Source organism: Ruditapes philippinarum, unplaced genomic scaffold (assembly GCF_026571515.1).
Source record: "Ruditapes philippinarum isolate M1 unplaced genomic scaffold, ASM2657151v2 ctg1086_1_1_1_1, whole genome shotgun sequence".
Taxonomy (NCBI): domain Eukaryota; kingdom Metazoa; phylum Mollusca; class Bivalvia; order Venerida; family Veneridae; genus Ruditapes; species Ruditapes philippinarum.
Genome location: NW_026857769.1, coordinates 36,391 through 108,479, shown reverse-complemented (window position 1 = coordinate 108,479; position 72,089 = coordinate 36,391). Strand labels below are relative to the sequence as shown.

The window sequence follows — 72,089 nt, the reverse complement described above, 5'->3', positions numbered from 1 at the left end:
AAAAACGGAACATCTAGTCATCCATCTCGGTCAGACTAAAGTATTATTTTTCCCACATGGAATATATATATACATATTATAAGGTTATGACTAAAATCTCATTTTAAGGTCACCTCAAGCAGTATTAACTATCCAAACACCGTGTGGGCCCCCTGTGATTTTTCCAATAAATCAACCTTAAAATTGAGTAGGTGAGACTGGGGCACTCTGGGACAAAAATCATATTTTTCAATCTCCTACTTAACATATCTTAAGTGTTATGATATTGAGTTATTTTATATTCATATGACCTTTAACCTTAATACTCATTTCTGTAAATTTCCACTGACCACGTTGTGCCTGCAGAATGTTATATCCTGGGAGATTTCCCGCCAATGCATCAGTCCAGATCATAAAACTGACTAGAACACACTTGTGTCTTTTCTCTTATTATATTCACATTTGTGAATCGCATGGACCAACTTTAATAGTATATAAGATATTCAAAGAATATAACATTAAGGATTGATACTCTCTTTCGTGGATGAAAAGGAAAATTAATATGTACTGGATGCAGCAGATAACTAACTGAACCTAAAATAATTAAGTTGACTTGGAGATATACATTAGACTACGGTCATTAAAATGTCCCAGAGTACCCCGCGCTAGGGGCACTCTGGGACACCATATATGGTACAGTGGGACATGCTTGGGTACGTAGGACAACATGTATAATTTAATTGAAACGAAATTTTACTGGAATTGAAAATCTGCGGTTGTTTCAAAAATCTAGATGTTCCAGTGCATGTTAAATGTGGAATTCTGCTTAAGCCGGTTGGGGCGGGGGAGGGGGCGGTTAACTGCACGTTCCATTACTGTTTATGAACAGGCTTGAAATCAAACTGAGCCTGCAACATTTTCAATTTTGCTGTTTTGGGCTTTCTATAGGAATTCTATCGAAATTTCTCTATTTTTTTCTTATTTTTATAGGTGCTTATAGTCACACTTGTTTTGTCCAAGCATGAATCATTGATATATTAATGAATGACAAAGTTAGGAAAATATAATCTAAATTCATTCATTTGACGTTCATTGCGGTTTAAAGGTCAAGAACATATCTAAATTATTCCATATGTTTCTTTGATCACAAGTGTAACGTTTTGTCCACATATGAATCAAATTCTTCCATAATGACAAATTATGACAATAAAAGTTCAATAATTTGGCCATGACGGTCAAGGTCATTCAAAGGTCAAGGTCAGTTCATCCTTTCAAAATATCTTGCCCAAAATTTTGTTTTGCCAAAACATGAAGATAATTCATTTATTAATTACCAAGTTACAATCAATTATGGCAAAAATCAGTGAAAGTGCAATAATTTAACGGTCAAGGTCATAAAAGATCAAAGGTCAATTTGAGTTTGATACACATGAAAGTCTAATCCAAAAGAATGTTGTCCCAGAGTACCCCAACTACCCCGCCATTTTTATGTGACAATAACTTAAAAAGACAACCAAACCAAGATTTATTTCAAATCAGAAAATAAAGGCAATGTTTAGCACATTATCATTTACTAATATGATATAAATAAGTATCCAATATAGAAGAATTTAAATGCTATATAGGACTTTTCTAGAATTTCACTTTGAAAGGTAAAAAGTGCATTGTACTCGCCAGACTGATTTTTACTCAATTTGCTGCTATGAAACTTTTGAAGGGAAAAATCTTGACATGATCAATCATCTGCATAAATCAGGTTTAAATCAAAGAACAAAAGCTATCAAAAAATCCCATTGTCCCGCAGTGCCCCATGTCCCAGAGTAACCCAGTCTCCCCTATTCATGTTAAAGATGTGATTTTACTAGAAGAATGACGTACATGCATGCATGACACATTAAACTGATCTTGTTATATAGGTTTGACAGACCTAATTTTTCGCAAAATGTCCTAGCCTATAGACATTACATTTTCATGATTGCCTGTTTGTTACATCAAAATCAAAACAAGAAACAAGGTCGAACTGTTTATAATTATAAAAAGGCAGATTGGCAAAAACTTAAAGATCTGACAAATGAATTTAAATCGGACTATCTAGCTAAAAATCAGAATAACAGTGTAGACACAAACTGGGTCAACTTTAAAGATACGCTTTTCAGAAACATGGACAAATGTATTCCAACTAAAAAACTGAAAAATAAACAAGATATACCATGGTTGCATAAAGATACAAAACGAATGCTCCGTAAGAAAAAGCGTCTGTACTAACGTGCGAGGAAAACTAAATCGCGTGAAGATTATGAGGAATTTAAACTTTTCCGAGTGAAAGCAAGGAACAAACTGCATAGTGACTATCATAAATATTTGAACAACCTATTAGACCCGGAACAAGACTCAACATCGAAGAAATTATGGAAATATATAAAAGCCCGAAAACAAGATTCAGTCAGTATAGGCACATTGAAATCTCAGGGTGTTATAGCAGATAGTGCGGAATCGAAAGCCAACCTTCTAAACAGTCAATTTAGTTCGGTATTCACAAATGAAAACTTAACAAACATTCCAGATAAGGAACAGTCCCCATACATACCTATGAATGATATTATCATCTGTGAACATGGAGTAAAGAAATGTATTGAACGGCTAAATGAACAAAAAGCTAGTGATCCGGACAAAATTCCCATTATGGTGTTGAAAACATTAGCATTAGAACTGGCACCCATTATGACTAGTATTTTTCAGCAATCATTGTTAACTGGTGAAATTCCTCTGGACTGGAAACAAGCTAATGTAGTTCCTATTTTCAAGAAAGGTGATCGACCAAAACCTGAAAACTACCGTCCAGTTTCTTTGACAGTTGTTGTATCAAAAATTCTTGAACATATAGTAGTGTCACAAATTATGAATCATCTTGATTCTCAAAGTATTCTACATGAAAATCAGCACGGATTTCGCTCGAAAAGATCTTGTGAATCACAACTCTTAATGAGGAACGATAATATCGCAAAAGCACTAAATTCCGGTACACAAGTGGACATGGCAATCTTAGACTTTTCTAAAGCATTTGATAAAGTAGAATTCTCATAGTCGTTTATCACACAAACTAGAGTATTACGGTATTTCCGGCAATACTAGGCGTTGTATTGATTCCTTTTTATCTAATAGAACACAACAAGTAGTAGTGGACAACGCTTCATCAGATATAGCCTCGGTAACATCTGGTGTAAAAAGCAAGAAAAAGCTTACATTAGTTTGGTCAGACCTAAACCAGAATACGCTTCCCCAATATGGAATCCGTTACAAAAGACTCAAGTTAAACAGATAGAACAGATCCAAAGAAACGCAGCGAGATGGGTATTGAATGGACCGTATAACCCACACAATTCTTCTAGTGTAACTGAACTGTTAAATAAATTACAATGGCCCAGTCTTCAACAACGTAGAGTATGGGCAGATATGTGACTCTCATGTACAAAGTAGTTAACTTTTTAATAGCTGTGCCAGTGTCATACATCCCACTATTGCCAACGTTCGTTCAACCCGAAGAAGTCACAGTATGAAATTCATCCCAATTCAATCTAGAATCAACATTTATCAACACTCATTTTTCCAAGAACTGTTAATACCTGGAATATTATACCGGATTCTTGTGTTACTACTGAGAGCCTGGAGGCGTTCAAATCTTCCATCCAGCTCGTTCCAGTCGTACCATTATATGTATAAATGGACACCACCTTGTAAAGTGTAAATACATGTTGGTCACCAGATCTTTTAGGGTGTAGTGTGGAACATCAGTTTGTCATGGGACAGTTGTGATACAATTGTATAATATAGTATTAAAAATTTTATGTCGGAACACGCCACTCTACACCGATGTACAGTCTTCACCTCCTCGACGTCGGTATCTGAAGTTGAAGTTGAAGTTCATCCCTGATATCCTGATTGAATCTTACGGTTTTTGCAGATAATGGCTGGTTATGTTACAGTCCTGACTTCCGGCCTCTAAGAAATTTGGCTACAGGAGCAAACAATCATGTCAAGATCATGGCTCAAAAATGATGTTTTTCTACTTTAGAAAGGGCAAACATGAGTTAGAATTTTTTTAAAAAGTTTAAAGAATATTTTTGATTACAGTATATTAAATTGTTATTACCAAAGTAATATTAGGCTGAATGTGAAATTATGTATCATAGACAATTGAAAATTGAAGGGAAATTTACAACATATATGAATATATACCACCGGCCACGAAGTTGAAGACAAGATATGTATATCATAATCAAATCAAGCGCTATATAATCAGGCCGATATTTAAAAAATATCAGGTCAATTGTGTTCAATTATAGTTGTTCATTCAGTTCAATAGTTGTACAATCAGGTCAACAGTTGTACATTCAGTTCACTTGTTGTAAAATGATGCTATTAGTTGTACATTCAGTTGAATATCAAGTCAATAGTTGTGAACATAGGTCAATTTTGAACAAGCAGGTCAATATTTATAGATTCAGTTCAAAAGTTGTATGCCAGCTCAAAAGTTATACAATTAGCTCAATAGTTGTACAAGAGGTAAATAGTTGTAAAAGCTGGTGAATAATATATATTTAGGTCAACTTTGTATATTCATGTCAATAGTTGAACATACAGCTCAATAAATGCACTTGTAACGTTACAATCACGTCAATAGTTATGAATTTAGATCAATTTTGTACGAAAGGTCAATAGTTACATGTATACATTAAATTCAATAGTTGTCAATTCAACAGTTATACAACCAGCGCAAAAGTTGTAAAATCAACTCAACAGTTGTACAATCAGCTCAATAGTTGTACATACAGTTCAATAGTTGAACAATCAGGCCAAAAGTTGTACATTCAATCAATATCTGTACATTCAGGTCAATAGTTGTAAAATTAGGTCAATAGTGGTACATACAGTCCAATAGTTGTACAGTCAGCTCAATAGTTGTACAATCAGCTCAATAGTTGTACATACAGTTCAACAGTTGAACAATCAGGCCAAAAAAATGTACATTCAGGTCAATATCTGTACATTCAGGTCAATAGGTGTAAAATTAGGGCAATAGAGGTACATTCAGGTCAATAGTTATACCATCAGTTCAAAAGTTATACAATCAGTTCAATAGATGTACGATCAGGCCAAAAGTTGTACATTCAGGTCAATATCTGTACGTTCATGTTAATAGTTGTAAAATCAGGTCAATAGTGGTACATTCAGGTCAATAGTTGTAAAATCAGGTCAATAGTGGTACAATCAGGTCAATAATGGTACATTCAGGTCAATAGTTGTACCATCAGTTCAAAAGTTATACAATCAGTTCAATAGATGTACGATCAGGCCAAAAGTTGTACATTCAGGTCAATATCTGTATGTTCATGTCAATAGTTGTAAAATCAGGTCAATAGTTGTACAAACAGTTCAATAGTTGTACAATCAGCTCAACAGTTGTACATGCAGTTCAATATCTGTGCGTTCAGGTCAATGGTTGTAAAATCAGGTCAATAGTGGTACAATCAGGTCAATAATGGTACATTCAGGTCAATAGTTGTAAAATCAGTTCAATAGTTGTACAATCAGTTCAATAGTTGTACAATCAGGCCAAAAGTTGTACATTCAGGTCAATATATGTACGTTCATCTCAATAGTTGTAAAATCAGGTCAATAGTGGCACAATCAGGTCAAATGTGGTATATTCAGGTCAATAGTTGTAAAATCCGGTCAATAGTTGTACAATCAGGCCAATAAATGTACAGTCAGTTCAATATCTGTACGTTCAGGTCAATAGTTGTAAAACCAGGTCAATAGTGGTACAATCAGGTCAATAGTGGTACATTCAGGTCAATAGTTGTAAAATCAGTTCAATAGTTGTACAATCAGTTCAAAAGTTGTACAATCAGGCCAAAAGTTGTACATTTTGGTCAATATATGTACGTTCATGTCAATAGTTGTAAAATCAGGTCAATAGTGGTACAATCAGGTCAATAGTGGTACATTCAGTTCAATAGTTGTAAAATCAGTTCAATAGTTGTAAAATCAGTTCAATAGTTGTACAATCAGGCCAAAATTTGTACATTCAGGTCAATATCTGTACGTTCATGTCAATTGTTGTAAAATCAGGTCAATAGTGGTACAATCAGGTCAAATGTGGTACATTCAGGTCAACAGTTGTACATGCAGTTCAATATCTGTACGTTCAGGTCAATAGTTGTAAAATCAGGTCAATAGTAGTACAATCAGGTCAATAGTGGTACATTCAGTTCAATAGTTGTAAAATCAGTTCAATAGTTGTAAAATCAGTTCAATAGTTGTACAATCAGGCCAAAAGTTGTACATTCAGGTCAATATCTGTACGTTCATGTCAATTGTTTTAAAATCAGGTCAATAGTGGTACAATCAGGTCAAATGTGATACATTCAGGTCAATAGTTGTAAAATCATTTCAATAGTTGTACAGTCAGTTCAATATCTGTACGTTCAGATCAATAGTTGTATAATCAGGTCAATAGCATACAATCAGGTCAATAGTTGTACAATCAGGCCAATATTTCTAAGGTGAATATTGTACGAACAAGTGAATAATGTACAATCAGGTCTTTATTGGACAACCAGGTCAATATTAATCAATCAGGTCAAAAATGTACAATCAGACCTATAATGTACAATAAGATGAATATTGTACAATCAGGTCAATATTATATACAACCAGGCGAATAATATACAACAGGTCAATATTAAACACTAAGGTCATTAGTTGTAAAATTAGGTTGATAATGTTCAGGTCGTCATTGGACAATCAGGCCAGTATAGTTCTACAATCAGGTCAAAATTATACAATAGGTAAATAGTGTACAGAAATGTCAATATTTGTATAATAAGGTCATTAGCTGAACAATCATTTTAAAAAGTCATAATCAAGTCGCTAATTTTAAAATCAGGTAAGCCAAAAATCTGCTGCTTTAATCAATTTCTGTATTAAAAGCACTCTTGGCTGGAATGCCAAAATTAAACATATTGAAAGCATTTCCCTTTAATTATGCAAGAAAACTTATTATCGAATACCCTTAACTTTAGCACTATTTTGTCTTTATATAAATAGGATAGTTTAAGATCTATTTTTGATAAGAATGTCTGGCTACTAATTCAGATACACACCCCTTCTACCGCTAAAAATTCTAACAGACAAGAAAATGCACCAATAGTATCTTCTCATATCATCCGAAACAAACCGGTCTGCCTTCTGAATGCATATATAGTGAACGTATTTTCGTAAAAGGTACACCATTTTCCGTAAACCTTCGTCACCTACACGTGTGCTTGATTTCAATGCAAATTGGCTGCTGCAATAGCATGAAGCCTCAGTATGCCCGCATAGCATAAGCTTCAGTCCGCCCTCAAAATGCATAATAAAGTCTACGTATTGTCGTCAAAAGACACCATTTACCGCATAAACTAGTCACCTAGCTAACTTATTTGTCGGATATCAATGCAAAATGTTGCAACAGCAATAAGGCTAATGTTTACAGCGATGTGTGACACGAGTGAGAAAATTTGAAAGCAACAACAAAGAGGCAAAACCCTTTTGAAACTTAGATAATTATATATTGTTTAGAAAGATCACGCAATAGATGTCTTACGTATGAAAATAGGGTTTAGTGATCTTTAAAAAAAAAACGCTTCAGCTCGCTCTTACAGAAATTTACGTCATATAATTAAGCAATGGTAAAATGAACGCTACATACTAAAACCCAAAAACATTGACACATTAAATTGTAATAGTTCGCAGGTTCTTCTTCATAGCTATATAAGGCCAAAAGTTCTTACCCAAGCCTTAAAGTCCGGGAGATTTCCGCGTGGCATGGCCGTGTTTGTTCTTTTTGCATAATGAAGTGTATATATTTTCTTATGAAACAGCATTTTCTGGTGTGAACCGTTAAATTCCGATTTGTCTGATTAGTTTGTGGAATCGTATTATTATTAACTGAGAGGGTCTTTCTTCTTTGCGCAATATCCTGGATGTTTGGCTATGGTAGAGGCTCTGGACCTTTTATTGCGCAAAGAACACAATCCAAATTAATACAAAAACGAATCCGCAACGGAATCAGACAATCACGTGTGTGCAATAAAAGGTCAAGAGCCCTCACTTAAACCAAACGTCCGGGAGATTTCCGTGTGGCATGGTCGTTTTTTTGTTGTTGTTGTTTGTCGAGCAATCCGTCAAAAGACCATTTCTCTGATTTCGTTGTGGATTCTTTTTTTGTATTTATATGGAAGGTCTTCTGTGCACAATAAAAGCCCAAGAGCCCTAACCCAAGCAAAACGTCCGGGAGATTTCCACGAGGCATGGTCGTTTGTCAGACCAGCGATTTGTTCTTTCTGCATATAAGGTTAAATATTTTCGTAAAAATACCATTTTCTCGTGGCAACCGTTAAAATATCATAAATATCATTTGTCTGATTCCGATGCGGATACCTTTTGTATTTGTTCGGAGGGTCCTCTTTGTACAATATTTTTTTTTTCTTATGTGATCGGCGATTTGTTCTTTTCTGTATATAAAACGTATAAAGTTTCGTAAAAAGGACCATTAATTTTCTTAAAAAATAAATAAACACTATTGCCTGATTCTGTTGTGGGTTCGATTTTGCATTAGTGTGAAGGGTTTATCTACAGAAATATTATGCCTAACACCCTAGCCCAGCAAAAAAGTTTTCGCCACATTACCGACTGGCATGGTCAGTTTTTGGACTTGCGATTTGTTCTTTCTATATAAAAATGTATAAAGGTTTGTTAAAAGTATGGAGATTCTTCCAGGCTACACCATTATGAGATTAAAAACCCTAACATTTTCGCGTGGCATGATCGTTGTTTGGACCGGCGCTTTTTTCTGTTTATAAAATGTACAAAATTTCGTAAAATACACCGTATTCTAGAGTCAACAGTTAAAACACAATTTGCCTGATTCCGTTGTGGATTTGTTTCACATAAGTTAACGGCAATATAAGGCCCAAAACCCTGAGCTGAGCATAATGCTTGAGACAGGTCCGGCAATTTCCTTTTTCGGATCGGCTTTTTGCTTCTTTCTGTACATTTTTATATCGACTGAGAAATTCCAAACAAAACACATTAGAACTGATATCTATATGATGTTTTACAATGTTATGAAATGGGTGAAAAACAAAACACTCCAGAACACGTTCTTACAATAATTTTTGTCATGTATGCACAGTTAGCCATGATAAAACTGACTCTATGTACTTACAAAAAGGATTGAGTATATGATCAAACTGTATCAAATTAAACTACATTCGTAAATTGCATTAGACGGAAGTTGATTTTCTACAGCAATATAAGCCAAAAGCCCTAACCTAAGCAAACTGTCAAGGAGATTTCCGGGTGGCATGATCGGTTTTTGTACTGGCGATGTATAACATTTCTAAATTTTCGTAAAAACACCATTTTCTCGAGCCAACCGTTTCATACCTCTAGATATCATTGCATCTAGAACAACCTTGGTTAAATATTTCGGTGATGGTTCTTTAAGCAAATGAACACATGGCGTTTTCTGCTAGTGTCAGTGTCAATCCAAATATTGACAAACGATTCATCAGAAACAACCTAAGATATGTGCTTTAGAATACAGGGACTGATACATGTAAGAAAATTTATTCTTCTGATCAAGTTCAAACGATAAACGTACCGCCTCCGTGGTCGAGGGGTTAGAGTCGATGATATCTAATCCAGTTACCTCTCTGGCTTGGGTACGATCCCCGGGAGATGCTTTGGTAGTTTAGCACAGAGGAAGGGAGTCTAGTACTGGTGTAACTCTCCAGGAACGATGGTTAGGAAACTAACTCATAAAAGTTCGTGAAGTAGACATATTTATTGAAACCCCTAACGTTTAACTTAGATAACCGTTACAAGTGTTTGATATATAAAGAACATGATCGAATCATCTTATATTTAAGCTAATATTAAAGCTACTGAAATATACCAAACGTCATCCTTTGATAGTGACTATCTTTATTGACAATATTCGGCGGTATCATAATGATAAAACGGGTTGTTCAAGTTATTACTTTGAATTTTATTGTGATAAAGTAGAATATATTTGGTATAAACACATGAACCCGGGTAATGTAATGCTTAACCAGAGTAGCACGTAATGGTTATACCAGAGTAGCGTAGGTTAAACCCGAGTAGCGTAATGGTTAGAACGTCCAGGATACAAAAATGGTTTATCGAGTTATGAACAGTAACGGTGTGTTACACAAAGACCAACAAGTTGAGAAATTATTTCTCTAAGTACAAAAGCTTTCTTTTTAGTGAAAAAAGTGTGTATGTCATACAGAGTAAAACAAAACATGAAAAATATTGACAGCATTAACTTAATGTCCTTTACTAAGTGCATGGTGATGTGAGCATGGTAGAAGAAATGAATTGAATTATTGGTTAAAATGACGACATAAACTCATAATAGGCATATTTTGCTTGAGACTGTCGTGCAAGTTTGATGCATATTAATTGTCTATATATAGCTAGTTCACAGGTTTAAATCACAATTTCAGTACAAACAGGAGATTAACTATTTAAACAGTAAGCGGAGACAAATGTACAATATACAAATTGATGATGTAACTCTTATAGTATTATGGTGTTCCGTTTGGACACTCGTGACTATTTAGTCTGTACCCGCGATGCACGATGGTACGATGGTGAAAACGCGATGGCAAGATGTTGAAAACACGATGGTACGATGGTGAAAACGCGATGTTACATCGCGTTTTCATTATCGTACCATCGCGTTTTCAACTGTGTACCATCGCACCATCGCGCCATCGTGTTTTTATCATCGCGCCATCGCGTTTTCACCATCGTGCCATCGCGTTTTCACCATCGTATTATCGTGTTTTGGCCATCGTACCATTGCGCTTTCACAATCGTACTATCGCGTTTTCACCATCGTGCCATCGCGTTTTCACCATCGTACTATCGCGTTTTCACCATCGTACCATCGCGCTTTCACAATCGTACCATCGTGCATGGCAGGTAAGGAGGAAATAAAAATCACGAGTGTCCAAACGGAACACCGTATAATATACACTCCTAACATCATAAAGACTGCGCAAATTATAACAATAAATCAATAGACTCTACACCGATGTACAGTCCTCAACCCCTCGACGTCGATGTCTACCTGGTGGATGTTGTCGAGAAACCCCGTTGAAGTTGAAGTAAATCTTTTTAATTTATGTTTGTTTTATTGCTACTTATAATAAGTTATCAGTGATCTTTAAAGTATACTTTAAGATTACTGAAGTATAATAAATATTTACTTTAATTCATTTCATAAATAATAAATAAAGATAGAATGATGAATTAGTAATACAGTCACATATCTGTCACTTTTTTATGGTCAACAACATGTTTCTTACATAAGATCATATTAAACGAGGGGTGATCAATGCCCATGCAATGTTTATGAAATTCCTACAAATATTGGATAAAATATAAGTTCATTTATTTTTCTTAAAAAATTATATACTTCAAATAATAGAAATATCACAGTCACATCACTTAAGTAACAACAAAACTATGTAATATTTGATCAACTTCGTTTTGACGTCAATGTTGATCATTATAATTTAATGGCATCACAGATGAATACTTTAATTTCACTTTGTATAGTATATAGTATAAGTTTTTTTAGTATTAGCAATTTAAAACTGTAATGTTATATTATATTTATTTGGTTTTCTACATGAAAGTATGTGATGTATTGTAAAAAAAATGCTATACAAGTGTTGACTTGTGTCGAGAAATAATGAGAAAAAGAAGAAGAATACTATCACATAGGACTCCAAGGCGATCAGCAGGTCACTTTGTATTCTCTATGTCAGTTCATGATATTAATCAATCTCTTAAGAAGCATTCAAATATATAATATTTCAAAGTATGTCAGTTATCTAAATACTCTAACAACATGGCGGCCATTGCCTGCGGAATGAAAAGAAATTACTTGTGTAAAAATATTTGCAATTACTCTAAAATCATTTATGAAAGAGACACTCGCTTATGTTCATTGATTGAGTACAGTAGTGTGATTTATTATGATTATTATTATTATTATAATTATTTTATCATCATCATCATCATCATCATCATCATCATCATCATCATCATCATCATCATCATCATCATCATCATCATTATTATTATTATTATTATTATTATTATCATCATCATCATTTGACAGTATTTTGAAAATGTATGCAGTATGAAAAGTCTGTCAGTTTCCGGATAACATATCGTATATCTATTTTTGGCCTTTTAAGCTCGACCATAAATAATATGGGTACGTTTGAAATTTTAACGTTTGAAATTTTAAATGAAATGGTCACATTGCTGCAAATCCTATCTTGTGTCTTGAACATATTAAGGAAATATTGTCAGGAAAATATGAAAGAAATAAAAAATAATACATTTTGTATATAAACATAAGAAGTTTGTTGAAAGAGCTTCACACGTTGTTTGGTTTTGTTGTTTGCTTTTAGTTTTTGTTTAACGAAGGTATAACGTGTTCTCCAAACAATTCGTTATTTAACGACAATTTCGTCAGCATTCTTGATAAAACGAACGTTTTAAGTGAGAGGAAAAATAACTAACTACATCTTAACCAAGGCTTAACGATGCACGTAACTCTAACGAGTGTTTCTGGCTACCTACCCAGGTTGTCAAAGATTTAAGCTATTATATAAGAATTATCGACACCCATATATGTCAATATTTTTGTAAACAGAAAATGAAAGGAATAGCGAATTCGAGCTATACCTGTTATGCAAGTATGACAGTTGCAGCTACAAACAGTATAATGGCCGCATGAGCTAAAATAAAGTGGCGTATTTTAAAGAACAGAAATGAAAGAATTCTTATTTCAAAATATTCAGTATTTACCAACATTTGGTAATCAATTTATGACCATGGGTATTTCAATTTATTTCATTTTGATGGGCGCTGAATAGTAACGGAGTGCTACAGAAAGATCAACAAGGTGAGAAAATATTTTCACAGGTACAAATCTTACATTTTTAGTAAAGAAAAATGGATATGTCATATAGAGTAACAGAAACACGTGCACAATTTTAACAGCATTTAGTTAATGTCCTCACTCTGAGCTAGGCAGAAGAAATAAATTAAATAAATGGTAAAAAAAAAATGACGACATAAACTCATAAGTGGGTATATTTTTCATAACACTGTAATGCCAGTTTCATGTTTTATTAATTGTCTGTATATATAGCTAGATCACAGGTTTAAATCATAATTTCAGAATTAAACGGAAGACATAGAGCTGTTCTACAAATACTGTCGTCTATAATACTGCGCAAATTGTCGCAATAAATCTTTTTTTGTTTTTTGTTTTTGTTTTGTTGGGTTTTTTTGGTAAATATATTGCTAACTGTATCACTTCAGTAAACACACTGAAGTATACTCTCGAAGAGTAATAAATCTTTTTCTTAAGTGATAATAAATAAAATTATAATAAGATAAAATAAATAAGAATTAAGGCAATATATTTTTCTCCCTTGTGAACATCTTACATCTATTTATAAATCATATTACCCGAGGGGTGATCAATGCTCATGCGATGTCTATGAAATTCCTACAACGGTAAAATTGATAAAATATAAGTTCGTTTACTTTAATAAATGTATTTATTATATACTTATAAATGAAATATTGAGAAATATTGATGAAATAAAATACGTATTTTGATTTTCCGTATTTTCACTGTAAAATTTTATTTTTCACTGCAGTGAAACATATTTTCCGTATTTTCACTGGTGTCTTGCCGGACTACTTTCTTTTAAATTCTGCCAGTACTTAAAATTTAAGGGAAAGTCTTTCAAATTTTAATGTCCAGAAAGAGAAAAATGTATATAATAAACAGAAAATTCAAGTTTTTTCTATAAATACATGATTTATTTTCATCTTGTGGCATGAAAATTACCATATTTCACTCGTGGCTACCGCCACTCATGAAATATTTATTTTCATACCACTCGATGAAAATAAATCCTGTATTTATAGAAAAAACTTGAATATCCTCTATCTATACTTCAAATAATAAAAATATCGCAGTTACATCACTAAAGTAAAACACAACTATGTCATATCTGGGACGTCAACCTTGATCCAGATAATTTAATGTCATCACAGATGAAAATTATCTTTCTAAAGGACCTGGCAATTGGAATTTTATATCCCACAGAAACATTATGCTTTTGTTTTCAATGTCAAGCTAAATAAGTTATCTGTATCAAAAGAATGACTGTAACAGTGGCGATTAATAATGACAAAGATTTAGGAAAAATATTTCACCACTCTATAAATCTAATATTTAATGATAATTTCCGAAGGATATTGCACTCATAATACGACTTCACTTATTTAAATAAATGACATTAAAAATATGTATTTATCAAAATCATGAAATAAATAAACTAGAAATAAAACTCACCCTCCATCAATTCACGTTTCAAATAATTGACAGATATAAAACATATTGTTCAAGACTCTATGTTGCAATTACGTAGCAAAATTCCGCCTTTCTTACCACAGGGCCATCAATCAGTATAATATTATAATAATAATAATAATAATAATAATCTTTTATTATAGTGACATGTATTGATTAAATTATCGAGATCTATACTATCTTTCTCTTTCCCCTCGGTACGTGTACGTCGTTGAGAAGGCACAGGGCATCGGCAGAAGATTTGAAGACTGGGGACGGCGAAAAAAAGATCGGAACTTGTGCTGCGGACCTGCTGCCGATGTCCTGACTAAAGCCGAGGGGGGTTGCCCTACAAAGTAGGCGCTTGGGTCGACAAGGAGGGTGTGCTAATGTGCGTGAGCCCTTAGCACGGTTAGACGGCTTGAACGGCAGGCCTTTTGCTGGCATCAACAGCCCTTTTCAGGGCTACCCTTTTATATTGTCACAGGTTACTGTACATTTAGGTTCTCATTGACCGCCGTACAGTGACCTATTTTTGGCTCAAAATCCATATCTTTGGCTAATGCTCCGTGGAAATTGCATGGAGGTAAATTATCACCACTTTGTGCTTCAAAATTAACTCTTTAAGGGCATGACCGGTGACATGTCCGGGGTCCGTACTCGACAGCGAATGCTGCATTTTGTGCCCTTACGGGCGTATGGACCCTCATTAAGCTTAGACTACATACATACATACATACATACATACATACATACATACATACATACATAGATCTAAACTGTCATCACAATCATGAGCGTACATCATAATAAATGCCGGAAACTAACAAAAAAACCTCCCGAAAATGAATGAGTCTCGGATCTACTAGTATATTGCCAAACAATATGCGTCACGGGGTATTTGTCCATTCAAGTGACGTTTATCATAAAATTGAAGAAAAAATGACAAAACTTTAAAAGTTATTTTGAAATTAACTTCAACATTCACAATATACTCTTGAATGGTCATGTTGTTAATTTAACCTTGGAGTCGTCAACAATGTAAATATTAGTAACACGGTAGCGGCCTTCTAATCAGTGTTGCCATAATGTCCCAAAGATGGTTTTTGACCACTTGGAAGAGGAAACTATGGCAACACTTTAATGAAGGTGGTTTGGAATTTCAAATCCAAGATAATGTAGTGATACATGTGTATTATAGGAGTGTTGTCATGGTTAATACAACCCATTCCCCTCTAGTTTATCGGCTTATATTTGAAATTGAAATAAAAATAGTCATTTTAGTCTGCGAGTGAACTTTTTGATCACCCCTTTGGCTATGTACCTATAAAATTAGTGTAAGTTTTAACAATAATATAAAGTTAAGTAAGCTGTGCTCGTAAGAAAGTTCGAAAGATTATTGAAACAACAAATGTAAACTTAAATAAACATGTCTTCTTTGAAAGTACTATTATTTGTGCTTTTAATGTCTGTTTTTATAGCAGCCAGCAACAGAAAGATAAAAAATATATTCACTATCCAAGTAGGGGAAACATTCACGGATAAACTACTTAAACACTTAGAAGAGATAAAGTTGTACGTATTGTACAAGGTAAGATGTTTTTCAACATTAAAGCAACGTTTCAAAGGACACTTTAACGCTGGAATATCAAAGTTAATTACAAAAAGCTGCGTGTTTCTTTTTGCAACACGGTATTGGGAAATACAACCCATAGTTTCACGGGCTTTATAGAAATTATAACTAATTAAAGATTTCTTTCTTTCTTAATAAGCACTTTGGTGAAACGTATATAGAGCTTGCATTTGCCATTATGGCGAAATGGGTTATAGATAGATAGTTATATAGATAGATAGTTTATTTCGGCAAAGGAAGCATATACATAGTTGACAATATAACATAGGATAAAATAATGAGCATTATTAAATACTATATCACGTACGATAAAACTATGACATACTCACCAAAACCAAGGATAACACAAAAAAGGGCAACAAAGCTCTTATTTCCATTGTGGTCCTTTTTGTATTGGCTCGGCATGACATAGAGACCTAAATATAATAATGTTTAAAAATACAAAAAATCAAAAAAAATGAAATATCAAATCAAATTTTGAGTTAATGATCTCCTTTTACATGGGGTTTTTTAAACCACATTACTAAAATTGTAAAAAAAGATAATAGCAGAAAATTTTAAATCCTGACCGAATATTAAAAAATAGTAAAAAAAATAAAAAAAAAAAAAATCAAAAATTAAATACGTTCATAAGATGACTTTTATTGGGCAACTTAAAATTTTTGTAACCTGTTGATCCCGTTAATCTACAGGTAAATTTTCCCCTAATTTTAAAATACCAAAAAAAAAGGATTTAGACCCTTTTGACCTTTGACCTTGGGGTAAAAAAATACCCACCCTTTGACAAAGTCTTGTACTACATTAGTAGGGAAAATTTTGCGAAAATAAAATGTTCAGACATTAACCCGGGAAAAGCCCATTTTTATCTTAAAAACATGAAAAATTTATCTTTAACCGGGGGCCCCGGCCAGAAAAGGGATTTAAAGGGTGGGTAAACTCAATCCAATCAAGTACAAATCCATTATTTTTTGGGTATAAGTTTAATTTTATTTTTTTAAGCCCTGTGTCAACTTTAATCCAAACAGAGCATCCGAATCATAGTGACACAAAAATAAGAGACATACCCAGAATTTCTTGGTATGCGAGTAAAAACTTTTTCCTTCTTCTAAAAAATTTTTTAGAATTGGTTTTAAAAAACAGACTGGGGTATGGCGCAAAATGACAGTTTTGGGGTCTATATAATCCCCAAAATATTGATAGATAAAAGTTTTTTCAATGGATGTCCCAAAAACAGGTTTATCAGGTTCTTGTGACCTAAGCTTTCCTGGACCCAAAAAAAAATTGACTCGGTTTTCCGCAACGACATTTTTGGGCCCATTACCATTGACTGACCAATTCCATATATTGTCATGCCTTTTCAAAAACAGATAAACTTTTACCAGTTTTACAGGATACCAGAATCATAAAGCATACTTGTCATGAATTTTTTAAAATTTTTTTGCCCATGGAAAAATTTATTTCCTCTTGAAAATGGAAATTTTTGGTTCAACCCTTTAAAAAACTTTTTTAAAAAACCAAATACAAAATTATTTTAGCAATAAGGGTTTAATTTTGTATTTTTTTTATTTTGACCCTTTTTTTAACCGGTTTGTTGTGCCGCCTTAAAGTGTAAATTCTTTTTTTGTTTTTCCCCAAATCGGAAATAAGGGGGTGTTCAAAGGGGCGACAGAAATTTACTAAAGGTACTAGTTACAAAACAAAATGCAGATAAAATTAAAGTTTTTTTTAGATTTTAGGGTCAGACTTGGGAATAAGTTTTTTGTTCCTTGTTTTTAACTTGAATGACTAGTAAAGGGTAGGAAAAGCTTCATATAATTTGAACTCAATATTAAAAAATGTTTTAAACCAATGATAAAAGACGTAATGTTTAAATTGTTTGGGGGAAGTTTTTAAGAAAGAATGTTATTTCAGGGAAAAAAATGATAAAGCATTTTTCTTGTACAAGGAGACAACAGTAATGCATGATGGGGTTTTAAATTAAAAGAGAATGCTTATCCACGTCCCCTAATTTTAAAAGGGTGTCCCCCTTAAATAATGTGATATTTGAAAATAAAAAAATTATTTAAAATTTAATGTGTAGTAAAATGATAAACTTAAAAATTTGAGAAAACAAACCAAGAGATTATCTTTTGATATAGTGTAAATTTTACTACTTATGCATATTTAAAATTAAAATTCAATTTTTTTGTGTTGATAATTTAATAAGGATTTTTCATTGTAAAAAAAACCCCCTTTTCATATTTTTTTTAAATCCACCCCCCCCCCCCCCCGAGCTGAATACAGTTTCAAAATTTAAGGGAAACCAGCCGTCAGCCATTATCTTCCTTTTATACCTAGACCGAGTCTTTAACCAGACGAAATAAACAGCTGTTGTGACTAACCTTTTTGTCTTTTCAGTTTTTATTGTTCTTTTAAGGCCCATTATACCAAAGACATACTTTTGTTTTCATTTCTCAAAAAGCTTTTTATTTCTGGTATCCTGTTATAGTTTCCAAACAGATACTGACCGATCTAAGCCGACTCCGTTTGGGAATGAGCACTGTTACAGCGATCAAGTATATTGTATGGCAGATAAAATACTTCTTTGTGAAAACGCATTTTCCCTTTTAAAGAAGGAAACTATTTTTCGATACAGAGTCATAATGTGCCTTTAAATTTATATATCATATATTTGTTGCAGATAACGCCATCAGTGTATATTTTTAAGTACCGTGGACAAAAACATGCTCACCGAGTATTGAGTGACGTACAAAATACCTTTTCCCAGCAGGTAAAACAAAGTGTTTATTTTTCCTATATCTTCTTCAAGGAATAATTTTAATTACTTTGATTTAAATTTGACCATAGCTAAGTTTCAAAACAAAAAACAAACGACGAAAACTATACCGGTAATAAACTGAATTCAAATATGTTACAATGTTGGACGGTGCAGTGAAATATGCCGTTTGCTGTTATTACGAAAGTATATGATAACTTGTTGGCAGATTTATTAAAAATATTTGTTTAATGTTTTCTTTCAATTTATTCAGATAAGTTAACTTAATTGCATCCATGACAACAGATATATAATGATGGAAATATGACAGTTGTTAAAAACACCAAAATCAACATTTAAATGCACCATATTAGCGAGCGATGACCATGAAAAAAGAACACAGACCGTTAATACTATTAATCTGTACCCATTTGTCAGGTGTCTAATCACATAAGAAGATTGACCTCATACTATATCTCTTTACTGCATGCATTTCATCTAACTTCAAAATATGCGTTCTCACTGATCAATAGAAACGATAACAAATGTAGTGCTTAAGTACGAAATCATTTGTTCTCTAAAATTGAAGGCTTAACCGGAAAAGAAAGATAAAAAACAACGAGATATTAATCTTCCTGGTTCAATTAAGACCGCAAAACCTGTGTTAAAAACCATTAAATTATATGACACAGTACTTTACAGAACATTTTATGACTCAGCGTATTGTTTACTCTGAAACATAAAATTTTAATGATAAAATTACACAAAATAAACACCTGTCATCCAAATAATGAGAAAACAATTCTACGATTGTTCAATTTGCTTCTATAGAACAATTGCAAGAAAATACATACATGTATTTAATATTTCCTTTTTCAAGGGGGAAATCACGCCGTTCGTCACCCAAACAAACAAGATGGCGGATGCAGCCAAAAAGTAAGTTTTTCCCTTTTTTTTAAAACTGTTTCTATTTAAAAACGCCATACTCTCGCTTCGAACTTCAACCCCCATTTCAATGAAGTAGGGGGACGGAAACATCATGAAAAAAATCCGTGTGGCGGGGAAATTTGTGGAAAGGTGTTTAGTATTTCAATTAGAACACGCCTTTCGAGAAAAAACGGAAAACCCTTCTTTTTGGCTGCATCCGCCATCTTGTTTGTTTGGGTAACGAACGGCGTGATTCTCCCCCGTGTTTTTGTTAAAAATGTAGAGATAACTTTTAATTTTCTATTAACGTATTCAGTTTATACTGCAGCATCTGCCATCCTTATGCCATTTATACTATGCGTCAAGAAGACTCCCTTTATATAAGCCATTTTCTTAAAGATATTCATAAAATTTACTTATATGTACGCAGAAATTAAATTTAGATACAAACAACCATGTACAAAATATAATTAATTTCTTAGTATTCCTTTGGACGTGAATACAAAAAAGCATTAAAGATTGATAGGGTGAGAATAAACATAAAATGTATTTATAAAGACTTTTTATACAAATAACAAAAAGCACTTTTTAAATTTTGAATTTCCTAATGTAATCAAATCCCCAAATTTGTATTTTTTTAAATCAATTGATTTTAGACCCGGGTTTTAGGGGGAAAATAAAAAAACACTTTTTAAAACCCAACAAAAGGGTCATACCAGAAACCACCCCCCGGACACTACACCCGGGTAGGGCACTTTTATTTTTAAATTTTAGAATGTTTAAAACAATTTTATGTACAGTAACTATTTTATATAATAACTTTATTTGGTTTGTACATTTTCATCCTTTATAAACATCTATATTTTTTTTTAAAAAAAGAACTTTGGTAAAAAAAGAAAAACTTTTGTTTGTAATAAAGGGAAAACCGGGTTTTGGTAACCAAACTTTACGGAATGGGCGTGAAAAAAGGGTCTGGGAAAAAAACCAAAAACAGGAAAAAGGAGTTAAAAATTCCATCTTTTGGGTGGCCGGGAAAAAACAGCCCTGAAGGATTTTAAAAGGGAATTTTTTAAGAAAGATTTTTTCTTTTTTAGAAATTTTTTTGAAATTTAAAAAATCCCCTTTGGGGGGATTAAAAAATATGAATTTAAGTCTGTAAAATATATAAATTTTTCAAAGTCACGGGGCCCGGGGTTTTAAGTTTGTTTGGTTTCAGGGTTTTAAAAAAAGTTTTTAATTTTGTTGATTTTTGGGATATTTTTTTTGAAGATAAAGAAATGCTATTTTACATGTTTTTACTCTTAGGTTTTGTTATTTTTTTTTCAGGGCGTTTTGGGCGAGGGGATTGTAAAAACCCTTTTTTCCCAGAACTCAACAATTATTTTCCAGAAAAGCTTTAAAGATTTTTTTAGAAAAACCCCTTCATTTTGCCGAAAAAGTATTTTTTTTTATTATAAGCCCATCTTTTACACTGAAGTGTAAGATTTTTCTTTTGCAAATGATAATTATGTAACAATAATTTTATAAAGAAACAAAACAGATTGAATGAAACTTCTTCGTAGGTATGAGGTATTTTGACTTGTCATATAAAATTTATAAATATGTACTCGTATATCACAGTCATGGTAATAAAGTTGCAAGTATAGTCGCTGCTGAAAAAGGCAACAACATTTGCAGCGCCGGAATTGCATATGATGCTACTATTGTAGGTTAGTTACTTTAGATATATAGAGAATATTGAATGAGTGTAGTTTAATACTTAATTTATTGAACGAGTTGAATAAAATCATATTATGCGAGCCTCTGGCGAGCATAATATTGTTTTATTAAACTCGTTCAATAAATTAAGTATTGAATTTACACGAATATAATATTCTTTTGATCACATATATAAAATAAAAACAGTAAACTGTCAAAATTAGTATTTTTTTCAACGACGCACCTATAGCTAACATAAGCGCGCTTTAAAATGGCGTCACGTCAAAGTGTTATTACACAAGTGTAATATCGTTTTTAGCTCGACTATACGAAGTATATGGAGAGCTGTCCTACTCGCCCCGGCGTCGGCGTCGGCGTCGGCGTCCGCGTCCGCGTCCAGATTTTAGATTAAAGTTTTGGTGCAGTAAAATATTTTTCACTATAACTTTGTCATTTCTTAAGGTATCAACTTCAAACTTCAAATATATGTTCCTTATCATCAGCCACATCTTATGTGACAAGGTTCATAACTCTACCACCAATATTTTCAGATTTATCTCCCTTGAACTTAGAATTTTCCTTTAAAAAAATACTATTTTTACTGATACTTCTTTATTTCTTAAGGATCAACCTCATACTTCAAAATATATGTACATTATCATCATCCCCATCTTATGCACAAGGTTCAATCACTCTAGCACCAATATTTTCAGATTTGATCTCCCCTATAACTTAGAATTTTCCTCAAAAAATACTATTTCTTACTGTTTTCTTCTTATTTTCTTAAGGGATCAACCTCATACTTCAAATATATTTACGTTATCATCATCCCCCATCTTATGTGACAAGGTCCATAACTCTAGCACAATATTTTCAGATTTATCTCCCCTTGAACTTAGAATTTTCCTCAAAAAAATACTATTCTTACTGTTTCTTCTTTTATTTCTTAAGGATCAACCTCATACTTCAAATATATTTACGTTATCATCATCCCCATCTTATGTGACAAGGTTCATAACTCTAGCACCAATATTTTCAGATTATCTCCCCTTGAACTTAGAATTTTCCATAAAAAATATTATTTTTTGACTGTAACTTATTTATTTCTCGAAAGGGATCAACTTCATACTTCAAATGTATTTACGTTATCATAATCCACATCTTATGTGACAAGGTTCATAACTCTAGCACCAATATTGCAAGAATTATCTCCCCATAAACTTAGATTTATTTACTAGAAAAATGTTATTTTTATTTTAACTTTTTATTTTTTTAAGGTATCTACCTCAAACTTCAAATACTTATTCTTATCATCAATTACATTTTATGTGACAATGTTCATAACTCTTGAAGCAATATTTACAGATTTATTCTCTTTGAACTTAGTTTTCTTTAAGAAATATATAATAACTTCTTATTTTTTAAGGTATCTACTTCAAACTTCAAAATATATATTTGCGTATCATTACACAAAATGTTGTTGGTAGGTCCATAACTCTAGCATGACTATTTCTAGAATTATTCCCCTTGATCTTGGATTTATGTTAACAAATGTTATTTTTTTACTATAACTTAATACATAATTATACATAATTGATTTTTCTTTCATAGTTTTGTCCTCCTTACTGCGTCCAGTATTTTATTAGTCGAGCTTCGCTGTCTCCTGTGACAGCTCTTGTTATTAAATGTCTTCATTACACTCCTGCGCCGCGGTTTATGTGATGAAAAGTCATTATACTATATCTTTAAATGTTCTTTTGTGGTTATAATTAAAGTGAAATACAAAATCAAACAGACAAAAAGAATTAAATTCCTACAATATTTAAATTACACTCTCATGCATCAATCTGCACGGAGTTTAACATAACTTTAACGTGACAAAAAAGAAAATTTGCTATTTCCCTAAATTTGAGTAAATTTTTTTTTCCCACTTTTTCCTTTTTCATCTGAACTTTAAAAGTGATGTATTCCCAATCTATTTTTATAAATTTAAATACCATAGAGCAAAGTTTTTGGGTTTGAATATTTTTCGTCAAAATTGTATAATTATTTTTTTTTCCCCCAGTGATTTAAAACTTTTGAGCTTGTACTAAATGGGACGAACCTTAACAAATTTAGAGGGGATCGATTTCAAGTCTTTTTACATAAAGACCAAAAACGACATTTTTTATACATGCCTTTTTTTGACAAACATTTACGAATTGGACATCTCCATAAGAAGCCGCAATTGCTCGAGAGCAACCATTATTATCCATTTTTTCTTGCTTGCTTATTTCATTTTGCTACTTTTTTTATCAGTTATCAAATCAATGTGGAAATTTGTATTAGAAAATATTTTCTTTTTTTTACATTAATTTTTTTGAATTTTTTATAAATAACTTGTCCACTTTTATAGGTAAAGATTTTATGTTTGGCGATTTTGCTCTTATTCATAATTACGCACCATTTATTTTTAAATAAGGTAAAAACGTAATGAAAAATCGCCTTTGAAAATACTTAAGGGAAGTTTGGCTTTTATGGAATATTCACTGTACAGCTTCTAAACTTTATACCCCCTGAAATTAAATATTTAGCTCCTAAAAATGATTATTTGCCCTTTTAAAGGTTCGAAATGAACTTGGTACAATCCATTTGTTCCTGCTGTTCCCTAGTGGTAATGCACTGTCTCATAACAGGAATACAATAACTGTTAACTGTATAGGACAGGGAGGGTCAATACCCTATGATACAATTATAGACACAAGTGTTCTGACATCTGGTTTAAGGGACGGAAACAATATTTCAGCACCATCAATGGTAATGGTATATGCACACTTAGATTTTTTTATCTAATGTTTCTTTATTTCGCTCATTTTAATTTTTATAATTAACACAATATGGAGCTTTCTTTTTTACATTGTAGTAACTATCCGAGAGTCACCGGTCCATTCAAAACCAAGGATCATTTGTCATAATATCATACAAATGCATTTACTTTAATGACATTATTTTGCATGTATTGGTTTAAGGTAACAACATCCCAAGGAAATAAATGCGTTAAGGATTTTAACGGTCTTTCAGCGGCGGTAGCTCAAGTTTCCGGTATAATAGCTTTAGGAATACAGGCAAAGTATGTGGCTAATATAAATCACTATAGATATAACTCGCTTTTTTATCATGGAATGATGTAAGTAATCTTGTATGTAAAATATATGGTTTTTTTTGCAAATCTATGAAAAAAAAATATGTTTAAACTAAAAGGAATCCAAACAAAAGTTACTAAAACAAGAAATATATGAGAGCGATTTAAAATTTATTAGTTGTTACTCAAATACATGTCAAGGTATTATCTGTAATTATTTTGATGCAAATCATTTAAATATCGTTTAATTTTAATTTGTTTCATTTATTTGAATTTGTTCTTAAATTTTAATCTTTTTTTTATAATTTCATGTTCAATAATAAATTCAGCGATAGTAAATTAGAACTTTGTTTTACAGAGTGTGTAAAACATTTGGGTGTGCTTATTTTTTTAGCCCAAACCTTACCTTAAGAGATGTACAACATATATTGGTGAAAGCCTCAGACGTTGAACATTTGGAAAAGAAAATAGTATTCTCGACAAATGGAGCATCCTTAAAATGTAAGAGAGTTTGTATATAACAAATCAGAGGTATTTTAAAAATAATATCAAAATATTTAGAGTACTATCTAAAATTCAAACTAATGCAGTTTTGCTTTTATATCTGAAAATATTGGGTGTTTTAAGCTGTTTTCTGATGCTGATTAGATTTTGTGAATTTAGTATTTATACTGTATCTGAGAATTGTGAAATAATTCAATTTTTGTTCTTCATTTTCTGGCAATTTTATTGTTTTGTTTGGTCATAAATGATGTGAGTTTTTTGTTTTAAGTGTACATAATATGTTGATCAAAGTTTGTTGTATTAATGTATATTTGGATTTGAGATAGAACAAGATAAAAAATGCTTGAAAAATAGTGTTAACTAATCAATTACATGTTAGTTTTCCAACTGAGAATATTTAAATTTTAAGTCAGGCGGTGCTGCCCAGCCTCCATATCTTGGAAATTGGTTCTAGTTTCTTATTACCAAATTTTTCCTTAGATTAAAAAACATTAAGGCAGACATTCTCCTGACACGAGGGTTGTTCAAAAAATAATAGGACTGCAGTTCTACTGTTAATATTTATTTACGTATACAATTTTACAAGAGCCAAATACCGGACCATTTTCACTATATACAGTGAAACAAATCAATATAGTATGATCATAAATGTCAATTCTTCGAACATTCAAAATGATTAGGTGTACGCGGCCCGGCGCACGTTAACAATACAGTTAATAAAAGCTATAGAAAGGAGGTAAGTCTAATACTGAATTTAGTGAACGTGTTGAATAGAATTATAAAGTGCGGGCCTCTGTCGAGCATAACATTATTTTATTCAACTAGTAAATTTAGTAATAAACTTATTCGAATTTAATATTCTATTCATCACATACCCAAAATTAAGTGAAAAAGAACCATTTATTTCATTGAGGCTCCCGAATTGTAACGTTAACATTTAGCGCGTTTTAACGTTACGTTAAATATATGCATGATCTTGCGATACCATTTTAAGGAGTCGCAACAGCGGCACGGGCATGTGATAAATGTCGTTCATGACGTCGCAAAAGAAATACAAAATACAAGCGTCATTCTTTCAGAAAGAAAGTATTCTCCCTAGTGCTCTTTGTGTCTTAATCATGTTCATTTAATCAGGACTCATTTGTGGAAATGAAGAGAGAGAAAGCGATGGTATTTTCAGTCCACTCCCCGAAACAATTGGCTGGTTGTCGGCCCCTCTCTTTTTTTCCTGAATTTTGAGTGATCTTGGAACTAAACAAACATGGACTTGAAAATTGTAATGTTTCTGAAAATATTGTATTTATTTCCACATGTTACGTGCTTAACGATATTATTGTGTAAAGTAAAATAAAAATATTTATGAATTGAAAAATATTCTCTCTGAGCACAGAAATGGGAAAATAATACTAATTATTACCGAGTATCACTATTGTATTAACTTATTGTTAACACGTTAAAAATATTATATAAAACAGTGTTAAACCACGTGGCTAAAATTCTATCATTTGGTCAGAAACGGAAACTAATTAGTAGGCTCGATATAGACATTTAATATGCCAGACAGTTCACGAACCGTCGATCCGTTTATAGCCCTTTTGCAATTGACGTCATTCTAGTCCCGTCCATTTCCTCACCCTTTCATGTTCGTTGTCGGTAAATTGTTTGCTGAAAGCGACCTGTTCTGATGGCAGATAAATTGTCCTGTGTTAATATGAACATGACAATATATTAACAGACAACTAATTATAAATAAAGTAAAAGCAAAACCTCATAACCTTATTTGATGTGCTGCGGAGGGTGCATGTTACCAAGGTTATTCTATATCACAAGGTTCAAGCGTTTAGCACAATAATAAACTTATGCTCAAATTGAAGAACATATGTTACGGTCGCTGTTTATATGAAAATACTCTTAATCAAATGAAAAACGAAGACGCAAAACTCTTCGTAAACAACCCTTGAATTTGTTAAAACATCTATTTTTTTACTATTTGTTTTAAAAACAATAATTTGTATCATAATTAACCAATTAGTATTTATATAATGCATAGCATTTGTTAAAGGACTTATATAGAAGACCTAGTTAGGGGAAAAGTTTAGGAATAACTTTAAAACTTTTTCCTAAAAGTTCATCAGTAAATAAATAATCGTCATGAAGCACTGGATATCATTGTTTACATGTACTGGGTTTCGCCACAAACTCTAAGGTATATTTTACTTTTGTGTATACCAGGCATCATATAGGTCCCTTAAAAAGGTCTGAGTTCGATTTACATTTAAGTACAATGTTCTAAATGTATTACACTATGAACAAAGGCAAATATGAAATTTTTAGTTTACATAAAATCGCAGCAAATTATTAAACATGTAATAGGGTGTCACTGTTAGTTATATTGATAACTGATTAAAGAATTTGACAACCAGTGAAATATCTTTCAATTAAAATATTTAAGAAAATAATGGCGTTTCGTTATTTCTCGTTGACAATAGATCTTAAACATTTAATTGAGTCTTGTGATCATTAGGGTCTAAACGCTGATTTATAAATCATGTTGTCGGTCGATGGCGGAACAAAATTGTAATGACTGTTTTAATTAGATTTCGAAGAAAGACGGTTAAGTGGATTGAGCCTGAGATACGACAAAAACATGTTAAATTAGGCTTTAAAATCAACAAACACAATGGTCTTTAGTTGTTATAATCTTAAAACTTGTGAGTTGGATTACACTAAAATCAAGAATTGTTCGGTCATTTGCTATCGCTCCCTTCCTTGAACGATTCGCAATTGTTTTCCTAATTAACAGTACCTATGATAGTTAGAATTTAAGTATTTTGGTGTTCAAAACTTTTACCATATTATGTCTCATGGAGATATTATTTGTAATGGTATGGAAATATTGGCTAAAAATGAATTGATTATGGAAGACAATGCATTATAAAACTGCTGTTCATTATTGACCGTGAATAATATAATCATTCTTCAAGTTGATTGATTCATGTATATATACGTGGACATGATTTTATTCGTTGACTTTTTGCATTCAGTTCAAATGATTGAAAAAATCAAGTTAAATATGGTAACAACAATTATGACAGAAAGCTATTTTATAATAGTAATTGAAACAAATGTAAAAGACCTTAAAAGTTTTGAAGATTGGTTATCGTGTAACAAATTTATCTTATCGATTTTGTTTTCGCTGTTTATAGATCTTGCAATAACAGTGCTGCACATAATTATTATTGCATTTGCAGTTCATAACATTTTTGGTTTCGGTCTGCTCAATGCTGGTAAATTTGTGGAACTGGCTTTGAATCACAAGACAAGTCCAGCACTTTTATCCCGGAATACGGTTCCGTACAATAGAAGGTAGCACTGGATATAATCATTTTCAGAAAATAGTCAAGAGCATGACAAAGAATCCATTAATGTATTTAGACATTTCATTAGGTAAATTCTAACAGGCTCTCTTTGGCAGTCAATAAACGTACTTTACAGGTTTGCTTTTTCAAGACATTTCTTTATGACAGAAAATCATGTAGGTTCGTCTGCAATATATACATGTACTCGTAGAGTAGCAAACTTGTGTGTCTAAAAAAAATTTTTTTTGGAATCACCCTTCATACGCGCTTTATTTCCCTTTAAAACCCAAAAAACTGGGTTTTATTAAAAATTTAAAAATATATTTTTATTTTCTATTGAGAACTTAGGTGTCTTACACAAATTTCAGGTTTTCTCACCCTGTGATTTTTCTAAGTATAAAAATATCAACTGCGAGATCGCTAAACTTACAACATCAACTGAACATTTCATAGTAAAAATAACTTCGCCCAGCGGCACGCTTTCGGAGATGACAGCAGATGTCGACAAGGTTGTCTAATTCTAATTCACTCATGCTTATGATGTCGCATATTATTGTTTCAAACATACCTAACATAATTTGATAAACACAGTTTTATAGGCATTTATATTTTAAACCTTGCCAAATTTAGTTGTTCAATTCATAAAAACGCCTTGCTCAACTCACTTAATATTCTTCATGTGTAATATGTTTCCGAAGATAAATATTGGTATTGACAAGTTTTCGTGCAAGTCGTGGCATTATTTTTATATTTTTGTCGAAATTTAAAGGGTATCCAATACTATCATTGATTCGAAAAATGTCTTTTGTCCTCTGTTAGCAATCAATAAATATGACTTTGTATCTATTCTGGACTGACCAGAAAAGGGATTTCTTTAAAGAATGCAGTACTTTTTATCCTTCTTTTTTCGTTAATGACAAAAATGAACAATTACCTGCTTTATTATGATGTAAATTTCAGAAGAAAGCCCTTTACAAAGGGGAAATTTTCGTAAGGGTTTCATTTCGGGGGATGAATCCATATGACGTGGGAAATGATTAAACAAATACACAAACAGGGTAAACTTAAAAAACATAAATCTTTTGAAAAACTGTTTTATACGGGGAAATTATTTTTCCACTTTTTAACATTTTTCTTTTCTTTAAATAATTATACAATTTTTAATTGTTTCTTTTAAAAAAAAAAAAATTTTTTTAATTTTATCATCTATACTATAGATAAAGCTTTTTTCTGTCGGGCTTTTTGTGCTTTTTGATAAACGCTTTTTAATGTAATAAAAAGGTAAATGATAAAACGATTTCCCTATTTACTTTAATTTTGGACCATATTATTGTTATTTTATTTTCTGTTTTTATCAGCAAACGTTTAATCCAAATATATACATATCAATATTCAGTTTTATGGTGTTTTCATATTGTTGTGTGAAAATAACTTTTAAAAAAATCTTAAATATCTTTATTAGTTATAATGAATTTGATAAATCGATAAAACAATGCAAAATTCTTATTAATCATTATGAATTTGAATTCTTTTGTAGGTGATACGATTGTTCACAATATATCTATAATGTTGCATGGAACAAGACAATCTAACACGGCCTGTGAAAATAGGGACACTTGTAAAAAGCCAAGAGGTGCTGAATCCAATCATCTTTATTTTCTTTTCTTTCTTGTTCTTCTCCCTTTCACTGTCGCTGTACTTGTGATCTGGATTTTGCGCACAAGAAAACCTAAAGGAAGCCATGAAAGAGTATCTGGTCAAGATCCAGATGTTGAATTGTAAAATGCAACCAAATGTATATTTTTTTTGTTTGTTTATATATAGTGAACACTATTTCAAGATTATTCCCCATGTTCTTATGGAATGTTCTTAACATCATTTACGTCTTTACTGAATTTGATTTTTATCAAACAATCAAGGACCTGAGCAGTTCTGTTCTATTCAAGATCCAATAAGGTTCTTTAAAATAAACGAAATTAATTAGGTATTGTATGTTATATCCAAATGTCAATTGTTAACAAAGCTAGACTTACCAAACTTAGTCATTGATATGTCGGTGAATGACTAAAGGTCGTTTTTCCCTCATGTTTGTTTGCTAGTTTTCTCCTATATTCAATCAGAAAACGGCCTAATTTTTATGAATCATGGCTATTTACTCATACATTTAAGAAGTAATCTTATTATTTTTTTGTTGCATCACAAATAAGATATAGATATTGTCCGGAAGCATCCTGGTGACAATCTTAATGTTCTGTAAGAAAAAAGAACTCCTAATTAAGAATAACAAACCTCTGATTAAAAATTGTTACACCTAAGTAGGAGATTAAAACTTCTAATACAGAGAAATAAATACCAAGTTAGGATTTGAACCTCTATTTAGGAGAGAAAAACACTTAATAAAGATTTATTAACTACTTATTTGGAGAAAAAAACGAACAAGGACTTTGTAACTTCTATTTTAGGCGTTTAAAAACTTGATTGACAGAAGAAATCCTAATTAAGACTTTGTAACATCTAATAATGAGTATAAAGAAGCCTAATTTGGACTTTATGAACTCCCGATTGGGAGAAACAATCTTATTAGGAGAAATAAAATCCTAAGTACTTATTCCTAATTGTCACTCCTTATTTTGAGTTTAAAAAACTTATCAGAATATATAGTTCTCATTAGTTCTTGGTATCAAACGTTATTGGGAATTTAAAGTTCTTATTAGGACATTATTTCTCCTTCCTTATTAGACTTTTCAAACTTCTAATAAGGAGAGATGACTTTATTTCTCCTAAACTTCTACATGTAGTTAGAAATTACCAAGTCCTGATTAGGCTTCAAAAACTGCTTGTTTTGAGTTGTTGTAGAACATTTGGTACGTTCCTGTACTTTTCGGACTGGCTGTCACAATGGTATTAATAGACACGGAACAATATATACTTTATTGATGACACACTGCTTTGGCACTTAACTGGAAATTGTTAACAAATTCAGTCATTCATTTTTTTTGCAAAGCAGGCGGCATTTTATTTTTGATAAGGCTTTAAGTATCTTTTTTATTTTTTAACTTATAACTAGTAAATCTTTATGTTTTTCATTTTTCTTATTTGTATCAGACAACTTGTGAGTATCTTCCTCCCCTAATAGTATTAATATTGTTACATCGAATTAAACAATGTCTTTGATTCTGTTGCAATTTCAACTGACTATGAACAAATGCGTGTATGTATTTGTCCGTTTTAACAGAAATTGATAAATTAAAACAATAGAAACATCTTAAAGCTGCTCATACAAAAGTCATGCTTGCTTCAAATTCTACAAATGTAATATTTTTAGGTAAGCATTATAATGGTTTATTTATTTGAATGAAATTTAATAACGGGTACACATTACGATAATTTTAATGCAGTGATAATTGTATAGAACATTTAGTTTATGGCATTTTTGTAGTTGGGTGGTTCCAATATTCCTACTTGAATAATGTTGAATCACCCTTAGGATATGTTGCCTGATTTTTAAATTTGTCTTTTGACGTCTTATCTGTGATATGCAGGCTTCATAACCTCTGATCCCCTTTCAAAATTCCATTTTAATTTGTTACGCCCATTGTTTTCTCGTTTAGGGCACACGCTTTTTATTACTTGTGGACCATACGCCGCTTTTCATGGAATGGCGCTTCTGTGTCACATTGAAGGTTCCATGAAAACCGCCGTATGAACACATCTGCAGATGTTTCTAAATTCAAAAGTTTACTATATCATGTTTAAATGTTGAATTCTGCTTAAGCCGGTGCTAGGGGGCGTGGACGGTAACTTGCACTTTCCAGTACCGTCCATGAACAGGCTCAATCAAACCGAGCATGCAACATTTTCAATTTTGTCGTGTTGGGCTTTCTTAAGGGATTCTGTATTTATCTATTTTACTGAATGCTGCTAATGTATTTTTTTCAGTCAACTAAAGTATACCTCCATTCTTTGACTGATATGACTTTGTACATACAAAAACCATATATTTATCAATTATTCGGTATCGCTAATTGACTCAATGTATTAGTAAGAAATAAACAGACTCGTTTTATAGCAAAACTACTTATCAGTGGCGTTTAAGTGTTGTAAATCAGTAAAACTCAAAAATAATAATTTGTTTATGATCCATATCAATGAATTTTCAAATACACTTATAACTTAATCATTATTATACTGGTACAAAAGTGAATCATCATTTTGCTATTTCGTTTCGAGTAAAATTTTGGCTGAAGAAAACGATGAAAGAGGTCAAATATATTCTCAACTTCTATAATCTGTACCCTTTAATTTGTCAGTCAAGTGTTAGTATTTGCAGAGTGAATACAAATGTTTATATAAATGAAGCATGTTACATAAATATAATGTCATCCTAGCCTATCTTTATTTATAAATCATGCCTATACACTTGTCAATACGCTAAATGAGATAAATGTAGACATCAACATATCTGCATATGATATTTGTTCCATCTGAATAGATTGTGCAACGAATGTAATTTGTTTTGCAATTATGTTGTGTTATACATATCTCATGCTCTTTGAAAGGTCAGTGTTGTATATTTGTTAGGTTTTTAAATATTCAAGAAATAAAAATTATGTGAAGTATCTATAATCCATTTAAATCTTATCATAATTTAGATCTTACAAAACCATTTGTAAGGAACCAAACATTTTAGTTGAGATAGAATTTGATAAAATGCTGCCTTTTGGACAGCAAATATACTTTAAGTTTATAAACAATTTATGTGTATTTAAGTTCTGTTTGTTTGTTTTTCTGTTGTTTTTTTTTTTTGTTGTTTTTTTTCTGTCATTTTTTTCTTAATTGGCAGTATGTTGCAAGACAATATTTTAATGAACCCCACTACTGTGTTACTGCAAATTCCAGGGCAGATTACTGAAAAAAAATCACTTAAAATGTGTTTGTGTTATATTCTAAATATTCTAATATCATGCAAAGTTTAATGCTTTCTTTTTTTAAGTTTCATTGATTCTATTTGACTGCATGACATCTGTTGCAATATTAACTGTAAATAAGAAAACTGAAGTTTTAACTGTTTGTGTTAAAACGGCCATCAACTTTAAATTTTTAAAGGTTAAATATGTATTGTTAGATAAATCGTTTCATATCATTGTCAAATACAAAGAATTAAGGTGGAAAATAAAATTTGCTAGGGATAAAATACATAAACTATAACGAAACATCTCGATACCTTGATTCTCCCGGTCTGCTCTCTATATTCAAATTTAATTATTAAAGCGGACGATACGTCTCCCGATCTGTCTAAGAAGGCTTAGCAGTGATATGTTGCACTTATTAGCCAGTGGCTAGTGGATGATAAGTTACCACTACATTTATCTTATTTGCGTCTAAACATGGACTTGGGTCAAATTCATCCCTTGATATTACATGTAATGACACAGTTATTAAACCAACTTCGCCGGTGAAATATTTCGGAGCAACCATTGATCAATTATTATTTTTTGATACAATGGTTAGGTCAGTGTTGCAGAGGGCTAATGCACGTAAATATATCGCGAAAAGGATTACCTTACTCAACATACTATGAAACTCCAAGTTATGTCCGTAATTAAATGTCACTTTGATTACTGCTGTTCAATATGGTTTCCCAGTTTAAAAATAAACTTCAAGTGACTCGGAATAAGATGATTAGGTTTGTACTTGATCTTGATGCCAGGTCAGATATTGGTTCCAATCACTTTCGCTCACTTATCTGTTTACCAGTCAATAAACGTGTAGATCGGATCATCCTTTGTACGGAAACGTTCTGGTGCCAATTTAACATGTTTTATAAAAAGGAGAACTCCTACGTAGGAGATAAAAATGAAACCTAATAAAGAGTTTATAACTTCTTCGTAGGACTTTATAATTTCTACCTAGGACTTAATTACTCGTACGTATGAGATAAATAAAGAGCTTAATTAGGAGTTTGTAAGTCCAACGTAGGAGTTAATATGTCCTACATAGGACTTTATAACTATTACGTAAGACTTTAAAACTCCTACGTAGGACTTTATAACTCCTACGTAGGAGATAAAAAAAGCCTAATTGGAGTTATCAAGTCCTACGTAGGACTTATAGGACATATAAAGTCCTAGGTAGGAGATACAAACTCCTAATTAGGTTTATTATCTCCTACGTAGGAGTTATTAAGTCCTACGTAGAACTTATAAAGTTCAACGTAGGGATTATATACTTCTAATCAGGTTTTTTTATCTCCTACATAGTAGTTGTTTAGTCCTACGTAGGAGTTTAAAGGAGGCTTCTGTACCTTTTTCAGGTTTTTATCTTGCTACAGATTACATGGAAGAGTATTTCATCCCACAGGACACTTCATTCTTACATGATCAGGTTAAGTAGCATGGGTGCATTTGCAATCCCTAAGGTCAAAGGTTTTGGATCCAAGTCCTTCTGCTTTATGGGTTGTTCGTTGTGGAACAGTTTGCCAGATGAAATATCTAGCATTGACAGAATACTTTCTTTTAAAGTATCTTTTAAGAAGTACCTGATTGACAGTGTAATTGTTCAATACTTTTTATATGCGTTTGATTATTTACATCAAGGTGTTTCTGTATAGGAACGGATATAAATCATAACGGTAATCATTTAACACATTTTATATAAAATTATGCATTACTTTTAGTCTAAGTATCTCTCAATTTTTAAATTCTACTTTTTATAGTTGTGTATAGGTATCTTGCAATATGCTTTAGCAATAGGTTTTAATTTTTGACAGTGATAAAATGAATTTTTATTATTGAATAATAATATTATTTTATTGAAGTTTGCCTTTAGGTAACATATTTAATGCTTATTAAATTTTAAATAATTTGCCTCATAGTTTATAAATCGTGTTTTAACTTGAACAATGTGATACAATGCTCTAATTTTAGTATATATGTGTCAAAATAATTAAAATCATACTGCGTGATTATTTGATTCAAAGTTTTCATTTGCACTGGATAAAGCCTCTCTATGTGATGCAACCAACACAGGGGACCACAATGGAAATAAGAGTATGCATGAGCGGTGTGCATGTCATAGCTTACTTATTCTTATGTATGTTTTAAATGTCTATGTATTCTATATTTAAAATAAATCTATCTATCTTTACAAGATGAAATTGTTGAAATGCTTTTAAAACAACAAAAATCAATACCTTATGACCGTCCTAATGTGTACATATCATTCTCTGTAGATATAATATAACTGTAAAAAGTAACTTTTATTTTATCCTTGTATCTGTTGATTCCATTGTTGATTTCTCTTTTGTCATAGTGTAGTCAATTCATTGTGACCATGCCAAATAAAAATGCTATTTTTTTCTGTCCTTTGTTCAAATGTAGCAAAGTAAACATTATGAACAGATTATTTTGGGACCGAATGTTCGAGAAATATATATAGAATAACATTTTTACAATAACATAAGCTATAGCTTATGACAATGTCCCGTTTAAACGCAAAGGCATAATTAATATTTGAAAATTTAACACACAATGTGATTAATTTATGTAAGACAGGTCCGAAAAACAACCAAATATAAAATTATTGACCCTTAAAGTACGGGAATCAATGAACTTGAAATGCCAGAACAATTCAATGTAAAGACATGTACGTGACAACTTTCACAGCCGCCACGCAAAACTGAACATCCGTGCTGTCGTGTCAGAGTTTTAAATATTGGAGCCAGTCAGAGATCAGAAAAATTTACATTTATGTTAATAATGTTGTTAATGTTTTTATTGACAAAGATTTGATCAAATTGATCAGCAGCCAAAATAACAATGTTATAAATAGACTTTTCATGTCGATGCTGCCAGCAATCATTTTCAACACTGTAGACCTCTCCAATAAGCATAATATCAGTATAAATACTCTAGCAAGTACGTGAACGGATTCAAGAAAAACAAATCAATCGTTCCTTAATTTATATTATAATTGTTATGATACAAACTCAATATTATAAAACATGCTTCCATTATTTTTCATAAATAAACTGATAATCAGGCGTTCCCATGGTGACATATAAAGGGAGATCACTCAACACAATCATCGTTACTAATACAATATTTACTTTACAATTTCGAAAATTCAAGATTGAATAAATCAGTTCTAAAATAACTATATGTATACACATGTTAAATATGTGTTTTGTATATGACATTAATGAAAATATATGTGACTGTACATTCTGTGAGTTGTTGGAAAGATTTTAAAAAGCACCTCCGAAACCGAGACCCTCAAACATCATGAGGCCGTACCTGAAAAATAAACGAACGCATGCTGTATAACTTACTTGATATCATTAATTAAACAATATTCACAAGATAAGCATTACTATTCAGAGAAGTACAGAAAAGTATCATAAATTATTGAAGCTTTCTTTTAAAACTTAACACTACTTAATTTATTGTCACGCGACTTTATAAAAGCCATAGATTAACAACTTCATTGTAAATATGAAGCAGTTAATAGCTGGCCAGAAATAAATGTGAAGGTTATTTAAGATTATTTTAGCAACATTTTGTCATACTTACTACATGTAATTCATGCAGAGTCGGCAAAATGAGTATATAAATGTGATATGGAGACATAATGCCAATACATTACCCCTAAACATATTTCTACCCCTAAACATATATATTTCAAATACGGAGATGTTGCCTTCGTTGGTTTTACTAAACTATTATCACACTCGATTCTACTACTCCTTGCTCCACTCCAGTGAAATACAAGCTCCATACCAAAACATTTATACAATATTACTTATTGGCTGTTATCAACTAAATTATTTAATTGATATACAGTAGTTGCCTGTGTGAGGTTCATTCTTAACTTGAAGTACGTGTCCATTAATCAAAATAGTTCGTAAATGAACAATATATTCATTTTATAACATTAAATAACATCTATCACCATTATATTTATAACATAATAAAAAGCTAAGAAAAAACAAGACTTAGATTCTATTCTCTGTTATCTAATATCCAATGTTGTATTGCCAAAACATTAAAAAATACGTATCAAAGCCATTAAAAAATAAATATACATATACATTTTACCCAGCAGAATCATTCAAATTCAAACATAGACGTGTCATGCACATGCAGTTTTGGTGACAAGATAAACTATGTATGTACATTATGCCTCATCGTTACAAAAACTAAATAACGATATTTAAAATGCATTGTTCACAAATACAGTAACGACACAAGAATTAACAACAAACAAGAATTATAATTAATAGAAATAGTCTGTTTGAGAACTGAATTTGGTTCGAATCTTATACATGTATGTTCCATGAGAGTAATTGTTGCAAGATGCATGTTTTCTTTACATCTATAAAAATATGCATGTGTACAGTAAATGTATAAACATGTATACATAGGAAATGAAAGTACAAATGTTACAGTAAATGTCAACGTATTAATCATCCAAAGAAAGGGAGCAACGTTTTTTTTTTTTTTTTCCATCATATAACAGCTGATTTACTGCACACAACATGTCATATACTTCAGAGTAACCTCTCTTTATATTTGTATAATGTGCATTATTTTCATTATTTATTCTTTATAGCTGCACATAACGATATTTATTATAATATACGGCATGTTCCGGCCGAAGTTAACATTAAAAACATCATTTCATTGGTTGAAATGTTTTCTTTTAGAAGGTCAAATTTTTATGAAAAGATATAAAGTTGTGTATGCAAAATTTATTGTTTATTATGTAAGTCACGTGGCAGCTATACGTTACTCACATCAGTATTTGATTAAGATATAAAAATATCAACAAAATGTGACAAACATGTGATCACATTACTGACTAAAGCTTTTCTTTGTTACTTCTGACATTTCTTATCAAACAAACTTTAAAACAAAATATTTGCAACTATTCAAAGGAGAAAGTGGGTTGTACGAAGTTGATATTTTCTTGTCAAGAATCATTTAACTGTCTACTAAATAAATCTGAAGTGATTCTAGGAAACAATAGATTTAATATCACATATAATTAGAATACACAAAATGACAACGAATTAAAACAATCATCAAAAGCCTTTTAACAACAAAACAAAGTTAACACCAACAATACAATAATAACAATACAACATTAGCACGTCAAACCATGATATAAATGCAACATTTACTGCACAAAAATTCATTGTCTCGCAAACATTTAAAACATCATGGATGGCAAAGGCCAAGGACAAATGAGATGAAGTTTTACTGATATTCACGTAACAACGGGAATAAACAGGGCACATATTAATATGATTGTAGCTTCAGCAATTAAAAGCCGCTTGCTTTGATTACCTACTTTTAGAACCCAAACAGTCCTCCGCCGAATCCAAATCCGCCTAACAACATCATGTCCATCCTATAAGTAAGATTGAAACAAAATGACTCAAATATTATATTCTTTTTTCACGTAAGAACTTTTAGAAGTTAAACTTTTAGATAGTTTTTATATGTACATTTTTCTGATATAATAATAAAAATTATATTAATAATAATATATCATTTTAAAAATTGAACCTTTCTAACATGTAGCTCTACTTTTTAGCGTGTAAGTTTATCAATAGTATTATTAGATTATATGTTTTAGTATTATATAAAAAAAAGAGAAAACTTCACATTTTATTTACGTTTGTCGTTAAAGGATGCAAACAATATTTTGACACAATATTACATTTTGGCATAATTATCAAGAAGTGTTTATTTCAAAATAACGATTGTTTTAAATTTATAAAATATATGTTTATTGTATAAATCAATCCGCAATAAATCAATATAAGTTTGTTTAAATGCAGTGTTTTATGATATAATTTGTATTACAGCTATAATAATTCATTTCTTTTCCAATCTACTTTTAGTAAAATGAATCGTCCATATTTTAAATCAGCACTAAATAATGTTTTTTTATTACTTATACTTGTATTTTACATAACTTATAAAACCAGTTAATTGGTGTTATTAAGAATTAGATAATAGGTTAAGAAAATCTATATAAAATATAACATTAGAAAAAAATCATAGGTGGCGTCTTGATTATTAAAGTGATTGAATTAACAATTCATTTAGACTAACAAATTACATGATAACACATAACGTACGCTGTAAAAGGCTATGTAAAATAACACGCGCATACAGCTGCAGTTATTGCGACCATGCCGCCAGCAATTGATTCAAAATGGTGTCGTTAGGCCAAAATGTGTCACTATAGAGTTTATCAGAACAAAAGAAAGAAAGCGTTCATAATTTGTGTCTTACATGCCATTATTACTGGCAAATGGATCGTTATTTACAGCGAAAGGATCGTTGTTTGCAGAATTACCAGCACTGAAATATAGTAATATAGAAGGTTCGTTTACAAACGCAAGAAAGAAAATTGCCCCTATCCGTGAAATTAGTAGAACATATTGTTTAAACATACAATTGATATATACATGATGGTTAGACATGGATTAATGTTTTATGAAAGTAAACATACATTAATGATTAAAAGGGTAAAATTCCTCTTTTTTTCTTACATTTATCTCTAGCAAGTGGAAAATATTCTCTTCCTTTTGGAACCTGACCATTTTGTTAATAAAATGTAATTTTATTACTTAATACTTTTTGAATTTATCACTTAGATCATGTCTTGTTTGAAAATATTTAAGTAAAAAAAAGTTAGTTCTATAGTTATGTTAACTAAAATCATATAAATCATATAAATTAATATTGTTAATAACAGAACAGTTTAGTTTATTAAAGTCACTAAAGATTGCATGTACGGTATACGCGCAGTTGTTATTCCTTTCTACAGCTTTGCCGCGGGCGCATGAATATGTGACGGCTAAATCTGTACATTTCCAGGTCCAATTCAACTATTTTCTATTTCAGTTGTGATATTCCATAACAACAATCTACTATTATTTTATCTATTGTAAAATGGATATCCAAGTAGTCAAAGTCTCACATATAATTAGTATTAATATAGTTATTTTCATTTTCAAGCAAAGTTGCCTATAATCTAGTAATTGTTTTAAAGCGTAGGGATAGAGTGTGTTTACAGATTGTTTAGATACCATGCATTGAACATTTTATAACAGTCGTTAACGTCAAATATTTAAGACTTATTAACATCAATTGTTTTTGAAACATGAATCATATTTTGATCACATGTATTTGCAATTATATGTCTTATATCTGTTTATTTACTGTTCATACTAATTAAGAAAAGATAAACGCCGAGCAAGTAGCAATTGCTATTGAAGCCGAATTTCATGCGTCATGAACTTAACGCTTTTATTTGGCATAACAGTGTTTTGCGCGATTGTCGCAGGCGTAGTTAGTGTTTTCTAAGTCATAATACCATAATAAGGTTATTATTGTGTTAATTGGCTATTTCCTAATCCAAATCTATTGGAATTAGAATTCTTAAATGACTCAGAGTAAAACAGGTATCTCATCATTACAATACCAAATTCACCACAAACTGACGACAGGCTATATATCAGTAAGATTAGATTATGCCTTTTACATCAGAAAGGAAAAGTAAAAATAAGGACAGTTACTATTTCACCTGTAAATAGGGGATAAAATATAAACACCTTGGGCTAATCTTTAACAATGTTTAGAACAACAAAACTTCATCATTTGAATGTTGATTTTATCGGTGACCATTATTCATATTAATATCAGAGACTGTATTGGCAACTTCTTACAGTTTCAGCTTTGTAGACGAGGCTGGTAAAGTTCTATAAGTCTTTGTAAAATAGTTTCACTTAGGACTGATCAAAAGTTCCTCTATAGCTTGAGTATCTCCATGACTTTTTATTTATGATATGTCTTAACATTATTTAATAAAGTTACAGAACCAATCAGACCACACAGATGAAAGATAATGATATGACAAATTACGAGACGTCAACAATGTTGTCAACATGTAACAACATTTTTCTGATGAACAGGGCTAACTAAATATTTCAAAGATTTATTTGAAGGAAATCTCGTACATGTACAAAAACACAAATATCACGACATCAGATCGAGAGGATACTCTGAATAGAATCACAGATCATTTATATGAACGTATCAAGCAGCATTTAATATGAAGAAATATCAAATTAAAACTATTATTGAAGACATTGTAAAACCATCATCAAAGCCAATTTACAAACCGTTCTAAGCAAATTTAAAACTTATCTGAAGCCGGTAAACAAGCATTTATAAGAAAGAGATATATCTGATAGAATTAATATAGTTGGATATAGAGCAAACCAAGAAGCGCTAAAGAACAAAAATATTCTCACAAAGTATTCTGCTGGGGTCCTTGAAAGTTAAAAAAGCTGAAAAGTAAATACATGTACAATAAATTATTCCCGTTATGTTTGCCTTGCTGCATCACCATTTGCTTTGGAAATAAAATGCTTACGTATATATATGTTCATACATGTAGTTTAACAAGACTGTTGAACATATGAAAACTAAATACAAACATACGTAAACTAAGTACACACATGTTACGTGCATGCATAGTATAATGAAGTTATAGTGGCTTTATCACAGTTTAATGAGAACGTGGATTCTAAATATTCTACCTCCACCAGTGGATTTGTTCAAAGTGAATCAACCCAAAGACCCATTATTAGACATTTTGACTCGTTATTAGACATTTGACTCGTAAAAAAATGATATTACAAGTTACAGAAAAAAGAAACAGTGTTATGACTCAAAAAGGTAAATGGAACACAAAAACATATACGAAAGAGAAATAATATTGATAGCTTACAAGGGGTCGTTGTTGTAGTTATTGACTGGTTGTTGTGGCACGTAAGAGCTGAAATTATAGATAACACAGTCCATTGATTGTGTTATAGGACTACAAAAAAGACAACCAATCACATGTCAACTTTTTAAATTGGAACCGCATAGATTCTAGCAGTATTGCATTGTCCGGACTCTTTAGTAAAAGCTTATAACTGAAAAGCAACGTCTATGTAACATAAACCATGCGTAGTAATATTCATGCTCTACAACTTAACGTAATTGACACTATAAAAGCAAAATAGATTACAATTTGCAGGTGCGAATATTTTACTATGCATATCCCATGCAATGCCTTCAGAGTGTGTGCTGCTTTTTTGACAAATACATACCCCGGACTAGTTTTCTTAACATGTGAAAGCAAAACAAAGTCCGGACAACTGACTGCAATTAGCCATTGGTCGCGAAGGCTGTTCAGAAAGAACCTAGGTAGCAAAATACATTGTTGACCATCATTCCTAAAATATAAATGGCACTTTAAAGGCACTTAATGCCTAAGAAATGAATATGTTTTGTTCTTTAAGAAGCGACAAATATATGTTTGATTATGTTTCATTAATGGATTTAAAGCATGAAAGATACTTTATACTTTATCATTGGTAGAAAGTAGCACTCAATGTGAATTGATATGTAATAAAAGTACCAAAATATAAACTCATTGATATTTTGACTCACATACAAAATATTAAATCACTATAACACTGAAATAATTGCCAAAGAATAGAAGTAGAAGATGGTTCAGCTTTAAGGCATTGAAATTTTTTGTTGTTTGTTTTTGTAGCAGGACAACAAAAATCAAAAGCTTTTAAGAAATAACAATAATAGCATTTTGAGTTCAAATGGGCCTTTTAAAATGGCTAAATCTTTGCTACTACAATCGTTTATCGAGTCGCATGCTTGTAACCATTGCAAAACGCATATACATGACATTCATAATTCGTTTAGTTTTTGCGCTATTAATAGCAATACATCACGAAGAACAGATATTGATGGTCTGTATATGATACAATTTGACTCAATAATTGTATTATTCTATTCCATCAATTACATTGTTTCAATTTAGAATAGTTGCACACTGCGCATCAGAAATGGAAAGTTGACATGTGATTTAGTGCATAGAAATACTAAAATAATTTTTAAATTATAAAGGAACGTGTGATTTCTTTTTAATTTGGATTATTACTTTTATGTACATATATATTTTAACATAATAGGTAAAATAAATAAATATGTAATAAGTTGTATAATTAAATATTTGCATGTCAATAATAACAATAAGGAGGTTAGTATATTTCATAAAACATTCTAGATATTGTTGCCTGTACCTTATTTACCTACACCATTAAATTAATGTTTGTGCATTGCTATATCTAAGCGAATTATACACCTTTGTACCATAGGCATGTTTAAAGACCATTTATATGTTGTCAAATTACATGTATAATGTATTCAAGCTTGTTCTACGTGATATGCTTGAACCTACTTGTTATGCATTCCATAAATCAAGACAATGACAGATTCAAAATAGTTCAAATCCTTTTAAAAGATATTCTTTCAACAAGAAAACTTTCTCCATTTCTAGAAGCAAAAATGCAACGATAGTACACTAGTATAGAAAAGTCATTTACCTTTAAAGAAATATACCAGAAGTTGGCTTTTAATTTTAAAATGAGACAATTAAGACTGGATTCATGAAAGACGTAGGTACACACATATGTACAGAGAATCATACAAACATATGTACCAATGTACAATTTTTTATTACTTCAATATTTTGAAAAGACTTATTGTTGAGATAAGTGTTTTTAAATATCAAATACTAATGAATTGAAAACATAGGCTATTGGAACGTTTCTACTACTGTCTATAGCAAGTTTAACAAGTTGCTATTACAATTACTATACTATTATTATTATTGCTATTTTAGAAATGATTTACAAGGTCAATTTGCTGTAAAACTGGTTTTATGTTCTTTAGTTTAAAACTTGAATTTCATCGGATTTACCGGAGATCAAAGAACGAAGAACACCTTCACGGCCACAATGAGTTAATATGAGATAAAATTAGTGCTAAGCTATATTCTGTTATATGTGCAGGAGAAATGAAGAGGTCGGTAAGTAACTTCAAATCAAGTATTCACATTTCAAGCCAATATAGCAATTTAAATAACATACATATATTCCTATCAAAGCGAAGCTATATAGTGCAAAAAGTCGCTTATAGCATGTAGCTCCAACTGAAAGCATATTCAAGCGTGTCTCACAATGTATTCTGTGCCTGCGAAGTTTGGGGATTTGGTAGAGTATTACTCTGGATTTGCTGGGAGGAAGTTTGTTGTGTCTGTTGATTATTTGAGCTGCAAATGAGAACTTTCGTTTTAATTCTTTACAGACTGTCCCAAGGAGATTTTAGATAGTTTTATTGTACATATATAAACAATGACTTACACTTAGTTATACTTAATTATTTTTTCACTTTTTCTGTTTACATGTAGATTTTATTGTCATATTAATATATAATAAGAAAATTATCTAACACAAATTAAAATTTTGGCTGCAGTGAATGAGTTTGCTTTTGTAAGAAACGTTTATAAAAAATTTCATTGATATTAAATTGATTTATTATTTTGTCATAAAAGGTTTAGTTTTCTTACGCATTTTGTCCATTATTTTGTTGTTGTTGCTGTTTTGACCATTGCTGTTGTAAAACCGTATAGTCTCTGAAGTTATTATCAACAAAAAGTAAAAGACAGCACTGCGTTAACTAACAATTCAGGCACTATTGAAATAATCTACACTACCTTAATCCTTCGTCTAAGTTCGACCCCGTTCTCGGAAATTGAATTTTAGAACGTCAGGGCAAATTTTACTTTACAGATGCAACAAATGCAATTTCAAGGAGAAGAAGTCCGCTGAATTTCCGATAAGATAAGCTCTAGATCTCACTATTAAATGGTAAATTTAAAGATATTTTTAAAGTAATGTATATTGAAAACATTTTTTCTTCATTATCTTTCTCGTGTACATTTTTTAAAGATATATAATAAGAAATGAAGCGTGTTCTTACACTGTAGGTGTAGCTGGGGTCTGTGTCTGGCCCTGAGTTTGTAGCCATTGCTGATATTGTTTTTGAAATGCGGCATAATCACTAAATTATTCAAAATTAAGTTTCATTTAGTTCATGATATCGTGGTATGATCTTCAAAAACATCAAAATATTAATCTAGCTTTTCTCGAAACATGATAAAACTAGAATCTTAATCTTAAAAAAACCCAGATTTTTTAACACTTCTTACAATGACTTTCTTATCAAACTCCTTTGACAAATTAAAACAAAAAAGTAGTGGTTTTTTTCGACACTTTTATGTCTCAATTATTTACGTCTTGTATATTTAGCAAAACTTACAAAGCTGGTTGAATTGTAGGGTTCGTTTGCGGAACAGCTGATGGAGGCTGGGGTACACCGCTGCTATAAATTTAAAGTAAACCAATGTAATAAAAGTGGGGTCAAGGTCAAAGGCATTGCTTATGGGAAACTTTTTGAAGCCTATGTACATCTAAATTAATGAGAACATTTCATCTTTCATATAACTCTGCTTTAAGTACTTTTGTTTTTATATGTCAGAATAAACATCAAGTATCAATCAATAGCATATAGCTTTGATTGAGTATACACGTATCTTCTAATAAATAGCCATGTTTTAACTTATAAAAATCTGTTTGATTTTAATGTGGAGAAACTGTATCTTACACAACATTCATCTGCGGCTGTACTGATGCAATATTTGCTTGATTTTGTAGTTGCTGTTGTTGTTGTTGTTGCCAAAGTAAAAATTGCTGTTGCATTGTTGGAGTTGGGAATTGACTGTCGTTTTAGATTATAAAAATGAAAACATAAAAAATATACATATATATCACACTTGATAAACGTTGTAATGCGTGTAAATACTAAACAGTATACCAATCTCTTATTTTCACATAAAAAGTAAAACTAAATTCTTGCAATATATATTTTTAACCAAAAAGTATTATTTTAAACACATGTGGATATTTCTATAAATTTAATTATCAAATTTTGTTTAATTTATACTAATTTATTTTATTTCGATTGTGTTGGAAGCTATTAGCTATTGAAACACTCTCAAATCCGTTCCTGGAACAACCAGTATTAAGCAATGAGTCAAAAGTTTCTTGCAATTCAGGGATTACCAGTCCGACGCCACTCATTATGATATCAAAATTGACTTTTCAAATTAAGAGGTTATCTTACGGAACTGTTTGTGGTTGAACAGGATTGTTCACAACTGGGAGAACGGAACCTCTGTAAAAAAACATTGTGCATATAAACTTGACAAAGAACCTTAAACAATGTAAGACCTAACATCCAAACAATTAAAAAACAGATCGGCTGACCAAAATGTATTTAATTATGAAAAGCCTTCAAAATTTTAAGAAAACTTGTCGTCGAATCGTAGAGAAAACATGTAAAGTGTAGCCACTTTTCACTACGAAAGATAATGTATTTCCTACATAGCAATAAGTTATAGAAGGTATGTGATTACTTAAGGTGCATTAATAGTTATTTAACTATTGTAGATGTCAATTACTTAATTGAAAAATAATTAAACTACCGCAATCTGATGTCAAACAATGACCTTACATATTGTATCATGGCCAAAATAACAAATAGCATACATGGAATTTTAAAAACTAGGCAATATTTTCAAAACTGATTTCAAAATTAACCTAAGATTGTAACTTTTTGCTTTTTCTCGGATACATTTAAAGCTATGATAAATTTCTTACAGAGGTTGAATCATTGGTTGTAAAGCCGGGACCGGCGTTTGTACAACTGTTGCGGGAGCTGTTTGTACCATTGTTGTTTGAGCCTGTGCCTCATTTTGGTTTTGGCTCATTTGAAGCCATTGTTGGAACTTTTTGAATGTTGAATAGTCGCTGAAGTGAATATTGTTCAGCCTGAGCAATGCTTACGATGCTTATTAACATCAATTCTTATACAGTTTTATTGTTTTACTCTTTCAGTGTATATACATATGTTTACATTAACACTTCTTTAAGCTTGAACCGAAAATAAATTTTCTTATTTCACTAGACTTTTTTCTTTACTTATCTTATGAGACTTCGTTATTATATATACAAGTAGCTGAAAAACAATTATACTTAATAACTTTATCTGAAAGACATAGTAAAGATTTCCTTACAAAGCATCCGTATTTGGTTTTGATGCAATATTGTTCCCATTCCTGAAAATATTATCTTTTATGTTCATTTGTCATTGTACCGCAATTAAAATTAAAATCAAATCATTATGTCAAATCTGTTTGTTAGAAATATTCTAAAACATTTGTCTATTAGTTGAATTGAGTTGAGAAACTTAAATGTTGTACAATACATTATGGTATAACAAATTGTGATTTACACACCTTCTATTGTTACAAGTGAAGTCTGTAAAGAATGGCACAATTACTTTAATTCTTGACATGATAATTTCATTCTCCTAAACATATTTATACAAGTTGTCGCTTTACAATTCACAATAACGAGCAATAGTTTAATGAAGAGAACATTCTTTTTTCTTTTCTTTTGTTATTGTTTTTTAAGATGCTTACATCCGAGCTTGCTGGGCTTTGAACAGTTGATACCGTTGGTACCACTTTGCCATTTGGGTTTGATCAATGTGTCCCATATGGCTTTCAATCTGAGATTTGCCAGCAGAGACTTTGCTGGATGATTTAATTGATTTACTTTGATCCTTTGTGGCGGCATTCCTGAAAATGTTTCATCCGTGTACTATTTATAATTGTCGAAATAAATAGCAACAGAGAAGTTATTTCTAATGTAATCTCTTTATAACAATTCAACGTTGGACATTCCATTTAAAAACAAATAGACCAATCATCTGGAGACCAAATATGCTTAAAGAAGTCTATAATATCATATCATGAACAAGATATTAACATGTGTATATGAATATTTCTTGCTATTGAAAGAACTTTGTTTTTGACAGTATGTTTAAACATTTCTTACGGTGAATTTGGAGAATCCGGCATGGTCACTATGATAGGGTATTTCACTTTTTTTGTGTCCAGTTGACTGCTTCAATAAGTAACACATGTTTCATTAGTCAAATATACCTTACACTACGCATATATGATAAATATACGGGTTTCATGTCGAAAACACACCTTATGTTGATAAATTAGAATTTTATTACAAAAAAAAATTTCCTTAAATATCAAATGCACATTTTTTCTCAATTAAGTTTTCCGTTAAATTCATTAAAAAAAATCTCAAAATATAATTGTAAAAGATTTGTTTGCCCTAAAATTATTAAATCTGAATAACAAAATAACTCAAATGCAGTTATTATACTATCTTATAACAGTTGACAGATTGTATGTCTTACAGATCAAGTGTGGTTGTCCCTTTTACAGGTGAAGGTGCCAATTTATTATCCTGTATATTGTTTGTTCCAACATCGGGTCTGGAATAATTTAACAAACCATGCTTATTCATTCATTTTTTCTTTGAGCTCTTAAGCAATAATATCTTATCGTCATAATGCTAGTTTTTTTTTATATCTTTAGGAACACATCATAGACAAAATCTTACTGTCAGAAAATATTGCCCTATAAGTTAGGCTTTGCCTCTTCTATGGGATCCCCCTTTTTCTTGCTTTAACTTTCAATCGCCGGAGAATTATTTAAACAAGTAGAAGAGGTTATTCAAATAAATAACAAATGATTTCTATCAAGTAGAAATAAAACTCATTCAAACAACCAAATTAAGTTATTCAATCAAAGACATTATTTAAACAAGTCGACTGAGCTGCAATCTTTACGACAAAACTGTCCCTGACCAAGACAATAAAAAAAAAGAATTAAAAAAATTGTGAGGTCTCTTCTAAGAACTATTGATACTATATTATTTTCGAATTGTTCTGTTGATTTTTTTTTCTCAAAGTAAATCTCAAAATAAAATATCATAAGCTAAATGCATCTTACAAGACATTGCGTTGTTTAGCCGCATACTCAATGAGAGACATCTGTGAATCATTTGAGTTTAAAGAGTTTCTGAAAATGATCAAGATATTTCTTTAACATATATCATTACTAAATACAACTAACTTCAAAAGTTAACACTCAAAAAAGAGGAAAGTCCATATGATGCGGATTAGGATTACAGACTAGAGCATTGGAAACCTTCCAAATACTTAATAACCACCATCAGAAAATAAATGCAAATTAAAATTCCAAAATAAGAAGACAATGAAACGTTAAAGAACGCCTTAAACCGTTGAGATGAAAATCTTTCAGGCTCGATTTCAATGAAATAATTCATGGACGGCAGTGACAAATGCTTTATGACGTCCACGCTCCCATGCACCTCATCATTTAAACAAGAACATTGTGTTTAAGGAAGAATTTAGACACATTCACAAATGTGTCGTATCAGTGCAAAAAATGTATTAACTTATATTTATAAATATGCGGACAATGATACAAATATCATATCTTTCTTACATAACAGTAGAAGCTGTATCTGGCAGCATCTGATCGAATGTAGCATTCAAACTAGAGTTTCTGAAACAACGATAAAAGTCCGATAAACAGACACCCAAACAACCAAATTTGTCGATTAATGGAGAAGCAAGGGCATTCTCTTTGCTTTGTTGTTCAGTGTTTGTAGATATGTAATACAATACATTTTAATAACAGTGACATAACCGTGTGTTCATTTTCCTATAGACCATCAACGCCAGTATTGCATACAATTGTTAACAACAGGCAAAGAAAACAGCTAACCAGCGTGAGTTCCTTGCTGAGAACTTATGGCAGTTAAAATATTATCGACCCAAATCTCAAGGTAAGCAATTAAGTATATAATAGACTGTTATTGAATGAATGATTGACTTATCTATTTATACTGATGCCGAAATATTTAAGGCACTTTATTCATCATGTCAAAGATTAATTCAGATCATGTTTCCATTTAGCACAAATTGGTCCAAAGTTGAGCAATTCAGATAAAAGAACAACATTTAACAAGAACCGTAAATGGACAATATATGTTTAAAGTCGTTAAACGTTGTGGGTCATACTTTGCAATGTCAGCAGCAAATCAAATCTGTTAACATGTTATGCTTGAGCAGATAACAGCATGATTGCAAACCCTTTTCTGAACAACATCTTCAGCATAGACATAATTTGTACTGTAATACTGAAACCATTGCGTTTGTTTTACATTGTCTATCATTATTCGTTAAACAATACAGAAGTTAATTACCTAACAATGGTTTTCTTTAAATAAAAAAACAACTGAGCATAAATCGCAAGAAACCGCTATTTCCTACCTTATTAAGCATATATTTAATGTTGATTGTGTTATTTATATTGGATTTCAGTTCTGAATAAAAATATAACGAACATAATTTATAATCTTCCATGGGTTGAAAACAAATCTTATTTGTTCAATATTCGCCATCAATCTAAGACAGTTGGATATTATTTAATAATAAATTGTTTTATCAATTTGTGTATACGTTTGTTTATATTAAACCTTGTCTTTAAAATGAAATCTACTTTTTTTCTATACTGATCATTGTTTTCACTATCCATTCAGACATTGGCAAACTCGTCTTACGCTTAACATTAAACATTATAATAACGATTATGAAAACTAAGTTTACAGAATTCAAGAATGTTTCAAAACAACTGAAAAAACATTAAGAATACTCAGTAACATATTTGTAAAATTATTTATAAGATACGTACATGCAAAGAAAACACAAATAAAATAGCAAATATATTGACAAGTTTTAAAAGCACAACTTATAAGTGTAAAAGAAATGTGTTCTTTTCTATGGATTTTTTTTGGCAATATATAATCGGAATCAAATTTTGATGAAATATTTTAGAGAGCTTTTGTTTTGCTTTCGTCATGGCATTAAGGTATTGAGATAATTGGAAAATTACTAAATGATAAGAGAAACTAGTTATCAAATGTTACACATTGCCTTTGGAATAACAAGATAGACTTCCAGTGACCAAAATCAACACAAAGTATATACACGTAAGAGCACAATGTTCTCTGCTGTGTAACAGAATAGACCAAAAACAGAACAAAACAGACATGAACAGAACGCAACAACATATCCTAGAAAAGTTAGTATATAAACATCCGAAAACATTACATAACTTTGATACTGATGTCATTACAAGTTTGATTACGAGGAATAAACTGTATAGATAATAGATATGGATTTAGGATTTAGCATGCAAATGTATGCTTATTAAAACACTACATACAAATTTTACTGTCAGCATGCACTCTATGTGTTAACAGAATACATGGAAAGACCGACTAGCATCGCATTAATGCATAAAATAAATAAAGAGTAAGATATGGTCCTTTTTACAAGCTGTTAAACTTACAATGGGTTGGTCTGTGGCACCACTTGTACAACTGGTTGAGCTGAAAATTAACACATATATAGACCAATATAAATTCTAGAAACAAAGAAACTTGACCCAACCTACGAAATAATATAACATTTTGATTAACATTGCTTAAGATTGTTTTATGTTTCGTGACGAAAAAAATCATTATTAACTCTTGGATAAGGACCTTTTTTGTGTTTCATGACAAATAATTAATTATTAACTATTGGTTAAGGTTAATTGTCAAAATTATTTATATATATTTCTATAAAATCTAAATTGAAAAAAATATAATTTCTCCATTTAATTTGAATTTTAACGTCACTTTGATATAGGTCAACAGAAATAAAAAATTGTAGAATTACATTATGTGTTGTTGTTGTTGTTGTTGTTTTTTGTTGTTTTTTTCGTTGTTTCTTTTTTCCCCCAAAAATCTATTCCACTTTCAATGTATTAAAATCATTTAACCATAATATGATATATATGAAACAAATGAGTAAAACCTCGGAGTAAAATTATACTCTAAAACCGTGCTTCAAAATTAAATTCAAAAGTCAAAAGTACATTAATTTTTTAAATACATACTGAAAAAGATGTATGTTATGTATTTGCAAGGCTATTGTGTCAACTCGATGTCGTATCCAGTACTGATATAATTTATGTGAAGTTTTTTTCTAAATGTTAAATGTTATTGATATGACAACAAATGTACTTAACCTTTGGCTTTTAAGGTCATTAAACTTATGGAATAAAACATGTATCTGAATAAAATATTAAAAACACGTTAAAACTAACATAAAATATAAAAAATTACTATCTACATATGATTCAAATAAGAAATTGATATCATTTAAAACTGGCCATATAATAATGAAATGTAATATACAATGTATTGCAACACGAAACTATATGAGACCTCCTTGAAATGTTTGTATCTCTCACAGTATGAAATATATAATAACTGAATAACTCAAACCATTTGTGTATAGGATTGAAGAGTTACAAGGAAAATTATTTTAAAAAACTGTTTTAGTGTATCCTTAAAACCATATTCTTTTTTCATTTTCGCATAGAGAATGTTGTAGCAAAAAGAAAGAGAAATTTTGAAGACTATAAATACATGTAGTAACAATTGCCGGTCAAGGTATAAAAAGGGTCAAATTTGCTTGCAATGACTCAAAAACAAAAAGATCAAATATAAGCAATGTGTAATTTAGATATTCTAGAGACATATATTAATATATGGTTTTGTAGTTGGTGCAAGTAAGTAAATTATAATACTAATACATATTAAATTATTGTGGATGAAAATCTTGTATGCATTTTCTTGAAGGTGTGTTAAATGTATTTCACTTAAAAGATAAAAAGATACAAGCACAATAAAAAAACTGAATATCTTTGCGTGGTTTTCTGAAGACCTGTAGTATAAAAATCGATGAATAATAGAAAAACAATTGTATTAAATATTAATTTTAAAAAATGTAAAATAAGGTTATTTAGGATGCAGTCTTTCAATGGTCTTTCAAATAAATTCAATTTTTTCAAACATTGTAAGAATGGGTGGAAAAACAAAAGTGCAGTTAATGAACATGACCCGCTCTCTGAAAAAGCGCATTTCTGTATCCATTAACATATAAAAAGAACTGGTAATTTAAGTCATGAAAATTATATCAACAACGAAACAAATGGTACTTGATCATTTTGAACATTTCCTATCTACAGATTCCTACCTGGCACTGCGGGTTCTGCTGGCTTAGTCTGTTGAGCAAACATGCCTGCTAAAGCTGATGCTGGGAACCGGATGGAAGACATTTCTGAAATTAAAAAAATGTCTCCATATTGTAGATGACGTCTCAAAGTAACAGATGAAGATTTACAGAGAAGGTAACAAATACTGTGCTGTATGTTGTGTTATTTATTGATGATGTATTTGTTGTGGTTGAAGATCATTTAAACAATATCAAGAAAATTTACAACAGTTTAAAAAAGAAGCAGTCAAACAAAACCATATCAAAAGAAAAGCTTGCTCTTTCCTTTTTATTAAACAATTCAAACATGTTTCTTCAAGGAAATCTACTTCTTGATGTTGGCCACTTTTATAAGCGACTTGCTTGCTTATACGATGTTTCAGGATATAAGCCGCCATTAAAACTGCTTAACCCACTTGTAATGTCTTTTTACTTTTTCAAAATGTTCCAAAACTATGCTCTAATATGTACAGACATCATTTTCTACTAATTTATACCATCAAAGACACCTCTCTTTAAATGATTAATTAACTTAGCGGTTGTACTTCATCGCAAGTAAAATATAAAAAATACGTACTTATACAAACAGAGCACACTTGTCCCCCTCGACAATAGCTGCGACCAAGTTCAGCGCAAATTTCTGTTGGCCCACACCCAGGGGACTGAAATAAAAATCAGTTTTATTATAATATATATTCATTATTAACAAAATATAAACATTCTTGAAAGGGATTACATCTTAAGTGAAAAGAAAGACAAAAAAGTTGTTGAAAATGGAAATCTTGGTTTTACAGAGACAGTACATGACGATTTTTCGTAAGGGAAATATCTCACGCCCCCTAGCACCGGTTAAAGTGGTATTAAATCCAAAACATAAAATGTTTTGGACTATATGATCTCAAATCACCAGAAGAAAAAACAATTAAAAATTTAGTTACCATGTAAAAGTCAATTAATTGTTATGCTTTTTAATGATATATCTATAGCAGCGAAACGGTGCAAAGAGCGAGAAATCAACATTTTTCAACATTTTTATCAACCAAAATTGTTAAGATCAATTTTCTATAGTGTTTCAAATTTCAAAGTCATCGTTGCTTTGTCCTTATCTATTTGAGTTTTCGAAAAGGTTTCTGTGTTAAGGATATTTGAATGTCTGCATTTTGGTGTATCTATGATAGCTTTATCAAAATACATTACGTAAATGTCAAAATTATGGATTTGCATTCCATAATTTACCTGGAATTTTGGATCAAATGGGGTTTTTTGGTCTTGACAGTGACCAAAGATTATGCAATCAAATACATGATTGTGTTTATTCTAAATGGAATGCATTGAGTGATCAATGACGCAAATTTACCAACATTTAATTTTATGGCGGCGTAGATGACGCCGCTGAGGTATAGCCTCAGTTTGATTTGAAAAGTCGGGCTAAAGATTTGGTCAAGTAAGGGCCACTCTCTTGTACTAAAGGAACCATTGAGTTATATCTTAATTTGGGTTTTCGTCATACGGATCACATATCGTCAAAACATTAACCTTTTTAACAAATCATTTTTCTTCATTAAATATACTTAATTATGCTAATTTATGTGCGTTACTACGCCATAAAAATTAGACGATAATTGTTTTATTATTAGGGCAGTATTTTAAACATGATAAAGTGTCTCTTTTAATAAAAAGCAAAATACAAATATGTATAGTGACAGCTTCCTTAATATGATAATAAAGTTTAAATGTCATTTTCAAAATGATGGAGTTATGACATTTTATAACTGTTCATCTTTTCTTTAGATATTTAGAAAATTGGCGGAATCAGATCATCAACTGGACTGGACTTTAGAAAAAGCTAACGAAGTTAAACCAAGCAGGTAAACTGTATAAGGTAAAATGTATATGATAAAGTTGAGTGCAGTCATCGCAGCACAATGATTTTATGATAAGATTCGAGTGTTTTAATTAGTCATAAGCATGATGTATTGGCTCCCACCAGCAACAGACATATATATATCTATAAATGTACAACTATATTAGGAAAATGTAAATAATAAAAAATGATAGAAATGTTAAAGAAATGAGAGAAATGTTAAAATATATACTAGTATGATTAAAAAATCTATTATGTTTTCACAGATTAAATAATTATGATAATGATTATGATAATTATAACAACAACAACAACAATAATAATAATAGTGATAATTATGATATACACGTTTATCAAATAATACTGATAATGCTTATGATAATGATGATGATGATGATGATGATGATGACGACGATAATGATGATTATTAACATAAAATAATAATAATAATAACAATCATCATCATAATCATCATCACTGTCTACGTCTTCCAGAGGTGTTTGATAGAAATGTAAGTTGGATTATCATCATCACTTCCATCATATTGTTATCATTTACGCAATTTATCTGGGTAACAAAAACCTGCACAAAGTATGGAAAAAGTACAAAATACTTCAGTATTAACTACAAAGTTGAATGTAGTGTATTCATATAGCTCATACATTGCCTGACATTTGGAGTTATTTATACAACAGACTGTTAATTTAAGTCTAAAATATATACCTATTAATTATCGGTGCAAGAACAGTTATAAAGTTGTTTATGATGCAAAATATACACCAATGAAATGCTACACGATCTCAACAAAAACAATATCCAAATAAAGCTTGGAATACAAATCATCTTATAAAATAAAATGTGCGACAAATTCTTCCGCCGAAATCATGAGATTCATATTTAATAGGCAATATATCATTTGACAAAAGTATTAGAATAGTTTAAACGTGGAAAATGATTTTGTTCAATCCCTTATCGGAAAACTTTTTATAGGCACACTGCCAATGTCATTTAGAATAATTATCGTATAAGTACTTTATCTCACACCCAACATATTTTCAAACCTTTCATTCATGAGCTGTTTATTTTTTACTAGAAGTGTCAATGATGTCATCAACTTGTGTGCATAAAACTTTAGTTTCTGACAGACATGTCTGTTGCTGTCAAATCAAATCAATGCATTGGAACAGATATTTACATTAGATATTTTATTACTTACTGTTATTTCATACAAATTGCAATTTACTTTTTAAGTCCTGTAAATACATCATCAACTAATTGCGAAAATGAATATTAGAAGCAAACAAATCTTAAATCAGGTACCTGCATTTCAATGCCTTGTGATATTCACATGACAATGGCTAGACTAAACAGTAGATATTCAGAGATGCATGAAGAGATTTGAGATCTCTGGTTTTTTATTCTAAAAGGCCGTGTCAGTTTTACAGAAGAGGGTTGTGCTTTTCCAAAGATGGAAATAGAGCTTTTTTATAATTGTTTAATTTCAGCATGTTGCATAAAGATTAAAGTGTACATATGAAGTTATTTTTTACAAAAAAATATTTTTATTTATGCTAAAAGACCTCTTGAATGCTTAACAGTTTGAAAAATACAATTTGTCTATCGGGAAGGAAAAGCAGTCATTTGTATTAATCAGTACATTGGCGAAGTAGGACATAGTAACCTTAGGGTGCTGGATCAGTTTGAAGAATCAAGAAACTTTTATTGACTGACCTCATTCGGACCTATAACCTTAAAAATGGTAGTTCACATGCGAATTAAAATCTAAAAGTATCTATGAATAAGTCCTCTAAATGACATTTTATCAGTACTTTAATACCAATTATGCCTCAGAAATACTTTTTATTTGTTATTTCTCAAACGATTTATAATTTTCTTGTACTTTACAGTATCCATAAAGTTTCTAATTGGCCAATAACCTAAACCGTCTTTTTCATCCTCTTGGCTATAAGTACAGTTATAGTGAATAAGTAATTCGAATGGAAGTCAAAATACTACTTTGTTTACATTTTGCTACTCTTATGACAAATTATTTGAGTTTATCGCTTCTTTCCTGGGGTAACAATCATCTAACATTTTCTAAAATCATTATTTAAACATGTTAGAGCTTTCATGATTTATTTCTGAGCCATAATATGTCTTTTAAGTACTTTGATTTGATAAGGGCGAAAAAGTTGTGCCTTACATACACGTTTTGTTGTTGTTTCATTGTTGCAAATATTGTTATTTTAAGAACTGTCATGCAACAAGTAGCATTTTTACAGTTTATTAATTAATGCGCTCTATGTCGAGAAATTCACCATATAAACATGGACTTCACAACGCCTTGCATAAATTTGGGCACATAAGCTAAAATTAAGAACTTTGAAAACCGTAATGCCTGTCTTCTTGTAAAGCTTATAAAATGTCACTGCGTCTAAAACAATAATTAATGAACAACAAAAATATTCTCGTGTTAATTCATCCTTATTGTAAAGTAAATTTCATACAAACGAGCAAACATTGCTATGCTTACGTAAAGTATTGTAAAGATGTTACTTAAGACATTGTTTATATCTACAAAATCTCAAAACTTTTGAAGAAAGCTCATAACGTCTCGGTTTCATTGTGCCTGTTGCAAGTTCATATGTGACAGAGGTAAACGCAATCGACCGTGCAGGCCCCCTAGCACCGGCTTCAGTAGAACTAAACAAAGAAGCCTGAACATGGTGTTTAATTAGGGAAACTGAGACATTCGCATACGGCGGCGATCATGTAACACTTTAGTATCATTCCATGAAAAGCGGAATATGACCCTGACGTAATGCATGTCCCAAACAAATAAAACAAATATGTCAAAGTTAATAAAATAAAATCATGAGAAACCGATTTTACATGTATGTGTCAAACGCTGAACATCAAATACGTCAAAAACCAGATTTAATAGGAAGAAGCAGCCTGTAGCAGCCGCTGTCTAGTATGTTTAATACTGGTAAAATGCGACTTTTATAGCTGTAGCAAAATTCACTCCCATTATCGTCATCTATTTGTCTTTTTTGGTACGAATACGCGTGTGGGAAACAGGTTACAATCATAATTCGGCCCGTAAATGTAAGACCGTTTTTGTCAAAGAGGGCATGAGGAATGTCATTAAAGTTAGCTATGTTATTTCGATATAAATGTTAAATTTGTTAAAATTCATGTTCATATGTGACAGAGGTCAACGCCATCGACCGATCACGCCCCCCTAGCACCGGTTTAAGCAAAACTTAAGCAATGATGCCAGAATATGGTGTTTAATTAGGAAAACTGAAACATTCGTAGATGTATTCCTAACATCTAATTTGTATATGAATACAAATATCTAACTTAATAAGTTACTTGAAAATGTCATTGGTAAGAATTCAATGTAAATATAGTTTGTTTGTTTGTTTGTTTGTTTGTTTGGCTACTTACACATCCTTTGGGTCTTGGAGGAGAGACAGGGGCTGGGGACGAATCTGGCATTGGTACCGGTGTGCCTCTGGGATCCATGCTGGGTGGCGGCCGTGGTGGTCTGCTCTGACAGTTCACTACCACCAATAACACAGAGATTATCTGAAAAAGGTAAATCCAAATAGAAAGTTAAAATTATTTATCAATGATCTAAATGGCTTTACATGTTAATAATTTATTATTATATGAAGTAAGATTTGCTTGTTTGTTGTTTCTGTTGTTGTTGTTATTTATCTTGTTGTTGTTGTACGGGTTTTGGTGGGTGTTGTTGTTGTTGTTTTTTTTTGTGTTTTTTTTTTGTGTTTTTTTTTTTGTTTTTTGTTGTTGTTTTTTTTTTTTTTTTTTTTTGGGGGGGGGGGGCTTCTCTTCTTTTTTTAACTTTAAAACTTGTATGATATGAATAAGGTTTATTTGAACAATTTTAATTTTATCGTTTAGTCTGTAAAACTGGTTAGTCTCCATTGATAAAAATAACCATAAGCTTATTTTGTTGCCTTTACAATCATTTTTCATTCTCTGAACTTAAACAATTCAGCTCTTTTTGTTACATACTTCTACACATTTGTAAGGAAATACAATTTTTAAAAAAGCTAAAAAAACAAACCCTGCTCGTATATTTAACTTTAAATGTTGTCGCTGGTGACAATTACTGTCGGCACATGACTGTCAAAAAGCAGGGAAATTTTCTGCATGAATACCTGTCTTGTCAAAGCCTCTATTGTATGAATTTAACTAAAATAAGTTTACAGATGTGAGTTATTGTACGACATAGTCATACATGCCTCTAATATATCTGCCATGTGTTTGTCATATAGAATTAGTATACAATTATCACACACACCTATCACTTAAAGGGACTCAACTGATGTTGTTGTTGTTGTTGTTTTTTTTTGTTTTTTTGGGGGGTTTTTTGGGGTTTTTTTTTTTTGACATGATCGGAACAACAATATTTTTACAAGAGTTTTGTGTAACTGGGTGAAGATCTTGACCAATAATTTCTGTTTACAATTTTATATCATTAGCTAAATCCGTTTCCCCGGCATAACCAATTTTTATTATACAAATTTACTCCGATTTGAAAACCTTCCTCAAATTGACAAAAAAAATCTTTAAAGGTCGATTTTTCATTTAAATACTGAGTATATTTTTATATTACATGTTGCATAATTTTTCCATGTAATGTGCAACATATAATAACAAATAATTTTATGATATTAGGATATTATATCTCAGTTGAGTCCCTTTAATACATAAGACGCCTTAAATTTTTTTTATAATTATTATCGTTTAAAGGGATACTAAGGCAAATAAATGACAAAAATATTAAAAATGAAATATGTACTCAAATAACGATAAAATGACATTTTTAAAGTCCCAGCATAAATTCTAAATATTTTGGGTTTGAAGCGTAAATATATCAATATATGTTGAACGAAATTTAGACGAAGACAGAATCGCCGAATAGTTTTAAATTAAGTCATGTGACATGAACAAATAACATATATTGCGGATATTTGATGATTGAAACTAGTATAAGCCATACATTTGACAGGTTTTCAACGCGTCCAGAGTTCACTCTGAACGCTCTTACCTGATCCACGTTGGCCAAGTTAGAAAACCACCATTTTATTTTTTATGAGGAGAAAAGTTTTGTACCTGTGATTGCCTAGTGTATTCATTTTGAGGACGTTTACATAATAATGAATGAAAAATTCAAAATGAAGAAATGAAGATTTTGCCTGTGTCTCCCTTTAATAGTAAACATGTGATTGGCAATCTTCTTGTGTTAGACGATATCATGTACCATAGCCTAATGTAATATCTTAATGTATACTGTCAAACAACCATATCAATGCAGTTGGTCACAAAATAAAATCACGAAATTATGTTCATAATGTGTAAATTATCACGAACTCGCTCGCTTATGATATGATTTGTCACAAAATATTATGTCTATCGCAGTTCGGGTGCAAAATTTTTATGTCATGAAACATTATATAAATAGCACATAGGTTTGTGAGTAACATATTTTTAAAGTAAAAATATCATCCCGAGAAATACATAGTTTTTCAATTCTTCATAAATGTCAAACATTTTTTAAAAATGATTTTAATTTTAGATTCAGAGCATGTTTTATGCTTAACAACTGAAACAAGTAGCGCTGAATGCGCATAAATATGTCTTGAAGGTAGCAAAATGTATATAAAGTAGTGTTTTGAGTTCCATACAAAATACTAATTTACTATAATTATACCAATTGCTAATATAGCAATATAAGCAAAACGTAGTTCATTTATATGACAAATGAGTAATATTTTTGGAAACTGTAACAAGATACCAAATAAAAAGATTTAGAGTAATAAAAATGATAACATATCTGAAGCATAGTGGGCCTTTTATTTTATAAATGGATATAGCATCAAAGATCCAAACGTTATTAAGCGATAAACTATATCAATTGAAAACAAAATATATGAGGTATAATTTAGTATTTCCTTTTTCATCCATTCAGTTCTGTCTTGCATTAATGCTTAAGTAAAGGTCCATTGTGCCCAAGGAATAATTTTATTTTTATTTCTCAAAAGCTTTTATTGGTGGTGTCTTGTTGTAGTCTCCAAAAAGTTACTTATTGGCCAATTATTTGAACCATCTTTCGCTTCTGTTACTTTTAGCAATTAGTAAAGCTATATTGATTCCGTACTTTGTTTACATTTTCTAAATTTTATTACGAATAATTTTATATTCAGCGCTTCAGATTATAATCATGTAACATGCTCTCAAACCACATGCTCGAAATCCATTTTTCTCAAACATTAATAAACTCGTGGTTGTCTGTTCTAACGAAAAAAACACTTTTTTAGGCAAAATTTGCCTTTATAGGAAACACCTATATCTACATAGAGGTTGAAATTAGGTTTTGAATCTTTACACATTGCCATTTTTAATAAGCTTATTTAACTGGGAAATATTCTATAATAAATTGGTGCCGTATATAAATCATATATACCAAATTGAACGATATCATCAAAACAATGGACAATTTAACCAATACACTCAAATTTGATTTATTTTATTCAGCTGAGAGTTTTAAAGCTAAATCGCAATTTTGTAATATTATCGTTAGTACGAATAAAAGACATTTGTCTAGCTGCTATCATGTATAAAAATTTGCATCACTTTTCAATTGATATTATTCCATTTTCCTTGGTAGATTTATTCTATTTACGTTTCATCAAATCACTTATTTCACTTTAAATCAACTTGTATTACTTGCACTTGTGTGTGTGTGGTTTTTTTTTTGTTTTTCTTGTTTGTTTTTTACGGTGCACCAACAAAATTTAGGTCATTTGGCGCCGAAACAGTAAAGTTGCTTTTTTGGCTAACTTCAGGTGCTCAACTTAATGCAACACTAGGTGTCAAAACCACCTCACCTGCTGGAGCTAAGAGATGTATAGACTCTAATAATTTGAACCCATTTAGTTGCCTCTTATGATCACGTAGGGACAATACTGATGCCTCTACCCTGAAAGGCAACTCTTCAGCCACAAGAGGTACAAAGGTACTTTGTAAAAAAAATCAAAATATAATTGCAACCATTAAGTAGCTTAGTGTTAGTAAAGTCGGCATTAATTCCATTGATGCTGCCATGCGACTGCGACGCACCAGACAAATTTAATTTCATTAATGATGAAGTCTAACAAACACTTATCTTTACTAATTAGGTACTGTATAACCTATGCATACAAACTGTTCGGCTTTGCGGTATTCATGGCATGATTTTAAGTCATTAATTAATGTTTGTACTTATCCATTTTTAGTGTCAAACATTCAGAAGTACACTTAAAACACAGGTGTTAATGTTAGAATGTTAATGATTTAATTAATTAACTTAAATTCTTTGTATATAAATCAATTACCGATTTCACTTCCCGTGATGGATAGATCACAGTTGAATTGATGTACTTTATGAGTTACATGGAACAATTTATTCAAATGTTACGGGATTTCTAAACAATCATTCAAAATTTGGGCTACTAACCCTATACAGCCTATGTCAGACAAGGGTGATCACATTCGGTTAAAGTTGGCTAGCGGTTAAAATTGCGCTATCAATTGTATACAGTCTGGTTTTATACAAGGGTGATCACATTCGGTTGAAGTTGGTTAGCGGTTTAAATTGGGCTATCAATTGTATACAGTCTGGCTCTCACAAGGTTGATCACATTCGGTTAAAGTTGGCTAGCGGTTAAAATTGCGCTATCAATTGTATTCAGTCTGGTTTTATACAAGGGTGATCACATTCGGTTGAAGTTGGTTAGCGGTTAAAATTGGGCTATCAAATGTATACAGTCTGGCTCTCACAAGGGTAATCACAGTCGGTTAAAGTTGGTTAGCGATTAAAATTGGGCTATCAATTGTATACAGTCTGGCTCTCACAAGGGTGATCACATTCGGTTAAAGTTGGTTAGCGGTTAAAATTGGGCTATCAATTGTATACAGTCTGGCTCTCACAAGGGTGATCACATTCGGTTGAAGTTGGTTAGCGGTTAAAATTGGGCTATCACTTGTATACAGTCTGGCTCTCACAAGGGTGATCACATTCGGTTGAAGTTGGTTAGCGGTTAAAATTGGGCTATCAATTGTATACAGTCTGGCTCTCACAAGGGTGATCACATTCGGTTGAAGTTGATTAGCGGTTAAAATTGGGCTATCACTTGTATACAGTCTGGCTCTCACAAGGGTGATCACATTCGGTTGAAGTTGGTTAACAATTTAAATGTATTCTATTATATAGTTTAGATATTGACTTCTGTTGGTGTTGGTTAGTATTAGCAAATGATAAAAGACATGTCAAATAGCCCTATAATCAAAATCACTTTAAATTCGTACCAGAAATAGATCATCACATTTCTAATAGCATTGACATTTTATTTCTAATAATGAAAATTGTTAATTTTAAAAGTAATTAATATTTCACAAATAGCTTTGCCCATTTAATAAGTTAAATCATTTGTGTAGCTATTTCAAACATTGCAGGTTTTTGTGTTGTGTAAGTAATACTTTTCAAAATGCACAATACAAGATAGAATTGAGTATTTTCTTTTTAACGCGACCATTGTGGCCTTCAAAACCATGGATACAAATAATACGTTTAAAGACCTTAAGACAAGGCGACGGCGCAATCTTTTATGAATGTAGGCATTGTCGTTTTGAAGTCATGCGGTTTTTTAATGTGGCACATGAAAGGTTTCAAGAGTGTTACAGATATGCCATAGAGTTATTACAGACCTGTCGCCATTGTCAACCGTTCTGCTATACACATTTATTATTTTGTCATTATTTATGTACTTACTGTTTATACCATTAATGATAAAGGTTAATAATTTTTCATACATTTGACAGTACTGTCAGATTTTTACGAAAACATTTTTTAATTTACCATTTTTTAAGTATTTCCTTTAAAGCGTGTCCCCAACTTTGATAAAAAGAAGTAAATTTGAAGTATGTTCTGTTTTAACTAAGATTAAGGTTTGACGACGAATCTTAACATTTCTGATAAAAAACATGTCAAGGGGTTTATAGGTATAATTAAGGTCTTGATATGTATTTCCTAGTAGAAAATAGTGAAAAAAATAAGAGAGATTTAGCACACCAAAACAAAAACCATAAGTTCAACAATAATATTTGATATACTGATTTTGTACAACTGCCCTCCTAAAACTGCAAATGTATGCTTTAAAAAAAGTCGTATTATATGTGTGATGAGCTTTTTAGATTATATATTTGAATAAAGATAATATTTAAGACGAATGCCTTATGTGAAAAAAAGAGAGTTTCTGCTCTGTATTGTTAAATTTGCCATTTAAAACTAGAATGTATCTATAGTTTTTTTGTTGTTTTTTTTCTGTTTTTTTTTTCTTTTTGTTGGTATGTGTGTGTTTTTATCTTTTATTTAGGTTCCTCGTGAGATTCAAATAAAATAACGCGAGATTTCATGTTTGTTTCATGAAGTTATCACAATTTTGTACATCACTGTCAAATGAGAAATCTTGCGGTGCAGTTGTATTGCAGTGTACATATGAAAGCAACAACTGTCACTCATTCTACGACGTGTCATCAATTATTGTCAGAAACATGTACATTAATGTGTATTAATCAAAGTAAGCGTTATTTATTCTGGTATATAACATTATTATAATGTTTTGTGGGCTAGAAGTAGTGTATGTTAGATAATGCTGAAATAAACTGTTGTTGTTTTTGCTGTTGTTTATGTTGCTATGTTGTTGCTGCTGCTGTTGTTTTTGTTGCTGTTGCTGTTCTTGTTTATGTTGTTCTTGTTTATGTTGTTGTTGTGATTGTTGTTGTTATAATTGTTATAATTGCTGTTGTTGTTGTTGTTGTTGTTGTTGTTGTTGTAATTGTTGTTGTTGTAATTGTTGTTGTTTGTGGTGGTGGTTGTGTGTTGTTGTTGTTGTTGGTGGTGGTGATGGTGGCGGTGGTGGTGTTATTGTTACTGCTGCTGTAAGACATGTCTTAAGACAAGTTTTCATTTTCGAGATTTCACTTTAATACCAAATAGATCTGCTTCTATAATCAGTAAATCATGGTTGAATCAAAAGGCATTTTAGCAAAAAATATAACATTAAATCTACGTACTTTTCATAGATTTGTGTATTGAAATAAAAAAGTAATTGATAACACCTATATTTTCAAAGTATTGACGGCAGTAAGATGGTATTTGGATTTAACTCGAGAAAGTCAGAAAATTACGTGAAAAAATAACTTATATTGTAGAACTTTTAAATAAGAAGAGTTCTATATTTTTTTATTTATTCAATTACTTTCTTTATGTTATGTTATATGTCGTAGGAAATAGCATTTCAACATGCCCATACATTATACTGTAAGTCAACGTTTTGACTCATTTCCGGAACATTTTTGTGTGTGTGCAAGGATATCCCTTTGTTTGACGTAAAGCATGAATAATATTAAACAGCAAACGCTGTATGTGCAGATTTTTACTCTTAGAACAGTTGTCATATTACACTATTAAGATGACAGTCAGTGCGTCCTGAACTTTGTTTGTCATCAACAACATTAAACTGGCTTTTTAAATTAAACATTTTAACTATTACCTGCACACAAAAACGTCTCTTTGTTTTATAATTAGAATATCAATTAAGTTTTAATGAGAAAACTCGCTTTTAAGATAAGTCATCACTTTATGAGGGAAATATTTTACGGTTATCCAATTTGTATTCGTGCGGAATCTGTTAAAATAATTTGTTAGTCATTATTATTAACGTGTTTTAATCTTATTTTTTATCTATTTATTTATTATTTTTTTAATTATTCTTTTTATTTATTTACTTTTTATTTTACTTTATTATTTGTTTGTTTATTTGTTCATTCGCTCGTACGTTCGTTCGTTCGTTCGTTCTTCATTCATACATTCATTCATTCATTTATTTATTTATTCTCTTTTTTTTCTTTCTTTTTTTTGAAATGTCTAAAATTTAACACCATGTAATTTCAGATAATTGTGATTAACATGTTTAACGAAATCAGAGCTTCACCAATTTGATTTAAGTTATTGTGGAGTGATTGAATCGAATCGTTATCCTGCTATTTCTTAAATTCTCGTCCAAATGATATTTCTTGAAATTGTATAATAACTAATCAATTGGTGATATATCTATATTGGTGATAAATGCACATTTATGATTGGCTTCAGCTGGGTTAGGGTTAAGCATGCTTTTATGTTGTATGTTTGGCTAAGCCGCTTTAAGGACCTACATTTGGTATGGTAGTTTGGTCATATTCATGGTGAAGCCGCTTAAAAGAATTACATAAGGTATGATATTTGGGTCATATACATGATGAAGCCGCTGTAAAAGACTTAATTTGGGTCAAATGCGTGGTGAAGCCGCTTTAAGGAACTACATTCGGTATGGTAGTTTGGTCATATACATGATGAAGCCGTTTTAAAAGACTTAATTTGGGTCAAATGCGTGGTGAAGCCGCTTTAAGGAACTACATTAGGTATGGTAGTTTGGTCATATTCATGGTGAAGCCGCTTAAATGAACTAAATTTTGGCCATATGTGTGGTAAAACCGCTTTCAGGAACTAAATTTTGGTCAAATGCATGGTGAAGCCACTTTAAGAAACTACATTAGGTATAGTATTTTGGTCACATGCATGGTGAAGCCGCTTTATGGAACTAAATTTGGGTCAAATGCGTAGTGAAGCCGCTTTAAGGAACTAAATTTTGGTCAAATGCATGGTGAAGCCGCTTTAAGGAACTAAATTTGGGGATGTACTGATCTGCGTTTGAGTGACGTTTATTACAGACCTATTAACTGTTGACTTAAATTTGACATACACATAGTAACTTGAATATTAACTTGAACGGTTTTATGTGAAATATTGCTCATAAATCCACATTTATTGCAATTATATATTCAGTTCACAAGGCACGTATGTTCAGTTACACCATTGGGTATAAGGAACATCTTTCTCGACGGGTCATACCTATCATGTAACGTATGATTGTATGATGGCATATTAGATAATAAATATGTTAATTGATGACCTTAAAACAAATGAGATTATGATAAAAGCCTGGATAGTTCAAAGCTGTTCCATAAAATATGAATAATGATATAAATTTCGAAACTAACTTATAAAAGGCCTGGCTACAATACTTATCAAATATATCTTATCTTTCATTATTCGCATCAAGTTTTACAATTAAAGGGACTCCACTGAGGTTATTTTTGACATTACGGGACCGGAAATACTTTTCCGAAGTTTGTGTACCATTCGGTGTAGATCTGAACCAATAACTTAAGAGCAAATTCAGATGTTTTTTCCACACCGTTTTTCCAGTAAGTGTAAAATGACCCCAAAAATGAAAAGCGTTGCTAAGCATTTGACTCAAATCGGGCTAAATATGCACAACTATCGATTTTTATACCTTTTGGGGTAAGATCGAGTGTTTCTTCAAAATGTATATTTGAAATTTCACTTTAAGATTTATTACATGGTAAATGATATTTAAAAAAAAAGTTGAATAATTTATTATTAAATCATTGTACAAGCTTATCTTTCATATTTCGTCGTTGTTATTGTTGATGTTTGTTTTTGATGTTGTTTTGCTGTTGTTGTTGTTTTTCTTCTTCTTCTTGCATTTTAACAGAAGTAGGTTAGCCTAGCACTGGCTTTGTATAATATGAAGTATGTTTATTTTTTGTTTAGATAAAGAAATTTAAGATATTTTCATTAAAAACATAATAAACGTTTTATGTAATGAATTTAAGTTAAGTATTTTAAAGATGTTCCAATATTTTTTTTAATATCTTGACTTTTTTAAAGCAAAATGAAAACAACATTTTACGTTGATAAATACCGACACCATGACCTTTTTGCCATTTGGTAGAATTTCATATTCATAATAAATATATATCATTCAAAAAAAATCACAATCAACGATAAAATTTCATGAACGAATAAAAAAAACTCTCTGTGACATTTCAAATAAGTTGTTTTAAAATCACATTACAAGTTGTTCATTAAATGTATAACAAAAACTATGGAACATAAATCGTACATAAATTGTCGTCTGGTTATTTTGTTTGTTTTACGATGTATCTACGTAGATATAAAATACACGATGATCAGGTGTTGTCATGACAACTGTGATTGATGGATGATGGAGCAGAAGAAGTGACAGACGGCAAAAAACTAGCGATTTATTTATTATTATTGTTATATATTAACTTAAATGATTACTATTATCGATACAAGAGACTAAAAGGTCCAATTAAAGTACATTTACTGATTTACTTTCTTACTAATATAAAAACTGTTCTTTCTTCCTTTTTCTGTTATATTTTTACATAAATGAAGCAGATAGTACTTTTGCTAACAAAGTAAACTCTAATATTAAATAAAGAAAAGTATGCGGAAGCAGCAGAGAAATAGAGAAAATAAGTGTCGAATTATTTTCCATTCCAAGAGACCAAATCTTGAAAAATAAATTTCCTAGAGACCAAATCTTGAAAAATAAATTTCCTAGAGACCAAATCTTGAAAAACGTTTAGATCAGGTCCTAGAATTTACATAAAATCGTATTATGAACAGGTTTATATAATAATGAAATCAATTCGTTTATACTTCTTTAGTAAATTCAGAAAATTAGAACCATTAATATTGAAAGAAACACGTCATGTTATTACATTTCATAATATATTGAAATAATACTTTACGATTGATATACATTTCTAAATAGCCCAATCAAAAAGCAGAATGGTAAAAGCGTTGTCGTACCTTTAAATTTATCCCATTGACATTTAAGGAATGGATCCACAAGTAAAATTTTGAGTTTATTTGTATATAGATTTTTTGAAACTTTACAGATTGTTTTAAAAAAAAGCTTATTTTCTTCGATAACTTTTAGAATTATTAACATTTTAGTGCGTAAAAATGATGCATTTGTTTTTAAAAATCAACATTAGTTTAGGGTTATTATTTTTCTTCTCATTTTCCCCCAATCATTTCATGATATTAATTTGTTGATACTACTTAAATGTTTATTTTGATGTAGAAATATTATATTGCACTTACTTAACAATTTATGTACACCCTTGATAAGTATCTTTTTTTTTATGTTCATTACAATAAAAATACATTCTTTGCAAAGTAACGTTTAAATTTAATACACACAATGCAACAAATAAAATCTTAAAAGGTTTGCAATAAACTTTATGATATAATATATAACATAAAAAAGTAAAAATAATATAATGGTACATACTGCGAAATAATTGTTCATTTTTGTAGATTATTCCAGAAAAAAATCAAGCACGCACACGGTTATTCCCACTTCCAGATACCAATTGCATGATGGGATACGATTATTTGCGTTTTTGATACGGTGACGTCATAAAATATGACAACCTGACAAAACGGGCTAGCAAAAAAATGAGTAGATTGTGTAACTTTATGTCATCAAAAGCTACTTGTAATAAAAGTGTGTATACATCACACCGGTGTTTGACTGACATTCTTTACTTACCAAAAGTAAAAAAAACAACACACAAGCGGTGCACATGTTGTCATTATGATAGTCAGCCTTCTTTACTAGTTAGAAAAATGCGGTCCATATTTACACCATTAAGATTGACACAGATTACCGAAAAGTATTTAAGGGAAATGTTCCATCTCAAAGTCAGTTTGTCGATGAAATAAAATCCGCTAAAACTACTTAACGGGTCGAAAGGTTAATTTTAAACTAGGAATGATTTAGTCAAAAAACATAAATTCTAGAGTTTGTGCCATTACATCATCAGTGTTGTATTAAAAAGTCGGTAAACATCGGCAAGAAAAACGGCCACATACATCAGTATTAGATGGTGTTTTGTTGTTGTTTTTGTGGTTGTTTTTTTTTTTTGGGGGGGGGGGTGTTTTTTTGTTTGTTTTTTTTTTTTGTTGATTTTTTTTTCTTGGAGGTTCCGGGTTCATTAGTCTATACGTAACACTGTTTTCGAAAAGGTTAAATTTTTGGGGAAAAAAACCCTCAGAAATCATTATTATAAAAAAACAATGTTTTTGTAACTTTGTAAAAAAACATAACCGGTCCTTGATTTACAATTTAATATTCCGATGTCGCGTTCAATTAACGTTTTGTCTTTCAAAAGTTTTATATATCTTTCTTGTAAAAGACTGATAAGTTTGTTTTGTAGCAAATCTAAAATAAAGAAAAATGTCATAAAAGATCATTACATCTGGGTAAACTAATAAGTAGAATGAGAATTTAAAAATGTCCCTTATATATAGTTGGTTTTTGTTGTTGTTTTAGCTCAAAAGTGACCCGAGTTAGATTTCTGGACGGTGCATGTCACTTTCGTTGCGCTTTTCTACGGTCATTTGCATTGTACCTCTGCTCTGGCATGTACAGAAGTTTCAGTGCCATGCAATAGTGGAGGTAACTAGTACTGGTAAACTGCTTCACAGCCTGCCGAGAAACTACGCTGTGGCTGAAATGTGCTTTCAATGTGGCTTATTGCCTTGATCCGGAGTGAAAACTACTAACACCACCGACTCCAGATACAGTTCGTTTTGTTTTTTTTTTTCATGTTGAAAAAACGTTTTATACAAAGATATAACTTTAAATTGTATTTAAATGTTTCATATTCATTATTGTTTTACAATTAAAAGTTATGCTTTAAGAAAGATGTTCATGAAGCCGGAACACTTTTTGTGCCTAGTCCGGATGTTCCGGCTGTTCCAGCTGCTCCGGCTAACCGGAATTTAGTTCCGGCTGCACCGGCTAGCAAAAACATGATACAGTAAAACTTGTGCAAAATGTCATCAGTTTACTTTAGAAAGTGCATGTTTTCCCAATATTTCAGGTGTGTTTTCTTCACTCGTTTCACTATGATTCACTCGTTTCCCTCATCATAATGAAATTAACAAAACAAAATTTAAATAAAACGAAATAAATACTCATAAAAACGTAGAAGAAACTTTAACACATTCAGTAAGAATTTTATCGAAAAAAGCTATGGTTATACGATTAAATTTGTAATAATAAACATGAAATGTTGTGTCGGAGAAAAAAATATGAATTATTATTATTATATATTGTCACGTTTTTTGCGAATATATTATCTATGTTCAGTGGGATAATAAATGCATTTTTATATTGTATGTTGGGGTGCCGTGGAAACAAAAAAATTGATTTGTAGTAAAAGTAATAGTAAAATTGCTCATGTATATTATCGCGCACGATTCGTAACATAATGAATGCATTTTTCTGTAATATGCAGGGTTGCTAAGGAATCAAAAATTAGTTTTATGGTAAATGTACTGGTCAAATTGCTAACACGTTTTTCGCAATTTCATTTAACCCTTTCCGTCTTGAGCATATTGAAAAGCCTCCCGTTACAAGTTCAAATTGCTATAAAACTATAAAAACTTCTTCAATACTAATCAAACTTGGCAAACATGTTGACTGGACCATTGCCTTTGTAACAACATGCTCAATCTTAAATTTCCTGTTACCATGGCAACGAGGGGACATCTAAAAATTACCAAAAGTCACTATTTTGCGTTGATTTTTTTCAATCAAATTTGATTTCAAAGTGCTGCAACTTTCCATGGATTGAGATAGAGT

The 72,089-nt window shown here is 31.0% G+C and overlaps 3 protein-coding genes across 8 annotated transcripts in view; 1 reads left to right on the top strand and 2 right to left on the bottom strand.

The window, feature by feature from the left end:
* LOC132750881 (deoxyhypusine synthase-like) overlaps positions 1-27 on the bottom strand; it is a 15,227-nt gene extending 15,200 nt beyond the window's left edge. The window contains exon 1 of the mRNA XM_060740945.1: positions 1-27. This exon is cut by the window's left edge and continues 97 nt beyond it. The gene's annotated coding sequence lies outside the window, so the exon portion shown is untranslated.
* A 24,199-nt stretch (positions 28-24,226) lies between these two features.
* On the top strand, positions 24,227-28,690 carry LOC132750902 (endoprotease bli-like). The gene is made up of 4 exons (XM_060740972.1): positions 24,227-24,315; positions 24,528-24,628; positions 25,035-25,141; positions 28,396-28,690. The coding sequence occupies exons 1-4, from the start codon at positions 24,313-24,315 to the stop codon at positions 28,512-28,514; spliced, it is 330 nt and encodes a 109-aa protein (XP_060596955.1). The 5' UTR covers positions 24,227-24,312; the 3' UTR covers positions 28,515-28,690.
* Positions 28,691-36,454: 7,764 nt separating this feature from the next.
* LOC132750880 (putative uncharacterized protein DDB_G0271606) lies at positions 36,455-69,887 on the bottom strand. 6 transcript variants are annotated; one of them, XM_060740939.1, is made up of 23 exons: positions 69,729-69,887; positions 58,873-59,013; positions 54,133-54,217; positions 53,538-53,621; positions 51,802-51,841; positions 49,891-49,950; positions 49,372-49,440; positions 48,774-48,851; positions 48,395-48,463; positions 47,977-48,135; positions 47,569-47,610; positions 47,153-47,302; positions 46,617-46,667; positions 46,098-46,211; positions 45,753-45,815; positions 45,414-45,494; positions 45,001-45,066; positions 44,611-44,703; positions 42,313-42,360; positions 41,834-41,869; positions 39,807-39,875; positions 38,854-38,913; positions 36,455-36,797 (listed from the first exon to the last, which is right to left on the bottom strand). In XM_060740939.1, the coding sequence occupies exons 1-22, from the start codon at positions 69,744-69,746 to the stop codon at positions 38,856-38,858; spliced, it is 1,674 nt and encodes a 557-aa protein (XP_060596922.1). In that variant the 5' UTR covers positions 69,747-69,887; the 3' UTR covers positions 36,455-36,797; positions 38,854-38,855. The 6 variants fall into 6 exon arrangements, with proteins under 6 accessions (XP_060596922.1, XP_060596924.1, XP_060596923.1 ...); XM_060740941.1 differs by having other exon boundaries at positions 45,753-45,812; XM_060740940.1 differs by having other exon boundaries at positions 48,395-48,460.
* Positions 69,888-72,089: the final 2,202 nt, after the last annotated feature.

Coding starts and splice junctions, on each gene's coding strand:
- LOC132750880 (XM_060740939.1), bottom strand. Junction 49,441..49,890: donor GATACAGCTTCTACTGTTAT/GTAAGAAAGATA, acceptor GATCATTTTCAG/AAACTCTTTAAACTCAAATG. Junction 48,464..48,773: donor GGGACAACCACACTTGATCT/GTAAGACATACA, acceptor TACTTATTGAAG/CAGTCAACTGGACACAAAAA.
- LOC132750902 (XM_060740972.1), top strand. Junction 24,629..25,034: donor GCTTTAGGAATACAGGCAAA/GTATGTGGCTAA, acceptor TTATTTTTTTAG/CCCAAACCTTACCTTAAGAG. Junction 25,142..28,395: donor AAATGGAGCATCCTTAAAAT/GTAAGAGAGTTT, acceptor TTGCATTTGCAG/TTCATAACATTTTTGGTTTC.